Source organism: Canis lupus, chromosome 2, assembly GCF_048164855.1.
Source record: "Canis lupus baileyi chromosome 2, mCanLup2.hap1, whole genome shotgun sequence".
Classification (NCBI taxonomy): domain Eukaryota; kingdom Metazoa; phylum Chordata; class Mammalia; order Carnivora; family Canidae; genus Canis; species Canis lupus.
The window spans coordinates 32,671,904-32,740,819 of record NC_132839.1 but is presented as its reverse complement, the minus strand read 5'-3'; the positions used below and the strand labels follow the sequence as shown (position 1 = coordinate 32,740,819).

Genomic DNA, 68,916 nt, shown 5'->3' with positions numbered 1-68,916 from the left:
TGGTCCCAAGGCCTTACACCAGTTCCTATAACCCCTTTTCCACTCTCCACATCTCCAAAAGGTAATCGGAGTGGTGCATCAGTCTTGCAAAACCTGCTCCACTGTAAACACTCAAGGTGGAATTCGCAGGCCGGGACCCAATCACCAGCTCCACAGCCACCAACCTGGTGAGGACTTGCAGCTTGACTTTACTCACATGCCACGCCATAAACTCTTTCCCTACCTATTAACCTTAGTGGACACCTTTACAGGGTGGATAGAGGCTTCCCCCATAGCTCGGGAGATGGCGGATGTGGTGGCCACCATACTCATCAAGCACATCATTCCGAGATTCGGCCTCCCACGGACCCTACAATCTGACAACGGCCCAGCTTTCATCTCCAGCATCACCCAGCAAGTCTCCGAGAGCCTAAATATTACCTGGAAACTCCATATCCCATATCATCCCCAGTCTTTGGGTAAGGTAGAGCGGGCCAATGGCCTTCTCAAGGAGCATCTCACCAAACTTACCCTTGAAACCTGCCTGTCCTGGCCAACCCTCCTCACACTGGCTTTAACAAGGCTCAGAGTTACCCCTAGATGGTCGTCAGGTCTAAGTCCCTTTGAGCTTCTCTACAGGCAGCCCTTCCTGCTCACTCAAAATCTTCCATCATCACCTCCTCCTCTCCTATCTTACTTACCTTACCTAGCTCTTCTAAGAGCCCTCCTGTGGGCCCATGCAGATTCAGTCACCCCTACTCCAGGAGAACCCACACCAGTTACTCCTCAAGCCCTGGCCCCAGGGGATAGTGTCCTGCTGAAAGAAATACACCCAAAAACTTTACAGCTTAAGTGGACTGGTCCCTATACGGTGGTCCTTACGAGCCCCACAGCCACCAAACTCATAGGACACCACACATGGGTACAAGTCTCTAAATTAAAATGACCCCCCTCACAAGGTGTATGGACAGCACAACCTTTGGGACGTACTCAAATACGGCTTTTACACCATCCTCCTCCTCCTGGTCCTACATCCTAGTCACTCTACCACTGCCCCTGGGTTTAGGTGGAGGTTTTACATGACAGAAACCTGGGACTAGGAAATCAGGTCTCACCTTATTTCTACCACTGATTGTCAACCACAGGGCTGCCAGGCTCTCATCAATTTCTCCATCCCATATTTACAGTCAATTCCTGTATCCAGCTCTGATCCTATAATCTGTTTCACCTATGATCAGACCCGTCCTACCTGCCAAAATTACTGGGTTGAAACCTATGGAGGCCGTCCTTATCACCTTGGCCACTCCTGTTGGGACCCTTTCACTGGCACCTTTGCAACCAGTGACCCACGATGCCGCTTCTACAGACAACACAATAAGTATATCCTAACTTATTCCAGACCCTTGGGATTCCCGCTGGGCAACGGGGGCAACTGCAAAATTCTATCGATGGCCTTTTTCCTCCTACCCCACTGCCTCTCTCTGAATCTATAGAACATACGTGCAGGTCTCACTTCCACAAATCCAGTCTGCCCTAAGTAACCAAGCTCACACCATACATGAACAGGAACAACTTCTCCAAACCCACCTACAGGCTAACCCAGCTCAGGACCAGGGCCCCTTCTCCTGGATAAAACTTATCCAACAAGGCACTTCCCTCGCCAGCCTTTCTGCCATGGGCAATCTGTCCCACTGTTTAATCTGTGCAACCTTGGGTAAAGTCCCCCTGGTGGCCGTTCCCCTCCCTAATGCATTTAACTGCACCAACCTCACACCCACGGGACATTATCCCTCTCTCCGTGACATTCCCTTATTCACTGAGCCTCTCAACTACCAATTCCCTTTCTGTTATTCCACCCCTACTCCTTCCTCTGCAACGTCACCCTATCTAATGTTACCTCTCATCACACCCCTATTGGCAGTCTCTTTTGGTGCAACAGCACCCTTTCTAAATCTCTCAATACCTCTGCCTCTCTCCTCTGTCTGCCTATCTCCCTGGTTCTGAGATTATCTATAGTCAGGCAGAAGTAGCCTTCTTTGCCAGCCCCCTGGAGAAGCAGAAACGAGTGGTTTTTCTCCCACTAGTTATCGGGGTCTCCCTGGCCTCAACCCTGGTGGCCAAGGGATTGGGGATGGGGGCCTTAATCCACTCTGTAGATTCCACCAGGGACGTATCTGAAAGGCTTCAGAAGACCATCGAGGCCTTGGCAGAGTCTCTGGCTTCCCTCCAACACCAGATAACCTCAGTGGCCCAGATGGCCCTCCAGAATTGATGCGCCTGGGACCTCCTCACTGCAGACAAGGGCGTTTCTCAACAAAGAATGCTGTTACTACAGCAATGAAACAGGTATAGTTGAGGCCATTCTCCACACCCTTGCTGAAGTTCCTGAGTCTCTCCAAGCCCGGTACCACCCCGGCAGCCCAACTACACCCCAATGGTGGCAGACCCCACTAACCACATGGCTCCTCCCCCTTCTAAGCCCACTCCTAATCATCAGCATATTATTAATGGTGGCCCCTTGGATTCTCTGATTCATCCAGGAACGAATTCACGAGATGTCTCGAGTATCTGTAAACCGACTCTTCCTACACCCTTACTCCCGCTTGCCCACTTCTGAGGGACCCCATGACACTCCCTACTCAGCAGGAAGTATCAGATCTGAACTAATGCCTTATAACAACAAAAGGATTGGAATGTTGGGCCAGCGGGATCAAGGGGGATCGGGAGACACCAACAAAATGGCAGCAGACTCCCCACCTTGTGGTCCCCAACTCAGAACTTTCCCACCACTAGCGAACCACCTGAGGACTCATCATCACGGGGAGCCTGGACCTGTGCAGGAAACCTGAACCATACTTACTCAGACCACATATAAGGGCATGGGCAGTTATTACCCCAGGTTGATTCCACCAATAATATGCCTAATACCTATCACCCCATACAGACACCCAACCCCTTCCCCCTCCCCCCTTAAAAAGCCTGCTTGCCCTTCCCTGGGCGCAACTTCCCTGGCCCACGACTTCCCCGCTCTCACCCTCCCCTGTGGGCCATGGAACCTTGCCCAAGAGAGTGTCCCATTAAAAGCCTGTTTTGACCAACTTTTGCCTGGCCTCTTTATTTCACTTCAATACCAATCGGATTAAACCTGACACTGACTAAAGATGAACTATAAACAACCATACTCTAGAAAATATACAAATATGCATGAACATTTTAAGTGTCTAAAATTATGATCATTAACTCCTTTGTGGAAACTTAACTGTCAAAAGGTAATATAGGTCAAAAATGCCTAAGTGTATATGTGTGTCTATGCATTCTAATATTACTTACACTGGGGGAAAATTTTTCAAAGATTTGATTGATTGATTTATATTTTGAGAGAGACACACACAGAGAGAGAGAGGGCAAGAGAAGTGAGAGAGGGAAAAATATTCGAGTAGACTCTCCGCTGAGTGCAGAGCCTGACACAGAGCTCAATCCCAGTACCCAGGAGATCATGACCTGACCTGAAACCAAGAGTCTGAGGCTCAAGCGAATGAGCCACACAGGCATCCCCTGGGAAAATTTTAAATGCTTGGGAAGGGGGCAAGAGGGTGGAAGAGTAGGGTCCCCAAGTCACCTGTCCCCACCAACTTACCTAGATAATTTTCAAATCATCCTGAAAGCCTACGAATTCGGCCTGAGATTTAAAGATACAACAGCTGGAATGCTACAGTGAGAAGAGTTCACGTTTCTTTTCTTTTTTTTAATTTATTTATGAGGCAGAGACACAGGCAGAGGGAGAAACAGGCTCCAAGCACTGGGAGCCCGAAGTGGGATTTAATCCCGGGTCTCCAGGATCGCGCCCTGGGCCAAAGGCAGGCGCCAAACCGCTGTGCCATCCAGGGATCCCAGAGTTCACGTTTCTATCAAGGTAGGAAGACAGGGGAAAAAAAATAAAGACCTCCAAGGGGGAGGGGCCCTGCAAGGAGCCGGGCTAAGGCCGGGGCGAGTGCCCCCAGGACAGGAAAGTCCCATCCCAGAGAAACAGCAGGAGCTTCACCAATCTTCCCGGCCGGAAAGGCGCTAGCAGGGAGTTGGAGCAGGACCCCAGGAGGGCGGGGATGCCCGCAGGCTCCCTGGGACACTAACAGACACCTGCCTCCAGGGAGAGCGCCACACCCCACGGCTGAGCTCCCTAAAGGGCTGCAGCGCGCGCACGGCTGGACCAGGGAGCAACTCGGAGGGGCTCGGGCGGAAGCTCCGCAGGGAGGGGGCTGCGCAGCCCAGGACACAACCCAGGATCCTGCGATCCCCCTGGGACAGGCAGAGGCCAGGAGGGCACAGGAGAGTGAGGACGCTCCTGCCGCTGAGAGAGCTCTGCAGATCGGCGGCCCAGCCCCGGGAGCATCCAGACCCCTGTGGACTGGGAGCTGCGGTAGTTACTGCGGGAGCTGACTCCAGGGCTGGAAAGCTTGCCGCCGCCACCGTAGTTGTTCCCCCTGGGGACTAACAGTATAAACATACCCCCACTGAGCCTTACAGAGGCCTCATTGGATAAATAGGATAAACAACTCCCACTGAGCCGTGCACCAGGCAGGAGGCTGAGCGGCTCCCCTCAGGTGCTCATCCCTGAGAATCAACAGAGCAAACCCCTCCCACAGAAGAGCAGCTAGAGGGACAGGAGAAAAACAAGTTATTGATCAAACAGCACTGGAAAGTTCCAGGGATAGTCCAGGGATTTACAGTATATAGAATCAGAGGATAATCCCCCTTCTTTTTGTCTTCCGTTTGCTTCCCCTCCACCATTTTTCCTTTCTTTTCTTCTCATTTTTTTATTTTTTCTTTTTTTTCCCTCTTCTCCCTTTTTCTCCTTTTCCAAATAAAACTTGTTGTTGGCCACTCTGCACAGAGCAAATGAATAGAAGGAAAACCTCACCTCAAAAGAAAGTATCAGAAATAGTCCTCTCCCAGAGTTACCAAATTTGGATTACAATTCAATGCAGGAAAGCCAACTCAGAAGCACTATTTTGAAGCTACTGGTGGCTCTAAAAAAGCATAAAGGACTCAAGAGACTTCATGACTGCAGAATTTAGATCTAATCAGGTAGAATTTAAAAATCAATTAAATGAGATGCAATCCAAACTAGAAGTCCTAAAGACGAGGGTTAACGAGGTGGAAGAATGAGTGAGCGACATAGAAGACAAGTTGATGGCAAAGAGGGACACTGAGGATAAAAGACAAAAACAAATAAAAGATCATGAAGATAGATTAAGGAAATTAAGTGACACCCTGAGGAAGAAAAATCTACATGTAATTGGGGTTCCAGAGGGTGCCAAAAGGGCCAGAGGGCCAGAATATGTATTTGAATAAATCATAGCTGAAAGCTTTCCTAATCTAGGAAGGGAAACAAGCATTCAGATCCAGGAAGTAGAGAGATCCCGCCCTAAAATCAATATAAACCGTTCAACAACCCAAAAATTAATAGTTAAGCTTGCAAATTCCAAAGATAAAGAGAAGATCCTTAAAGCAGCAAGAGAAAAGAAATCCCTGACTTTTATGGGGAGGAGTATTAGGGTAACAGCAGAACTCTCCACAGAGACCTGGCAGGCCAGAAGGGGCTGGCAGGATATATTCAGGGTCCTAAATGAGAAAAACATGCAACCAAGAATACTTTATCCATCAAGGCTCTCATTCAACATGGAAAGAGAGATAAAGAGCTTCCAAGACTGGCAGGAACTGAAAGAATATGTGACCTCCAAACCAGCTCTGCAAGAAATTTTAAGGGGGACTCTCAAAATTCCCCTTTAAGAAGAAGACCAGTGGAACAATCCACAAGAACAGGGACTGAATAGATGTCATGACGACACTAAACTCATATCTTTCAATAGTAACTCTGAACGTGAACGGGCTTAATTACCCCATCAAAGGCGTAGGGTTTCAGACTGGATAAAAAAGCAGGACCCATCTATTTGCTGTCTATAAGAGACTCATTTTAGACAGAAGAACACTTACAGCCAGAAAATAAAAGTTTGGAGAACCATTTACCATTCAAATGGTCCTCAAAAGAAAGCAGGGGTAGCCATCCTTATATCAGATAAACCAAAATTTAACCAGAAGACTGTAGGGAGAGATGAAGAGGGACACTATATCATACTTAAAGGATCTATCCAACAAAAGGACTTAACAATCCTCAATATATATGCCCCGAATGTGGGAGCTGCCAAACATATCAATCAATTATTAACCAAAGTGAAGAAATACTTAGATAATAATACAGTTATACTTGGTGACTTCAATCTAGCTCTTTCTATACTCGATAGGTCTTCTAAGCACAACATCTCCAAAGAAACGAGAGCTTTAAATGATACACTGGACCAGATGAATTTCACAGATATCTACAGAACTTTACATCCAAATTCAACTGAATACACATTCTTCTCAAGTGCACATGGAACTTTCTCCAGAATAGACCACATATTGGGTCACAAATCGGATCTGAACCGATACCAAAAGATTGGGATCGTCCCCTGCATATTCTCAGACCATAATGCCTTGAAATTAGAACTAAATCACAACAAGAAGTTTGGAAGGAACTCAAACACATGGAGGTTAAGGACCATCCTGCTAAAAGATGAAAGGGTCAACCAGGAAATTAAGGAAGAATTAAAAACATTCATGGAAACTAATGAGAATGAAGATACAACCATCCAAAATCTTTGGGATGCAGCAAAAGCAGTCCTAAGGGGGAAATACATCGCAATACAAGCATCCATTCAAAAACTGGAAAGAACTCAAAAACAAAAGCTAACCTTACACATAAAGGAGCTAGAGAAAAAACAGCAAATAGATCCTACACCCAAGAGAAGAAGGGAGTTAATAAAGATTCGAGCAGAACTCAACGAAATCGAGACCAGAAGAACTGTGGAACAGATCAACAGAACCAGGAGTTGGTTCTTTGAAAGAATTAATAAGATAGATAAACCATTAGGCAGCCTTATTAAAAGAAGAGAGAGAAGACTCAAATTAATAAAATCCTGAATGAGAAAGGAGAGATCACTACCAACACCAAGGAAATACAAACGATTTTAAAAACATATTATGAACAGCTATATGCCAATAAATTAGGCAATCTAGGAGAAATGGACGCATTCTTGGAAAGCCACAAACTACCAAAACTGGAACAGGAAGAAATAGAAAACCTGAACAGGCCAATAACCAGGGAGGAAATTGAAGCAGCCATCAAAAACCTCCCAAGACACAAAAGTCCAGGGCCAGATGGCTTCCCTGGGGAATTTTATCAAACGTTTAAAGAAGAAACCATACCTATTCTCCTAAAGCTGTTTGGAAAGATAGAAAGAGATGGAGTACTTCCAAATTCATTCTATGAGGCCAGCATCACCTTCATTCCAAAACCAGACAAAGACCCCACCAAAAAGGAGAATTGCAGACCAATATCCCTGATGAACATGGATGCAAAAATTCTCAACAAGATACTGGCCAATAGGATCCAACAATACATTAAGAAAATTATTCACCATGACCAAGTAGGATTTATCCCTGGGACACAAGGCTGGTTCAACACCCGTAAAACAATCAATGTGATTCATCATATCAGCAAGAGAAAAACCAAGAACCATATGATCCTCTCATTAGATGCAGAGAAAGCATTTGACAAAATACAGCATCCATTCCTGATCAAAACTCTTCAGAGTGTAGGGATAGAGGGAACGTTCTTCGACATCTTAAAAGCCATCTATGAAAAGCCCACAGCAAATATCATTCTCAATGGGGAAGCAGTGGGAGACTTTCCCCTAAGATCAGGAACAAGACAGGGATGTCCACTCTCACGACTGCTGTTCAACATAGTACGGGAAGTCCTAGCCTCAGCAATTAGACTACAAAAAGACATTAAAGGCATTCAAATTGGCAAAGAAGAAGTCAAAGTCTCCCTCTTCGCTGATGACATGATACTCTACATAGAAAACCCAAAAGTCTCCACCCCAAGATTGCTAGAACTCATACAGCAATTCGGTAGCGTGGCAGGATACAAAATCAATGCCCAGAAATCAGTGGCATTTCTATACACTAACAATGAGACTGAAGAAAGAGAAATTAAGGAGTCAATCCCATTTACAATTGCACCCAAAAGCATAAGATACCTAGGAATAAACCTAACCAAAGATGTAAAGGATCTATACCCTCAAAACTATAGAACACTTCTGAAAGAAATTGAGGAAGACACAAAGAGATGGAAAAATATTCCATGCTCATGGATTGGCAGAATTAATATTGTGAAAATGTCAATGTTACCCAGGGCAATATACACGTTTAATGCAATCCCTATCAAAATACCATGGACTTTCTTCAGAGAGTTAGAACAAATTATTTTAAGATTTGTGTGGAATCAGAAAAGACCCCGAATAGCCAGGGGAATTTTAAAAAAGAAAACCATATCTGGGGGCATCACAATTCCAGATTTCAGGCTGTACTACAAAGCTGTGGTCATCAAGACAGTGTGGTACTGGCACAAAAACAGATGCATAGAGCAGTGGAACAGAATAGAGAATCCAGAAGTGGACCCTGAACTTTATGGTCAACTAATATTCGATAAAGGAGGAAAGACTATCCATTGGAAGAAAGACAGTCTCTTCAATAAATGGTGCTGGGAAAATTGGACATCCACATGCAGAAGAATGAAACTAGACCACTCTCTTGCACCATGCACAAAGATAAACTCAAAATGGATGAAAGATCTAAATGTGAGACAAGATTCCATCAAAATCCTAGAGAAGAACACAGGCAACACCCTTTTTGAACTCGGCCATAGTAACTTCTTGCAAGATACATCCACGAAGGCAAAAGACACAAAAGCAAAAATGAACTATTGGGACTTCATCAAGATAAGAAGCTTTTGCACAGCAAAGGATACAGTCAACAAAACTCAAAGACAACCTACAGAATGGGAGAAGATATTTGCAAAGGACATATCAGATAAAGGGCTAGTTTCCAAGATCTATAAAGAACTTATTAAACTCAACACCAAAGAAACAAACAATCCAATCATGAAATGGGCAAAAGACATGAACAGAAATCTCACAGAGGAAGACATAGACATGGCCAACATGCATATGAGAAAATGCTCTGCATCACTTGCCATCAGGGAAATACAAATCAAAACCACAATGAGATACCACCTCACACCAGTGAGAATGGGGAAAATTAACAAGGCAGGTAACAACAAATGTTGGAGAGGATGCGGAGAAAAGGGAACCCTCTTACACTGTTGGTGGGAATGTGAACTGGTGCAGCCACTCTGGAAAACTGTGTGGAGGTTCCTCAAACAGTTAAAAATATATCTGCCCTATGACCCAGCAATTGCACTGCTGGGGATTTACCCCAAAGATACAGATGCAATGAAACGCCGGGACACCTGCCCCCCGATGTTTATAGCAGCAATGGCCACGATAGCCAAACTGTGGAAGGAGCCTCGTTGTCCATTGAAAGATGAATGGATAAAGAAGATGTGGTTTATGTATACAATGGAATATTACTCAGCTATTAGAAATGACAAATACCCACCATTTGCTTCAACGTGGATGGAACTGGAGGGTATTATGCTGAGTGAAGTAAGTCAATCAGAGAAGGACAAACAGTGTATGTTCTCATTCATTTGGGGAATATAAATCATAGTGAAAGGGAATATAAGAGAAGGGAGAAGAAATGTGTGGGAAATATCAGAAAGGGAGACAGAACGTAAAGACTGCTAACTCTGGGAAACGAACTAGGGGTGGTGGAAGGGGAGAAGGGCGGGGGGTGGGAGTGAATGGGTGACGGGCACTGGGGGTTATTCTGTATGTTAGTAAATTGAACACCAATAAAAAATAAATTAAAAAAAAAAAGAAATGACAAATACCTACCTTTTACTTCAACGTGGATGGAATTGGAGGGTATTATGCTTAGTGAAATAAGTCAATCAGCGATGGACAAACAGTAAATGGTTTCATTCATTTGGGGAATATAAAATATAGTGAAAGGGAAGAAAGGGGAAAGGAGAAACAAGAGCTTTAAATGACTCACTGGACCAGGTGGATTTCACAGATATTTACAGAACTTTACATCCAATCGCAACTGAATACACTTCTTCTCAAGTGCACCTGGAACTTTCTCCAGAATGGACCACATTCTGAGTCACAAATCAGGTCTCAACTGATACCGTAATATTTGGATTGTCCCCTGCATATTTTTAGACCATAGTGCTTTGAAATTAGAACGAAACCACAAGTAGTTTGGAAGGATTTCAAACACGTGGAGGTTAATGACCATCCTGCTAAAAGAAGAAAGGGTCAACCTGGAAATTAGAGAAGAATTAAAAAGATTCATGGAAACTAATGAAAATGAAGATACAACATTCAAAATCTTTGGGTACAGCAAAAGCAGTTCTGAGGGGGAAAGACATCGCATTAAAATCCTCCCTCAAAGCATTGGCCGAGAAGTCGTCAAATTCTCCCCCTTTGCAGATGACATAATACTGTACGTGGAAAACCCCATATACTCCACTCCAAGATTGCTAGAACTCATACAGCAATTTGGCAGCATGGCAGGATACAAAATTAATGCCCAGAAGTCAGTGGCATTTCCATACACTGAGACTGAAGAAAGAGAAATGAAGGAGTCAATCCCATTTACAATTGCACCCAAATGCATAAGGTACCCAGGAATAAACCTAAGCAAAGAGGTAAAGGATCTCTACCCTAAGAACTGCATAACACTTCTGAAAGAAATTGAGGAAGACACAAAGAGATGGAAAAATATTCCATGCTCATGGATTGGAAGAATTAATATTGTGAAAATATCTGTGCAACCAGGTCAGTTTATACCTTCAATGCAATCCCTATCTAAATATCATGATATTTCTTCAGAGAGTTGGAACAAATAGAATTGTGTGGAATCAGAAAAGACCCTGGATAGTCAGGTGAATATGAAAAAGAATACTAGAGCCGGGGGCATCACAATGCCAGATTTCAAGTTGTAGTTCAAAGCTCTGATTATCAAGACAGTATGGTGTTGGCACAAAACCCCTGTGATCAAGACCGGAGCTTATATCAAAAGTCAGATCTTTAACGGACTGAGCCTACCCGGTGTCCCCATATAGTTGTTTAGCTCAATCAAAGAAATATTCCCTATGGAATTTTTAGTTGGAATGCTATATATCAAAAGTCTTCAGTAATTCTAAAATTATTTCATAAGCAGTAGAACTAAGTGCTTATTTCTCTTTTTAAAAGATTTTATTTATTCATGAGAGAAAGCGAGAGAGAGAGAGAGAGAGAGAGAGAGAGAGAGAGAGAGAGGCAGAGGGAGAAGCAGGCTCCATGCAGAAAGCCTGATGCAGGACTTGATCCTGGGTCTCCTGGATCACGCCCTGGGCTGAAGGCAGCGCTAAACCACCGAGCCACCAAGGCTGCCTGCTTTCTTCTCAGTAGTCTCTGCCCATTTCCCTGTCATATAATAAACTGATTCCCCAGAGTGTTAGAAGTGATACAAGGCATAGGAATATGAACATTAGAAAATGTATGTTTGGTTTTACCTGGATTCTCTCCGCCCCCAAATACTTCATCATTATCCTGCTGGATAATTTTCTTAGACTTCTCCTGGGACACGAGTCCCATAATAAACCTATTAAAATATACTAACCAAAGTTGATCTTGTGCATGATTCATCAGTACCCTATTACTATTTTCCCATAAGTCATTAAGAATTTATGTCAAAGGATGTTTCTGAAATAAAAAAAACATTTCCATAGAAAAATACATTAGAGGTGCTAGGTTTACCTTTTCCTCAGGAAAATAAATGGAAATCGCCCTCTGTGAAATAGTAGAATAGCTTATCAAAAAATAATTCTAGGTTCTTTTCCTTTTATGACTTTTATCTGAAGATTTGGTAATATGATAGCAGGTGGAATATTTCAGGATTCTAGATTTGAGACGATGTTGAGGTAAAACATGAAAAAAATTCTATTTTTAGAATAGAAACATCTATTTCTATTAGATGTTTTGGGGTGAAACATGAAGGTTTTTATAAAGAAATACACAGCTTTGTGGGAAGACAATGAAAATAGTTATTTCTCCATGAAGCATTAGCCTACCACTTGTTTGTTTTTTTATTTAACATAATTGAGTACATTAGTTTTCATTCAATATTTCACATTAACCATCAGTCTTTTGATAATGTTTAAGTATTCTCAGTTTTTATTTGTCGGATGTTTCAACTTCTATTCATTATATAGCAGTGAGTGGTGTGTTGAATATATATTCAATAGTTAAATTAATAAATTGAATTGTAAAAATATTTTAAATGGTAATTTTTACCAATTAACTGAAATATGTGGAACATGGCATATTTTCCTTAATGTGGGTACATTTATACTTTAGAAAGACTTGATGGATAGTCCTGGTGTGGTGTCCAAGATAGTTCTAAATAATCTATGCAAAGTGTTTGTATCTAATTTCTATACATGAGTTCTTCTGAACTTCATTAACAATATTTTGTGAACATATTCTTAGATGTTCAACTGTTAACTAGATTTTAAAAAACTATTAGGAATTTTTAAATAATGAAGTGAAAATATCCAGAAATACAGGCTGTAATTAAATTTCATATAAAGATACCTTTCTTTAAAATTTTAATTCCAATATAGTAAACATATCGTGCCATATTATTTTCAGATGTATAATGCAGTGATTCAACAATTCCATTCATCATCGAGTGCTCAGCATAACAAGAGCATTCCTTAATCCCTATCACCTATTTCACCCATCTCCCCACCTCCCCTCTGGTAACCATCAGATTGTTCCTATAGTTAAGAGTCTGTTTCATGGTTTAGAAAACATCATATTTTTAAAGAATCAAGAATAAAGATAGGAGTCCAAAGGCTCAATTAGTATCTGAAAATAGAATGTATAACGGCTTGAGAAAATATGGGTACTACTTATATAAACTATTTGTTTAATACAAATACAAGTTCAGAATACAACATTAGAATGACCTGATCTCTGAATTTTTGCAATGAAAATGGCAATAAATAAACTGATAGAGGTAGTATTCAGTACTTCCCAAAAAGAACCCTCAGAATTTTCACTAGAAAGTATTAATTAGGGTTGGGTTGATCACTAATTTCCATCAGCAGTAGGAATTTTATGCTCAGAAAAGATGACATAAGAAAAACATAATGTCTTCTATATTTTAGGGGGGAAAAGTGAAGCATGAGAAGAGCTCATGCCCAATGAGTACAGTTCCCATGTAACATTTGTAAACAAAACGGAGGCAGGGTAAACGTGTAGCAGAGAATTAGAGGACATTATTCAGATGTCAATAATCTGACAATCAATCAATAAGATTGATATTAAACACAGAAGGTATACCCATAAAATATATAAAAGAATTGGGGAAAATGAAGAATGTATTTACAGAAGAAAAAATGTTTAAGCTGCGAGGTACTTTTTGTGAAAATAACATTAAGAAAATAGGGGCAGATATTTAAGCTTGTCTAACTGATTTATTATTGTCTGTATTGATTTTCTCAGTAAGATTTGTGAAAGCTCAACCACCCAGAAATGAATAATAGAACATCAGTGACCAACTTCATCCTCCTGGGTCTGACCGACAATCCAGAAATACAGGCTGTAAATTTCCTCTTTCTATTTCTCACCTACGTACTGAGTGTTACTGGAAATCTCACCATCATCATTCTTACCCTGCTGGATTCCCACCTGGAGGCTCCCATGTATTTTTTCCTCCGAATTTCTCCTTAGAAATTTCATTCACTTCTGTCTGTAATCCTAGATTTTTCATCAGCATCGTAACTGGAGACAAATCTATTTCCTATAATGCTTGTGCAGCTCAGCTATTTTTCTTTGTCCTCCTTGGCTAACCAGTTTTTCTTCTGGCTGCTATGTCCTATGATCATTATGCGGCTATCTGCAAGCTTCTACATTATACAACCACCATGAGTAACAAGATTTGCTACCAGCTTGTAGTCAGCTCTTGGGTGGCTGGTTTCTTGGTAATCTTCCCACCACTAGCCATGGGTCTGCAGTTGGATTTCTGTGACTCCAATGTCATTGACCACTTCACCTATGATTCTGCTCCTTTACTCCAAATGTCTTGCACAGACACAAGTACTCTAGAGCTCATGAGCTTTGTTTTAGCCATACTTACTCTTATGTCCACTTTGATGTTAGTAATTCTCTCCCACTCTTACATCCTTAGAACAATTCTGAAAATCCCTTCAGCTCAACAAAGAAAAAAGGCCTTCTCAACCTGCTCCTCCCATATGATAGTTGTCTCTATCTCTTATGGGAGCTGCATCTTCATGTATGTCAAAACATCAGCAAAGGAAGGGGTTGCTTTGACAAAAGGTGTGGCTATGCTCAGTACCTCTGTTGCTCTCATGCTGAATCCATTTATTTACACTTTAAGGAACCAGCAGGTGAAAGAAGCATTTAAGGACGTTGTGAAAAAGATACTTTTCTCAAAACCATTGATCTGATGTAATTTATAACTAAAATATTGTGAAAAATTTAAAGTGGGAAACCTCAATCAAGCCGACTTTGGATGCTAGAAGAGGGAGCTGGAAGCGGGGAGCCATACCACTCAATATCAACTACAGGAAGAATTGTCAGTCACAGACCTCAGCAGAAAAATGGAGGGCAGGAAACAATAATCAATTACAGGCCCCAAAGAGGAAAGATGTACACTGCTTCTCTAACAATAAATCAACTACTCTTGCAATTCAGCCGGTGAGAGATCATCATCACCCTAAATACTTGCTTTTCTCAATAAACTTTTGTTCAGAGCAACTCTTCCCAACCTCCACCTTCTTCTCCAGAAAATAACATTCTTCTTTGTTGGATTTGCCCATAGCTTTCATGACCCAAACGGTAATTCTCTGTTATTCGTTATTCCCAAATAAACCCATTTTTTTTCTGGTAAAATAACCAGCTGTTTTGTTTTTAAGGTTAATACTATACACACAGCAATTTTGCCGGAGAACCAATAGAAAATTCATTGTTTTACTTCTTCTCTCTTAGTTTTATCACTTCTCAGGAATACAGTTATTTATGGCATTTTGGATTCAGTGTTCCTATATTATAAATTCTCTTTATATGAATTTAAGCACAAAATCATCATGGAATGATCTGTAATGTTTTCCCATGACATAATACAAAGAAATGACTGAATCACTTCTTATATAAATGTATATGCTTCAAGTATTATATATGTGTTGCTATTTATCCCTGCATCATTTATTCAAAAAGCATATGGCATTAGTATTTTTTAGTTATTAAATCATATGTATATTGATTGCCAACATTTATCATAATACCCAGTGCTCATCCCACCAACTGCCCCCCTTAGTGCCCATCACACAGTCACCCCAACCCCCTGCCCACCTCTCCATATATATGTATGTGTGCATATGTATATTATATAAACTCTGTCATTAAGAACAAATTTCATGAGTGAAGAAATTTTTTAATTGGGGTTATTACTTAAAGGAAAGACAATAACATGCAACCATCCTTCTATTAATCATAATAAAGACAACTAGCATCATTTGGTTTGGTAATGAAGCTCTCTAGGGACCTTTACCCAAGCCTGTGGTTTATGAGGATATATAAACATACATCTTAGCCGATAGTATTGTTTTTTCTCTAAATTGTCTCAGTCTAATTTTGATAAGAGTCACCTATTGTAGTATATGGGATTATATTGCTGCCTATCGCACATAAAAAATAAGCCATCTCCCCTTGCTTAAAAAAGAGAGGGAAAGAGTTCTTAGGCAAAGAAAATACCATCCAATTTTACTAGTCAACTTCATTTGGCCTATTTGGTTGTATGCAAAGCACACATAACTTTCAGATTAGATAGATTCAGATAAAGGCCAAGTCCACCTAAGGATGCATATTAACAATCTGTAAACGGTGGCATCCTCTTGGTACATTTATTTATGAAAGTGAAATGGAAGCTTTTTGCCTTGTCCAAGTGACATATCTGATCATATTTGGATGCTACCAACCACAATCATACACACACACACACACACACACACACATATACCACAATATAAATTTAATCACTTAAAAATTATTAAGGTGATTAGTGGTTACTAGTGTCTGGTATTTTCAGGTGCCTTGTGGCAAGTAGCCACACTCTTATCATCAGCATACTAAGACACTGAGAAAAATAGGATGATATAGATAATACATATCATTTTCCTTTTTCATTTGTTTGTTCCTTTCTTTTTACCTAGACATGAGGATACATAATGAATCATCCCTTCACCTAAAAGCAACTTTGGCAAGTCTAATTGCTATAGACCAAATGTATTTCTACTAAGTTATACTGCTAAATTCTGGCTTCAAAGTATTGTGTGTGTTTTTATGATATGCTTAACTTCCTTTAAATGACTTCTACCAAGCTTATTTAAGCACTCAGTTTCTTGGTTTTATTTTAACTACAAAGTTGCATGAATTTTTATTTTACTGATTTTTTATTTACTTGACGAGCACAAATTAAGTAACCTAAAGCTTATTTCAGGAGCCCAATAAATATTTGATATTATTATATCATATAATCTCTGTTTTTTAGAACACCCTTCATCCCTCAAGTTGAGGAACCATACTCCTTTTTTTTTCATTGGAGTTCAATTTGCCAGCATTTAGCATAACATCCAGTGCTCATCCCACCAAGTGCACCCCTCAGAGCCCATCACACAGTCACTGCAAGCCCCGGCCACCTGCCTTTCCACTACCTCTTGTTCATTTCCCAGATGAAGGCGTCTAAATTTTTGTCACCCTCATAGATATTTTCACTCATTTTATCTCCTTTCCTCTTTATTCCCTTTCATTAATTTTTATATTCCCCAAAGAATGAGACCATGTAATGAATGTCATTCTCTGATTGATTTGTTTCACTCAGCATAATACACTCCAGTTCCGTCCATGTCGAAGCAAATGGTGGGTATTTCTCATTTCTAATGGCTGAGGATATTCCATTATACACATAGACCATATCTTCTTTATCCATTCATCTGTCGATGGACATCGAGGCTCCTTCCACAGTTTGGCTATTGTGGACATTGCTGCTAGAAACATCGGGGTGCAGGTGTCGTGGTGTTTCACTACATCTGTAACTTTGGGGTAAATCCCCAGCAGTGCAATTGCTGGGTCGTAGGAGAGATCTATTTTTAACTCTGTGAGGAACCTCCACACAGTTTTCCAGAGTGGGTACACCACTTCACATTCCCACCGACAGGGCAAGAGGGTTCCCCTTTCTCCACATCCTCTCCAACATTTGTTACTTCCTGTTTTGTTACTTTTCACCATTCTCACTACTGTGAGGTGGTATTTCATTGTGGATTTGATTTGTATTTCCCTGATGGCCAGTGATGAGGAGCATTTTCTCATGTGCTTGTTGGCCATGTCTAGGTCTTCCTGTGTGAGATTTCTGTTCATGTCTTTTGCCCATTTCATGGTTGGATTGTGTTTCTTTGCAGTTGAGTTTCATAAGTTCTTTATAGATCTTGGATATTGGTCCTTTAAATAATACGTCATTTGCAAATCTCTTCTCCCATTCTGTAGGTTGTCCTTTAGTTTTGTAGACTGTTTCTTTTGCTGTGCAGAGGCTTCTTATCTTGAAGTCCCAAAAGTTCATTTCTTTTAATAATAAATTTATTTTTTATTGGTGTTCAATTTGCCAACATACAGAATAACACATTCCCACCAACAGTGTAAGAGGGTTCCTTTTTCTCCGCATCCTCTCCAACATTTGTGGTTTCCTGCCTTGTTAATTTTCCCCATTCTCACTGGTGTGAGGTGGTATCTCATTGTGGTTTTGATTTGTATTTCCCTGAAGGCAAGTGATGCAGAGCATTTTCTCATGTGTGTGTTGGCCATGTCTATGTCTTCCTCTGTGAGATTTCTGTTCATGTCTTTTGCCCATTTCATGATTGGATTGTTTGTTTCTTTGCTGTTGAGTTTAATAAGTTCTTTATAGATTTTGGAAACTAGCTCTTTATCTGATACGTCATTTGAGAATATCTTCTCCCATTCTGTAGGTTGTCTTTTAGTTTTGTTGACTGTATCCTTTGCTGTGCAAAAGCTTCTTATCTTGATGAAGTCCCAATAGTTCATTTTTGTTTTTGTTTCTTTTGCCTTCGTGGATGTATCTTGCAAGAAGTTACTGTGGCTGAGTTCAAAAAAGGTGTTGCCTGTGTTCTCCTCTAGGATTTTGATGGAATCTTGTCTCACATTTAGATCTTTCATCCATTTTGAGTTTATCTTTGTGTATGGTGTAAGAGAATGCTCTAGTTTCATTCTTCTACACGTCGAGTTGTCCCCACACCATTTATCGAAGAGACTTTCTTCCAGTGGATAGTCTTTACTGCTTTGTCGAATATTAGTTGACCATAAAGCTGAGGGTCCACTTCTGGGTTCTCTATTCTGTTCCATTGGTCTATTTGTCTGTTTTTGTGCCAGTACAACACTGACTTGATGACCAAAGCTTTGTAGTACAACCTGAAATCTGGCATTGTGATGCCCCCAACTCTGGGGTCTTTGGGGCTATTTGGGGTATTTTCTGATTCCACACAAATCTTAAGATGATTTGTTCCAACTCTCTGAAGAAAGTCCATGGTATTTTGATAGGGATTGCATTAAACGTGTAAATTGCCCTGGGTAACATTGACATTTTCACAATATTAATTCTTTCAATCCAGGAGCATGGAATATTTTTCCATCTCCTTGTGTCTTCCTCAATTTCTTTTAGAAGTGTTCTGTAGTTTTTAGGGTATAGATCCTTTACCTCTTTGGTTAGGTTTACTCCTAGGTATTTTATACCTTTGGGTGCAATTGTAAATGGTAGTGACTCCTTCTTTTCTCTTTCTTCAGTCTCATTGTTAGTGTATAGAAATACCACTGACTTCTGGGCATTGATTTTGTATCCTGCCACACTGCCAAATTGCTGTATGAGTTCTAGCAATCTTGGGGTGGAATCTTTTTCTACGTACGGTGTCATGTCATCTGAGAAGAGGGAGGGTTTGACTTCTTTGTCGATTTGAATGCCTTTAATGTCATTTTGTTGTCTGATTGCTGAGGCTAGGACTTCTAGTACTATGTTGAATAGCAGTGGTGAGAGTTGACATCCCTTTTGTGTTCCTGATCTGAGGGGAAAGGCTCCCAGTGCTTCCCCATTGAGGATGATATTTGCTGTGGGCTTTTCATAGACGTTTTTTAAGATGCTGAGGAATGTTCCCTCTATCCCTCCACTCTGAAGAGTTTTGATCAGGAATGGATGCCGTATTTTGTCAAATGCTTTCTCTGCATCTATTGAGAGGATCATATGGTTCTTGGTTTTTCTCTTGTTGATGTGAAATACCATTTTGATTGCTTTATGAGTTTTGTACCATCCTTGCATCCCGGGGATGAATCCCACTTGGTCATGGTGAATAATCTTAATGGACTGTTGGATCCTTTTGGCTAGTATCTTGTTGAGAATTTTTGCATGTTTGTTCATCAGGGATATTGGTCTATAATTCTTTTTTATGGGATCTTTGTCTGGTTTTGAAATTCAGGTGATGCTGGCCTCATAGAAAGTGTTTGGAAGTATGCCATCCCTTTCTGTATCTTTTGGAACAGCTTTAGTAGAATAGGTTTTGTTTCTTTTTTAAGCTTGGTTTAATTCCCCTGGGATGCTATCTTGTCTTGGACTTTTGTGTCTTAGGAGGCTTTGGATGACTGCTTCAATTACCTCCCTGCTTATTGGCCATTTCGGGTTTTCTATCTCTTCCTATTCCAGTTTTGGTAGTTTGTGGTTGTCCAGAAGTGCATCCATTTCTTCTAGATTACCTAATTTATTGGGGTATAGCTACTCATAATAAGTTTTAAAATCATTTGTAAGCCCTTGGTATTGGTTGTGATCTCTCCTTTTTCATTCGTGACTTTTACAAAAATATTTATTTATGATACAGAGAGAGAGAGAGAGAGAGAGAGAGGCAGAGACACAGGCAAAGGGAGAAGCAGACTCCATGCAGGGAGTCCGACTTGGGACTCGATCTCGGGTCTCCAGGATCAGGCACTAGACTGAAGGTGGAGGTATACCGCTGAGCCACCTGGGCTGTCCTTCATTCGTGACTTATTAATTAGAGTCTTTTCTCCTTTGTTTTAAATAAGGCTGGCTAAGGGTTTATCTATCTTATTAATTCTTTCAAAGAACCACTTCCTGGTGAGGTTAGCTTGTGTATTTGAGTTTTTTCAAAAAAAATTTTTTTTTTAGTTTTTTCAATTTTTGAGGGAGGCGTGTATTGCGATGTATTTTCCTCATAGGACTCCTTTCGCTGTATTTCAAGATTTGAACAGTATCATCATTTTCAGTAGTTTTCATGAATCTTTTTAATTCTTCTCTAATTCCCTGGGGGACCCGTTCATCTTTTAGCAGGATGCTCTTTAACCACCTTGTGTTTGAGTTTCTTCCAAATTTCTTCTTGTGATTGAGTTCTAGATTCAAAGCATTGTGGTCTGAAAATATGCAAGGGACAATCCCAATCTTTTGGTATCGGTTGAGACCTGATTTGTGACCCAGTATGTGGTCTATTTTGGAGAAAGTTCCATGTGCACTTAAGAAGAATGTGTATTCAGTTGCATTGGCATGCAAAGTTCTGTAAATATCTGCGGAATCTACCTGGTCCAGTGTATCATTGAAAGCTCGTGGGTCTTTGGAGATGTTGTGCTTAGAAGATCTGTCAGTTGGAGAAAGCTCTGTCTTAAAGTCTCCCAGTATTAGTGTATTATTATCTAAGTATGTCTTAACTTTGGTTATTAACTGATTGATATACTTGGCAGCTCCCACATTTGGGGCATAAATATTCATGATTGTTAGGTCCTCTTGTTGGATATGCCCTTTAAGTATGATATAGTGTCCCTCTTCATCTGTTACTACAGTCTTTGGGATAAACTTTAATTTATCTGATGTGAGGATTGCTGCCCCTGCTTTCCTTTCAGGACCCTTTGAATGGCAAATGGTTCTCCAACCTTTCCTTTACAGGCTGTAAGTGTCCTTAGGTCTAAAATGAGTGTCTTCGAAACAGCAAATAGTTGGGTCTTGCTTTTTTAACCAGTCTGAAATCCTGCATCTTTTGATGGCATCATTAAGCCTATTGACATTCAGAGGTACTGTTGAAAGATAAGAATTTAGTGTCATCATGATATTCAGTCCCTGTTTTTGTCGGTTGTTTCTTTAGGCTTCATCTTTCTTTAGAGGGTCCCCCTTAATATTTCTTTTGAAGCTTGTTAGGTGATCACATATTCTTTAGTTTCTGTGTATCTTGAAAGCTCTTTATCTCTTCTCCTATTCTGAATGAGAGACTTGCTGGCTCTCTGGAGAGAGAAAAAGCATTCTTGACGGCATGTTCTTCTCCTTTAGGACCCTGGATATATCCTGCCAGCCTTTCCTGCCCTGCCGGGTCTCTGTGGAGAGGTCTGCTATTAATATAATATTTCTCCCCATATAAGTTAGGGGTCTCTCGTGTCTTGAGGCTTTAAGGATTTTCTCTTTATCTTTGGAATTTGCAGGTTTCACTATTAAATGTCGAGATGTTTTTTTGGGTTTTATTCATTTTGGTGGCCCCTTCTCTTTCTCCTGTATCTGAATGCCTGTTTCCTACCACAAATTAGGGATGTTCTCTGCTATGATATTTTCAAATATGCTTTCTGGCCCTATGTCCTTTCTGGTGCCCTCTGGACCCAATTAAACATAGATTTTTCCTTTTGAGGCTGTCATTTATTTCCATTATCCTTTCCTCATGATCTTTTAATGGTTTTTTTCTCTTTTTGTCGGCAGCTTCCTTCCTTGCCATCAACTTGTCTTCTGTGTCACTCACTCTTTCTTCTACCTTTTAACCATCATCCTTACGACCTCCAGTTTGGATTGCATCTCATTTCATTGGTTTTTCATTTCGGCCTGATTTGATCTAAATTCTGCAGTCATGAAGTCTCTTGATTTTTTACGATTTTTTCCAGAGCCACCAGTAGCTTTATAATTGTGCTTCTCTATTGGCCCTCTGACATTGAATTGTAATCCATATTCTGTAATCAGTGGCAGAGAGTACTGTTTCTGATTCTTCCTTTTGTGGTGAATTCTTCTTTCTAGTCATTTTTCTCAGTGCAGAGTGGCTGTATGAGCGGGCTGCATCAAGAATATCAACCACGACCTAAGTAAATTTGACTGTAGATAATTCTGCCAAGGTCAGAGACCAGAAATTGAAAACAAAGATGAGAATGAAATAAAACAAAAGGACCACTAAAGTGAAAAACACATTTTACAACTAAGTAGTAAAAAATAAGAGGCCAGGAATCCTAGAGAAGAAGAGATGAAAAGGAAAAGAAAAGAAAAAGAAAGAAAAACGGGTATGAAAAAAGGGGGGGTGGGATTGAGAGATGGTGGTGGCGAAGAAGTTGTATTGGAGGAAGAATTTAGTCTACCTGAGGTGTTCTAAGGGGTGATCCTCTTATTTCTGAGTATATTGTTTGGTATATTAGATGATGCTCATTCCCAAATTCATATAAACCAGAAATATTTGTTTAAGGGTGCAATATTGACCACCAAAACATAAATGAGATAAAAGAGAGGGCAGAATGGAAATCAGGCATCTCACAGGATGAACCAGCATGGTGTTACCACTTGGATCTGGTATATGGTGGTCATATTTTAGAAGGTATTACCTTCTGCCATTGTAGGACAAAATGAGGCCGAGAAAAGAAAAAACACAAAACAAAAAGAGCATATTTTGTGTATCTCCCAAAATTGAGTATGTTGAAGGGAATCTAGAAGTAGAAAGTATATCTAGAACCTGTAATTGTAGAAATATCAAAGTCAAAAAGGAAGAAATTTAAAAATGAAGAGGTGGTAAAATATTGTAGTTAAGGTGAGAAAAGAGAAAAAAACTGGAAATTTACAGTCTGATATAAAAATGAGTTGTACTGGAAAAAGGAAGAAAATAAAAAAAAGGAGGGATACCCTCTGGTTCTACATACTGTAAATCCCTTGACTTCCCCTGGAGCTTTCCAGTGCTGCTTGGTCAAGAACTTCCTCTTCCCCTGTCCTTCCAGCTGGTCGTCTGGGGGAGGGGCCTGTTGTGCGGACAATCAGGTGTGTGCACCTGGGGGATCTGCCCCGCCCCCTGCCAGGTGCACAGCTCAGTGGTAGCTGTTTATCCTGTGAGGCCCCTGTCCCCTTGGCCCCACTCTGTCCCAGGCACAGGGTGATACGAGGAAGAACAACACTGGGGGCGGCCGTGTCCCCAGCTCTGGAGTCAGCTCCCCGCAGTAGCTACTTGCAGCTCCCAGTCCGCACTGGCCTGGATGCTCCGGGGGCAGGGGGCGCTGACCTGCACAGCCTGGGGGCGCCTGTTGTTCACTGTCCTGTGCCCTCCCTGCCTCCTCCTGTCCCAGGGGGAACGCCGGATCCTGGACTGTGTCCTCTGGCACCCTGGGCTCCGGGGCCAGTGCTGCTAGAGTCGCGCTCCCGGTCTGCGGCTCCCGAAGGCAGCCGGGCCCAGCCCCCTCTGCCTGGAGCGCCCTCCTGACCCCCCTCCGCCCGGAGCAGCCTTCTCCCCGGGGCCCTGCCCTCCACCCTCCAGCCCTTCACCGAGCTGGGCCCACAGGCTGAGTCATGCTCTCCCCAGCTGCACTTCCTCTGTTAGTGACCCTGGGAATGTGGAGGCCTCACTGCCCCTCCTGTGGTTCCCCCCGAGTTCCCTGCTGACCGCCTTTCATCCGGGAAGCATCTGGTGCAAATTTTTAAAGTTCCTGCTTCCCCCGCGCGGGGCTCTCCTGTTGCGGAAGCTCCCGCCGGCCCCCTTAGCCCGCCTCCTTATAGTGCCCTTCCCCCACTTGATTCTTTTTTATTTTTTTTCTGCCTCCCTACCTTGTTAGAAGCTCAAACCCTTCTGTCTGCATCGTTCCAGCTGTTCTCTCTTTAAATCTCAGGTCGAATTCATAGGTTTTCATGATGATTTGAAAGTTATCTATGTAAGTTGGTGGAAACAGGTGACTTGCGGACCCTACTCCTCCACCATCTTGCCCCGCCCCCTTCCTTCAGGATTCTGACAAACATACCATTTCTCCATAATGTCTTCAATATCACACCATTTGTCACATGCGACTTGTGAGTGTGAATTTCAGAGGACACTTAGTGCATTTTCACCCAGGAAAGGATACGAATGTTAATTAATAAATAGGTTAAGAAGGTGGCATCCAATTATAATGGAAATTTAACTTTTTCTAAGAATAAAGTCATGAAAAAGTTGAAGTGAATAAATATGTATTCCATTTCTGACAATGCTGAGCTAAGTGGTTCATATCAAACTATCTATTCTAAGTTTTTAAAAAGATTTTAAAAATGTTTTAAAGTACAGTTAAATACTTTTCAGTTAGGACGTATGCTCATACTAGAATTCAACAACAAGAAAATGTACAACTCAAATGCTGGAGAGGGATTTGAACAGAGACTTCACCAAAAATGAAACACCAATGGCATAGAAGCACATAAAAAGATGTTCAAGATCATATATCACAAAGAAATTAGAAATTAAAGCATCAATGAGGCACTGCTTAAAACCTATTAAAAATGTTAAAAAAAAACACTGACCACATCAAATGCTGGCAAGGATGTGTATCAACAGAAAAATCTCATTTATTGCAAAACTGTACAGCCACTTTGGAAAAGAGCTTGGTAATATCTTAGACAGCAAAACATACTCTTGCTCATACAGTCCAGCAATTTTACTCCTTAGTATTTATGCAAATGATTAGAATCTTACATTCATACAAAACTCCACATACTCATGTTTATAGCAGCTTTAATCATAACTGCTGAAACGTAGAAGCAACTAAGATATCTTTCAGCACATGAATGGATAAAATGTGGTACATCTATACAACGGAATATTTATCATCCCTAAAAAGAAATGAGCTATCATGAAGAAACCTTAAAACCATATTACTAAGTGAAAGAAGACAATCTGAAAAGGCTACATGCTATATGATTCTAACTATGTAACATTCTGGAAAAGGCCAACTATGGAGATAGCAAAAAATCAGAGGTTACCAGGGGCTAGGAGGGAGGGAGGAAGCAATGAATTGGTGGATCATAGGGGATTTTTATGCCAGAGAATACGTCAATACGACAGTGCTGCATACGTCATCATACGTTTGTCAGTACTCATAGAATGTACAGCACAAATATGAACTCTGGATTTCAGCTGCTTAAAAAAGATAATAATATCCCCTCAACTAAGCATATGTAACTTTGAACAGTTCTTTTTTAAAACCAACATGTTTTCTTACAAGGGGCACATCTGAAATATGTGCAGAAATTTCAAGTAAAAGCATAGAAAACATACAGAAAACATATACTGGGAAAATAAAGCTTGTATACCTATGTTAATAATAATAAAAGCACATATCTTTCAAGATAAAAAAAATCACTAAAGATAAAGATTTCATAATGACAAAATTTACACAGTTCAAGCAATTGTAAATTCAAATGTCTTTAATAACAGATTTCAAAACACAGAAAAATCATTAGAACTCTCAAGAGAAATAGACAAATCCACAGTGAATATTATAACAAACTATTCTCAGTAACTGATAGAGAAAATAGATAATAATAAATATGTAAAAACTATAAAACATATCTTTAAGGATAAAACACTTGGCAAGTTTAATATGCAAATTAGAACGAATTGATACATATAAAATACTACATCCAAATACTCCAGAATTGGTATTTTTAAAAAAAGATTTCATTTATTTATTCATGACACACACACACACACACACACACACACACACACACACACAGAGAGAGAGAGAGAGAGAGGCAGAGACACAGGCAGAGTGAGAAGCAGGCTCCATGCAGGGAACCTGACGTGGGACTCGATCCCGGGTCTCCAGGATCAGGCCCTGGGCTGAAGGTGGAGCTAAACCGCTGAGCCACCCAGGCTGCCCCAGAATTGGTATTTTATGTAAGTCGTTGTAGGATATTTACTGAGACTACCCATATATTGAGCCATGAAACTGTTATTAAAAATTAAAAAGGAGTGAAATAATACACAGTATAAATTCTCATCAGATGTTAATAAAGAAGAAAAAACCATGGAAAATCACCATATATTTGAAAATAATGAAATAGCATCTAAATATGACATTGGGCAAAAAATAAATCACAACAAATATTAGAATGAACATTTTATATGTCATACAAAATATAAAGTAACAAATTTGTGCAGTAAGTATAAAGTGATTATAGCATATTTAGATCCAAGTGCATTAGAAAAAAAATGATCAGAGCTTAAAATCAACATTAAGCATTAATCCAAAGAAGTAAAAAAAGCATGACATTATACCTAACTAAATTAGAAAAAAAGAAAGTAATAAATATTAAAGCAGAATATTATAAAAATAGAGAAGAAACAAATAGACAATGAGCAAAACCTTTTGTTAAAACCTGTAATGCCCAAAAAGGAATGACTACATGGACTAATGAGATCACTAAATTTCTCTCAAGGGTGGGGCACCTAGGTGGCTCAGTGGTTGAGCATCTGGCTTCAGCTCAGGGCATGATCCCAGGGTCCTGGGATGGAGTTCTGCATCAGGCTCCCTGTGGGGAGCCTGCTTCTCTCTCTGCCTATGTCTCTACCTTTCTCTGTGTTTCTCATGAATAAATAAAATAAAATAAAATAAAATAAAATAAAATAAAATAAAATAAAAAAATAAAAATCTCTCTCAAAGGTGACTAAAAGAAAAGAAGCAAGGAATTTTTTGGGGGTAAATCCCCAGCAGTGCAATTGCTGGGTCCTAGGGCAGGTATATTTTTAACTCTTTGAGGAACCTCCACACAGTTTTCCAGACTGGCTGCACCATTTCACAAAGATACAGATGCAATGAAACACCGGGACACCTGCACCCCAATGTTTCTTTTTATTTTTTTAAAGATTTATGTATTTATTCATTCAGAGAGAGCGAAGAGAGAGGCAGAGACACAGGCAGAGGGAGAAGCAGGCTCCATGCAGGAAGCCGGATGTGGGACTCTATCCTGGGTCTCCAGGATCACACCCGAGGCTGCAGGCAGCTCTAAACCGCTGTGCCACCGGGGTGCCCCACCCAAATGTTTCTAGCAGCAATGTCCACAATAGCCAAACTGTGGAAGGAGCCTCGGTGTCCATCGAAAGATGAATGGATAAAGAAGATGTGGTTTATGTATACAATGGAATATTCCTCAGCCATTAGAAATGACCAATACCCACCATTTGCTTCAACGTGGATGGAACTGGAGGGTGAGATGCTGAGTGAAATAAGTCAATCGGAGAAGGACAAACATTATATGTTCTCATTCATTTGGGGAATATAAATAATAGTGAAAGGGAATAGAAGGGAAGGGAGAAGAAATGGGTAGGAAATGTCAGAAAGGGAGAAAGAACATGAAGACTCCTAACTCTGGGAAAAGAACTAGGGGTGGTGGAAGGGGAGGAGGGCCGGGGGGTGGGGGTTAATGGGTGACAGGCGCTGAGGGGGGCACTTGACGGGATGAGCACTGGGTGTTATTCTGTATGTTGTCAAATTGAACACCAATAAAAAATAAATCTATTATTAAAAAAGCAAGGAATTCAATCATAGTAGGAAATAGAGTGCACATAACTACACACAACATAAGCATACATTAAAATAATTATAATTTTTCCAATAAACTTATAAGTAGTTTTGAAATCTCTACAAAATAATACAGCGAAAAATATAAAGTCTGAATACTCATATATTGAATACAAACTTTGAATCTCCAAAGAAAATTATCTCATAAAACTTCCAGAATATAACAATATTTGGTAAATATTTGAGAAATTTATACCGGTTCTCCACAGACATTTCCAGGTCATAGCTAAAGGAGATTTCATTTATTCATGAGAAATACAAAGAGAGAGGCAGAGACAAAGCAGATGAAGAAGCAGGTTCCATGCAGGGAGCCCGATCGGAACTCGATCCCAGGACCCCAGGATCATGACGTGACGCTCAACCGCTGAGCCACACAGGCGTCCCAAAACCATAATCTTGATACGATACTTGATGATGATATTCTAAGGGGCTCTCAATGGCTGAACTCAAAATAAAATCCACAGAAAAGGAGCTTGTTCATGCAGTGTATTCTGGTCAGCTTCCCCGGACCAAAAGAAGAACGAAGAGACCAAGTAGAAACTAAATGGCCCTTAAATTCCTCTATCAGGGATGAAGAAGGATGTGATCAGAGATGGACAAACAGGAGGTTTCTAAGGTACGGCTAATGTTCTGTTCCTCAACCTAGCTTGTGGATACCTCTACAATGATACATTGTTTTGTACGCATGGTAGAGTTTTATAAAATAAGATTTATTTATTTATTTTTAAAATAAATTTATTTTTTATTGGTGTTCAATTTGCCAACATATAGAATAACACCCAGTGCTCATCCCATCAAGTGTCCCCCTCAGTGCCCGTCACCCATTCACCCCCACCCCCCGCCCTCCTCCCCTTCCACCACCCCTAGTTCTTTTCCCAGAGTTAGGAGTCTTTCATGTTCTGTCTCCCTTTCTGATATTTCCCACTCGTTTTTTCTCCTTTCCCCTTTATTCCTTTTCACTATTTTTTATATTCCCAAAATAAATGAGACCATATAATGTTTGTCCTTCTCCGATTGATTTATTTAAAAGCTGTGCAATAATGCAAGTGTATGGCATTGCAAATCCAATTGATGAATCCATGGAAAAATCATTAAAATTTACTCATAATATATGTGTGAAAAATCTAAGAGAATCATCTGGGAAAAAGATGACCTACCTGTTATAAGATATATTTAAGATCAAGGCCTTTCTAAATGCAAAAGTATTAGTTATATTACATATATCAGCCTACTACATACAGTAGTAAAAAACAGGTAAGAGGATGGAAGGAAAATTTTTAAATATCGAGGACTAAAATTTTCTGAAGTTGTACAATATTATCTGCTTGATAGGATTCATTCTTCTTTTTTCAAATCCAACCTATAAAGTCATAGTTTTCATACATCTTAAATTCATTATTTATCCTCTTTCTATTCCCCAGACCAAAAATTTGAATACTTACCAGCATGAAAGAACCTGCTTCAGGGCACCTTGGTGGCTCAGTCCATTAAGTGTCTGCCTTTGGCTCAGGTCATGATCTCAGGTCCAGGGATGGAATCAGGCTTCCTGCTCAGCAGGGGATCTGCTTTCCCCTCTTCCTCTGCCCCTTTCACCCCACCTCCATCCAACTCCCACCTCCCTCGTAGGTGGGATAAAATCTCTCTTTCTCAATAAGTAAATAAAATCTTAAAAAAAGAACCTATTCCTATAATATATTGCCTCCCACAACATAAATCCTAATAATAAATAAAACTTTATTGTGTGAAAAATATTAAAATGAAGAATAATTATAAAAACAAATACTTGCCTCAATTAAAATATAAAATGAAAATTAGGAAAAGACATTGAAGTGATGCTGGTATAATAAAAAGTAATAAAAAGTAGAGATTAGCTTTATTTATTCAAGCATTTTGCACAAAGGGCATTTTCTCCTGCCTTTACTGTAGGAGTTTTCATTCTTAATCATGACAAATGTTTTAATCATGAGCCCTAATCTACCATCATCAATCATAACTCCCAAAGCAATTAATATGCAACCATACAAGGTCTTTCCAGATTTCTAAGCAGTCATCTCATCTCCAAGCTACTGTAATTCCTATTTCCCCCTTATAATTGATCAAAAGCAACATTTCTTAACCTGTCCTTCAAACCTTAGTTTATGTCTTAAAATATTTTCACATGGGTTCCTCTTAACACATATTTCGAATTCTCAGGGGCAGATATTTCACAACAGAAATTTTAGAGCCATGCTTCCAATTAAGTGAAATATTTTTGAGTCATCCATGGTCTTAACAAGCATTGTCTGTAGGCAGGATAAAAATATGTTTGCCATATATGTTTTTTCCTGTTTGCCAAATGTAGGTAAATACTCCTGCAATTAAAAAAAATAAATTCAGGGGTGCCTGGGTGGCTCAGTGGTTGACTGTCTGCCTTCAGCTCATGGTATAATCCCAGGGTCCTGGGATCAAATCCCACATCAGGCTCCTGTGGGGAGCCTGATTCTCCCTCTGCCTATCTCTCTGCCTCTCTGTGTGTCTCTCATGATTAAATAAATAAAATGTTAAAATAAATAAATAAATAAATAAATAAATAAATAAATAAATTTGTTCTTCAATGTTATTGAACATAGTAATTTTTTCAATACATACCAGACATTTTACAAACAAAATTATATCATGCGGGATTAGGTAAGGCAAAATATTTTGATTATTAAAGTGTCATATACCCATATCTTTAGAAAGTGTAGTAGAAGATTGGGTTAAGCTTGCACAATTTTTCTCATTAGTACGATGGGTACCTGATCTCTGATGCTGTTGTTCTTATTGTCTCAAAGGAGAGCATCCCTGCAGCTATTTTAGTTGCTTTGCCAAAGTTCATTAAGCAAAATATTCCTTGGTGACACTAGAACTCAGGTCTCTAAGGATCCTTTACGTTATTCATAAACATGATCTCAGGGCATCCCCAGAAGATAGAGCAAAGGACCATAAATATCATTATTTTTGGAGTAGAAAAGCCAACCCCTAGCTCAGAACAATCAGAGATGACTTCCAAAACCCTGAGGAAATTTGTTTATTCTCTTTCCTTACGTTAAGTTTTCTTCTCTTCCTGGCCGAGACCAAAGGAAAATGCTTCCAATGTTTAAAATAAGAGTCTCCAATGACAGTTTTTATATGATATGAAAACAGAAAGCTCAAAGAACTCAAGACCCTCCAGAAAATGCCTGGAGAGTGACTATGAGTTGATAATCCCATTGGACCTGGGCTGAGGTACATCTTCTCCGCACAACACAGTGAAACACAGGAAGAGCTGCCAGCTGAAGCCACCAGTAATTACCCAGAGTAAGTACTGTAGGTAGACATAAGAGTTACTTTCTCCTATAGGAGGTAAGAGAAAGAAACATTTGCTGGCATTTCTTCTGTAATATGGTTACTTAAGCTTGTTTCAACTTTTAATGCGGAAAATTGTAGTAGACATGTTGTGAACTATGCAATAGCCCTTTGTAAGACTTAAGATCATATAGCCAGAGCTATATTTTTGCATCCATAATTACTCACCCGTGTAGTGTAATTTCAAGAACATACAGAAATATACCTTCCAATCCTTGGAATTTGTACCCCAAAAGAATATTACATTGCTTAAAATGTCCACATTTTCTAATTTGTAAATATTCTCTTGCAATGAAAAATTTTAAAAGAATTAATTTAATCCTTCCCAAACATCTGTTAATTCAACAAAAATATTCCCTTAATATCTAATTCCTCAATAACAATAATTTGAGTAATTGGATGACTGGAGGAGAGAGAGGCCATTTTTATTGTTCATGGAGCACAATTTGTTCTCTAGATAATGACTTGTATGACACTGTTCAAGATAACAAAGTGAAAAGAATATTTCACAAGTGCAACTTTTGCCTGCTGTGTATCCAGAGAGGAAGGATGGAAAAGGAGATGAGAGCAGGATGTCAATTTTTAGTTACTTTGTAGTTTGTTCTACTTCTTGCCCTTTTTGTAGCCCTGAAGTAGTCAGAGAGCATCAATTCTTAGATAAACCAAAATCAAAGGACAGGCAAAGAATAAGCCATAGTAAATTATTAGCACACTGTTTTATTTGCACAAAAGAGAAACTGTTAATAAATTGATTTTCTAACACAAGCAAAAATAGAATTTGCCCAGAGATTGAGGGGATATGAAAAATCTCAGGGGCCCCTGGGTGGCTCAGAGGTTGGGCATCTGCCTTTGGCTCAGGGTGTGATCCCGGGGTCCTGGGATCGAGTTCCACATTGGGCTCCCTATGGGGAGCCTGCTTCTCCCTCTGTCTGTCTCTGCCTCTCTCTGTGTCTTTAAATTATTTTTTTAAAAAGAAAGAAAAATCTCAGGAAGTTTGAGAACAAAGAACCCTGCTTTTCTTTCCTTGTATAAGCCACTGATTTGTATGAGCGGCTCACAAAGAAATCACTCTCTAGGCGTGGAAGGGTCATCCGTTATTTGGATATTTCAGAATTCCTTTTTGAGGTTGACTGATTCCAAACTCCTGAGATTTCCATTACCCAAAGAATCTCGTTCATGCTCACATATCCTAGGGGTGATAGAGTAACTAGTATACATCCAACTCCCAATTCATAATCACCACAAAAGAGAGCAATTTACTGTTACTATATTATTATATTCTACATCTTGGAAGTGTTAATGCAAATAAAGAGTTGAACATTGTGCTACTGATGTGTGACTGATTGATGGAAAAGGAGATAGAGAAAGGAGTATTGACAAGGCAACGAAAAGTTGAATGAAAGTGTTTTTAGAGGCCCTATGGCAGTTTCAAGGCACAGAAATGGGAGAATACCATTTTCCCTTACAAAAAGTTGGTTTATTGGTTTGTCTCTATGCTTAGGCATTTGTTTCTCTAAAAATTGGTTCTACATAGCACAAAAAACTGGACAGCTAAATGAATTTCTAATATGTGTATAAAAAGATGGGTGAAATTCATACTATGAATATTAAAAGACACTTCATTTATTGATTGCATGTTATAAAAGGGTCAGTAAGAGATAAATAGGTTTTTGGGTGTAGAAAGGGAAGTAGATTATTTAAATGAAGAAATAGGTTCTATCTTGAGTACACTCACAGGAGTTAGGGCAATTCGAATCATCCTGATGTTGCAGTGTAAGCCTGTTAATTATCATTATTGCCTAAAATTTTCTCTCCTTTAAAAAATAATAAAATGCAGACTGAGTTAAATTATACATAAGGTACATTAAATCATTCATCTAAAATTATGAATGCATGCTATGTGTCAGACTCAGTTTCTGCAATAACAAGGTATATAGCAGAGAAAGAACAAATTCCTTGTGGGTAGAGTTCATTTGTTAGTGACCTAAGTGATCCAATGACTATTCTTGAACTCCTGGAATATCTCCATCTATAGTACCTATGTGAATTGCTACTGATTTCAATTAAAACTCTATAAAGTGATTCTTGAATGAAGAACATCAATACTTCTTATCAGACGACGAGGGTTGAGACTAGAGATTGAGATGGGGAAGCTAAGGAAACCATGCCACACTCTAGTTTCTTTTTAGGAGAGGAATGAATCAAAAAAAAAAAAGGAGAGGAATGAATCTTCAAAAACAGTGTAAGTGATTTAAGCTTTAAAAAAGAAAGGAAAGCATAAAGGGCTAGTTTCCAAATTCTATAAAGAACTTATTAAACTCAACAGCAAAGAAACAAACAATCCAATCATGAAATGGGAAAAGGACATGAACAGAAATCTCACAGAATAAGACATAGACATGGCCAACACACACATGAGAAAATGCTCTGCATCACTTGCCATCAGGGAAATACAAATCAAAACCACAATGAAATACCACCTCACACCAGTGAGAATGGGGAAAGTTAACAAGGCAGGAAACCACAAATGTTGGAGAGGATGCAAAGAAAGGGGGACACTCTAACTCTGTTGATGGGAATGTGAACTGGTTCAGCCACTCTGGAAAACTGTGTGGAGGTTCCCCAAAGAGTTAAAAGTAGACCTGCCCTACGACCCAGCAATTGCACTGCTGGGGATTTACCCCAAAGATGCAGATGGAATGAAACATTGGGACACCTGCACCCCGATGTTCTAGCAGCAATGTCCACAATAGCCAAAGTGTGGAAGGAGCCTCAGTGTCCATTGAAAGATGAATGAATAAAGAAGATGTGGTATATGTATACAATGGAATATTACTCAGCCATTAGAAATGACAAATACCCACCATTTGCTTCGACGTGGATGGAACTGGAGGGTATTATGCTGAGTGAAATAAGTCAATCAGAGAAGGACAAACATTATATGGTCCAATTCATTTGGGGAATATAAATAATCGTGAAAGGGAATAGAAGGGAAGGGAGAAGAAATGGGTGGGAAATATCAGAAAGGGCGATAGAACATGTAGACTCCTAACTCTTGGAAATGAACTAGGGGTGGTGGAAGGGGAGGAGAGCAGGGGGTGGGGGTGAATGGGTGACGGGCACTGAGGGGGGCACTTGACGGGATGAGCACTGGGTGTTATTCTGTATGTTGTCAAATTGAACACCAATAAAAAATAAATTCATTATTAAAAAAAAGCAAACAAACAAAAAAACCCAGAACAAAAGAAAGCAAAAAAAACAACCAAACAAACAAACAAAAAAAAACACCAAAAACCAAAAACCAAAAAAAAAAAAAAAAAAAAAACCAACCCAGAACTGTAGTCTCTAAGAAATATTGAATGGGGAGCAAATTCTGGACAATGGAAAAAAAACTAAGTACCCAACAAGTAAGAGGTGCAGAAGAGAGATTACTAGAAACAAATACACAGGAATCAATAATAGCAGATGGAGAATTAAAATATTAAAGTAGAAACTAGCTCAGAAGCTAAAAAAAAGAAGTCTGGAAAAGGATTCACAGTTTAGAATTTGGATTTTTATGTAGGAGTGTACTCAAAATGATGGTGCAATATGAAACAGATATAAAAAGTAAGAGTGCTGAACCACCTGACCAGAATAGGCATTAAAGAATATAGCTTCGGGATCCCTGGATGGCGCAGCGGTTTGGCGCCTGCCTTTGGCCCAGGGCGCGATCCTGGAGACCCGGGATCGAATCCCACATCGGGCTCCCGGTGCATGGAGCCTGCTTCTCCCTCTGCCTGTGTCTCTGCCTCTCTCTCTCTCTCTGTGACTACCATAAATAAATAAAAATTAAAAAAAAAAAGAATATAGCTTCGTCTCAGTACATAGACCACACCCTTTTTGTTTCTGTTTTATTTTTAATTTTTGTTTTTGTTTTGTTTTTAATTTTAATTTTGTTTTGTTTTGTTTTAATATATGCTTTGACTTGCCAGCATATAATACAACACCTAGTGTTCATCTCATCATGTGTCCTCATTAATGCCCATCACTCAGTTACCATATGCCCGCACCCACGTGCCCCCTGCAACTCTTTGTTTGTTTCCCAGAGTTAGAAGTTTCTCATAGTTGTCTTACTGTCTAATTTTTCACCACTCAGGTTTTTGTTTCTTCAGTTCGCATTTACATAACAACTTACTTGTGCCAGATGTAATGGAATAAAGGATATATAAAAACATAACCTCTATTTTGGAGAAGTTTATAGGAACTTAGAGGAGAAATATAAGTATACGGAAGCATACAATGTGGTCTAGAGAGTAAGCAGCAGCTGTTTATAAATAACACGGTATCATAATCTCACGTACTCTGGGAAGATGAATGAAGATTTCCCTGGAAGACTGATACCTAAAGAGAATTCTGAAGCACCAATTGCCATTAGTCAAAGATTAGCCCTTGCAGAGAAGACAGCATGTGAAAAAAATGAGGAATTTAAGCGCTCAATGTTTGTGGAACTTAAGTTATGAGAAAGAAAGCTAAGGAATTTGTAAGAGATAAGCAAATAGGGAAGGCCCTGTCCAGGAAGAGCCTTGCAGGCCACACACAAGAGACTAATCTTTATCAATAAATAGCGAACACAGGATGCCTGGGTGGCTTAGCGGTTTAGCGCCTGCCTTTGGCCCCAGGTGTGATCCTGGGGTCCCGGGGTTTAGTCCCACATTGGGCTTCCTGGATGGAGCCTGCTTCTCCCACCGCCTCTCTCTCTCTCTCTCTCTCTCTCTCTCTCTCTCGAATAAATAAATAAAATCTTTTAAAAATAAATAAATAGTGAACATTAGAAGAGAAGATGGCTTGGAGAAGGACCGTGATTTCATTTTGAGCTCTTAGTGTATGAAGTGTCTGTGGAACATCCAACTGATGATATACACTTAGCAATTTTTTTATTTGGAAAAGTTCCAGATTTGGAATTCATCATATAAATGGCAGTGAAATCAATTGCACCAAGTGAAATCTTGGAGAGCATGGAGTAAGAAGAACAAAGAGAAAACAAGAAAAGAGAGGTTTCAGGACAAATATTGGGGAATAGCAATGCTTCATAGGTTAATAGAGGATGAGGAGGCCATAGGACACTAAAAAGAGATAGAATCTGGAATAGAATCAGGATTATGGTATGGAATCCATTTGAAGGGGCTATCAGGCAAAATAACTACAAAAAATATGCCAATGGCTTCAACAGTAAAAACGTTCTTATGGGTGTTAGAGCAGTAGGAGGTTGGACATGAAAATAGGGTTGCAGAGCCCTAAGACCTAAACTAAGTAGGGTTAGGATGAGAAGGTGAAAATAACAGTATCTTTTCAAAGGAATAAGAAATGTAATTAAAGATGAATAGCCTGTGGGTCACCTTGGTTGAGCATCCACCTCTTGGTTTCAGCTCAGATCTTGATCTCAGGATTGTAAGATCAAGCCCTCATGGGGCTCTGTGCTAGGCATGAAATCTGCTTCAGATTCTCTTCCGCTCCCTTTAGCCCTCCCCACAGCCTCTCAAAAAACTAGATACACAGCTCCTGGAAGACTATTTATTGATATTAAACACAGATTTCATTTCAGGGCTTTTGAGAGAAATGGAGCCACAGACAACTAAAAAGTCAGGTGTATACATATGAAGATATTCCTTTTTTTCACACTATAGATAAAATAATTGCATATCAAACTATCTTTAAGAATAAGGAGTACAAGCAGATAATAATAAAGAGACAAAGGGAAATCTCAGGATCCAGTGCTGTGTTTTGTTATCATTGTTGTTTGTTTGTATTCCAGGTAAAATGCATCTTAACCTTAAAACAATCCTTTGAAAATAACAACTGAAGAGAAGTCATGTTCTTCATCATCTAGATATGACATATATCCAAGGTTTGTCTTGGATAAAGAACATTTTAGTACACATTAAGTAACATCATTTTTTTGCTCTTATTTGTAAATCCAATCCATGTAATGAATTACAAACAATTAACATGTACATTTGTAAATTTTCAGGGGGAAAGAATGATCTGAGAAAATGTTGGATTGTTTTACATTAACATGAATCCTGAATATTTGCTCATATATGGAATATTCAGGAAGGCTAGTTGGAATAGTGGTGATATGGATTATGATGTGAAATGAGAAAATAGACTGATTTGCTTGGTTTTTGTATTCAGTGTTTTGCTACAGAATTTTAATACTGATCTTCCCACAAAAATCTCTTTTATTTTCATAGGCTGATGGTTAGATTTCAAAAGTCAGTGATGAGAAACTATACAGCAATAACAACTTTTATCCTGCTGGGACTGACAGACGACCCACAACTGCAAATCCTGCTCTTTATCTTTCTATTTCTCACCTACATCTTGAGCGTAACAGGGAACCGGACTATTATCACCCTCACACTGGTGAACTCCCATCTTAAAACTCCTATGTACTTTTTTCTGAGAAATGTTTCCTTCTTAGAAGTGTCATTCACCACTGTCTGCATTCCTAGATTCCTGTATAGCATATCAACAGGGGCCAATACTATTACCTACAATGCTTGTGCAAGTCAAATATCTTTTGTTATTCTCTTTGGAGCAACTGAATTTTTTCTCCTGGCAGCCATGTCCTATGATCGCTATGTTGCTATCTGTAAACCACTTCATTACATGACCATCATGAGCAATAGGGTGTGTAGCTTATTAGTCTTCTGCTGTTGGGTGTCTGGCTTGATGATCATTCTCCCACCCCTTAGCTTGTGCCTCCAGCTGGAATTCTGTGACTCGAATGCCATCGATCATTTTAGCTGTGATGCAGGTCCCCTCCTGAAGATCTCATGTTCAGATACATGGATGATAGAACAAATGGTTATCCTTGTGGCTGTATTTGCACTCATTATCACCTTAGTGTGTGTATTTCTGTCCTACACATACATCATCAGGACAATTCTGAGATTCCCCTCTGTCCAACAAAGAAAAAAGGCCTTTTCCACCTGCTCATCCCACATGATTGTAGTTTCCATCACCTATGGAAGCGGCATCTTCATCTATATCAAGTCATCAGCAAAAGAAGAGATAGCCATAAATAAAGGTGTTTCGGTGCTCACTACTTCTGTTGCACCCTTGCTGAACCCCTTCTTTTACACCTTGAGAAATAAGCAAGTGAAACAAGCTTTTAATGACTTCATAAAGAAGATGACATTTCACTCAAAGAAACTGAAGTTTTGATAAATCAGTGTAAAATGAAAGAAGAAATTCCTCTAAACATGTAACAACAGCTTCTAGCTTGTTGCATTGCTTTGCTTATAACTTGATCATATTAACCCTCTCAAAGACATTTAATAATACATCCTAATCTCATCTTAATCGAACTCCTTTTTCTTTCAAACCAAATTCATTCATGATGTTTTCTTTCACTGTAGAACCATAAACTATAATTGAACTCATCGCCACTTCTGACCTAATCCTTTCTTCAGTGTTCTGGGGAAGGAAGGAAAGTAATAATATTAAAACTATATAAGTGCTATAGAAGACACATTACATACTAATAAAACCAGTTTCTTTCCCTAATCAAAGTCATCAAAATTAATGGCATAGTCGAAGACCCAAATACAATATAGAAAACAGCAAGAGCAAAGATGCATCAAAATAAATTATACCAAATAGGGCATTCTAGGGCAGTCGAAATAATGAAAACAACAAATGGAAACAGAGATATCAATGGGAGTTTGGGAATAATCAGAATTGAAGAGATGGAAACAGCTTCACAAACACTGATAAGATGTATTACTTACTTATATTTATGACAGAACTTCACTTAAAAGGCATACATTTAATTTAAGACAAATGTAAACAGGGGCACCTGGGTGGTTTAGTGGGTTAAGTGTCCAAATCTTGGTTTTGGCTCAGGTCATGATCTCATGATCATGAGATCAAGCCCATCAATGGGCTCCATGCGCAGCAGGGATTCTGCTGGTTGATTCTCTCCCTCTGCCCCTCCCTGCACTCACTCATGAGTACTTTCTCTCTCTAAGTAAATAAACCTTCTAAAATAAATAATTAATTAATTAAAAACCAAACATTATGTCACTTATTATATGTTACAAAATTAGAATAAATGCATAAGAGCAAATTGGAACACCAAATTTTAAATGACAATGAAATAATACCATTATTCACATCTACACAAGGCTAAGTGAATGATTTAAGAAGATATCAAGAATATGTAATCAGTAGAAATAGGAAAAAATAAGAAAATACAAAAAAGATAAATTTTAAATTCTAAAGTGGGCTCTGAGGGGCTCCTGCATGGCTCAGCCAGTTACTGATTTCAGCTCAGGTCATGATCTCAATGTCATGAGATCGAGCACCACATAGGACTCCTCACTGAGCAGCAAGTCTGCTTGAGATTCTCTCCCTCTCCATCTCCCACCTCCTCTGCTCCTTCCCCTATTTGTGCCATCTCTTCATCTCTCAGATAAATAAATAAATTTAAAAAAAATCATTAAAAATAAAAGTGGGCTTTGACATAACATCTAAAATTCTTTTCTTTTTAAGATTTTATTTATTTGAGGGAGAGAGAGAGAGAGAGAGAGTGAGGATTGGCGGGGTGGGGTGCAGAGAGAGAAGCAGACGTCCCTGCTAATTAGGGAGCCCAATGTAGGGCTTGATCCCAGGACCCTGAGATCATGACCTGAGCCAAAGGCAGATGCTTAACTAACTGAGCTTCCCAGGTGCCACTCTTTTAATTATTTCTATTGGCATAGGTTTGAAAATAATTGTATTTTTCAAACTGCCAATGATATGCCAAGCTCTTCAAAGATTATTATTAAAATAATATCAACTCTTACCAATCCTGGAAATACATTTTAGTTGTATCAAAATGTAGGCTGAAGAAGATTGACACATTGACCAATACATCATAGGTAGTGAATAATGGAGCCTGAATTCTGATATCAAGTCATGTCCACTTCACTACAACTCATGATCTTTCAAGCAATAGTGTAGTTATGCTGTGGAAGGGCTAAGAAAAGACACTGATTCAAAGTATGTAATCTGCATAGTAGTTGGGATCTCTCTCTGTAGTCATAGACTCAGTTTATGGATGTGTCTACTTTTCAGTTTATTAATTTGCTTTACTGACATCAAAGAAAAACATTAAGTTGTCTAAACATTTCAAAATTTATGTAATGGATTTTATATATTATGCTATTCATGAAAAAAATCTTAGTGGTTTTTGAAATTCCATGTTATGATTTGTTATTCTAATCCTTTCTTTCCAATCAAAAATGCATTGTGGTAAGGCAAGTCTGTGAGGGTGACATTGTATAGAGATAATTTTGAATCTTCTCTTGTTTACATACGAAACTAAGTCATTTTAAAATATTGACATTTTTCCATGCTTATTAATCTATAACATGGTATAACCATATTGAGATATGAAGGTTAGAATCATAGTCCTAAATTTTAAGGTAAGATTTCTGAGTACAAAATTATTGGACAAAGATTATGAGCAGTTTCATAGTGCAAATGTCTTTTACCTCTTGATTTAACGGGGGAACATTTATTCATCTGTTTTAGAGAACATTCCTTACATCTCTCTGAGATATTTACATAATGATAAAAACTTGAGGATTATTTAAAATGATAATACCTTGTTGTCCTGAAAATAATTGCCTTCAGAGCACCTGGGTGGCTCAGTCCATTGGCTAACAACTCTTGGTTTTGGCTCAGGTCATGATCTTGGGGTAGTGAGATCCAACCCCACAACAGCTCTTCTCACAGCACAGAGTCTGCTAGAGATTCTCTCCTTTTCTTTCTCCCTCTGCTCCTCCCCCAGCTTGTGCACATACAGGCATGCACATTGCTCTCACACTATCGTTCTCTCTCTCTCTCTCAAATAAATAAATAAATAAAAACTTTTATTTTTTAAATTTATTTTTAAAGATTTTATTTATTTATTCATGAGAGACACACAGAGAGAGGCAGGGGCAGCGGGAGAAGCAGGCTTCCTACAGGGAACCCCATAGGGGACATGATCCCAGGACCCCAGGGTCAAAATATGAGCTAAAGACAGCTAATGACTGAGCCACCCAGGTGCCCCAAATAAAAACATTTTAAAAAGATAATTGCCTTCAATAGCTATGGTAACTGTAAAATTTCATTTTAATTCTCTTCTCTCTAGGAGTTTACTTATAGCATAATCCTTTCCTCTTCTAATCAAACATTTTGTTGAAAATTAATGTATTAAGAAAATCTCTTTATAATGTCTGAGCAAAGAGTTTTGATATGGAGCTAGATTTTAAATCTAAAGCTTACCACAATTTTTCTACAACTATTTTATCTTGTTTTATCTACTAATATTGGATTTAATTTCATGCAGGCTTATATCATTCTTGTTAATTCTCTCTCTTGCACATGGTCTATATGCAATGTTCTTGTAACTTCAATGTCTCCCTGCTAGTTTCAGTAGTCGCTGCTTTTCAGGCTTGTTTATCAGAGATGAATGGGAAATCAATCAGTTTAGAGGCTAACATTTGATTTTTCTCAGCTTTTTGCTTAGCAGCCTGTCACCCTGTGTTTCCATGGGAAGACCTAGCACAGTAACTAGAACATAAGCCCTGTATTTTATTCTTCATGATTCCTATAAACTAAAATGCATGACCACCTAGTACATCAGCTATGCGAGCTAGTGAGTGAGTTAACGCATTCTATCATGTCATCTCACCTTTAAATCTCCTCTGCTTACAAGACAAGGATTTCTTTTTTCTTTTTTTAAAGATCTTATTTATTTATTCATGAGAGACACACAGAGACAGAAAGGCAGAGAGACAGGGAGAGGGAGAAGCAGGCTCCACGCAAGCAGGTGCCTGACATGGGACTCGATTCCGGATCCTGGGATCACGCCCTGAGCCAAGGACAGATGCTCAACTGCTGAGCCACCCAGGCATCCCCGGGACAAGTATTTCTATAAAGTGGCCTGGCTATTATGAAGTTAGGGTTCTAAAGGCTGTTAGGTCTTTCGATCCAATCTGCAATTTTTTTTATCTCTGTCCAAAAATACATTTTTTATTGAGGTATAATTTACACAACACAAAATTCACCATTTTAACCGTTCACTGTGTGCAATTCACTGGCTAGCCATACATTCACATAGTTGTACAATCATCAGCATAATCTACTTTCATAACATTGTCATTACCCCAGAAAGAAACTCTTTAGCTATTAAGCAGTGACTCCGTGTCACTCCCTTCCTCCAGTTCCTGGAAACCATTGACATGCTCCCTGTCTCTAGAATTTGCCTATTCTAGGCATTTCATATAAATTGAATTATACAATATGTGTTGCCTTTTGTGACTAGCTTCTTTCACTTAGCATAATGTATTAAAGGTTTACACATGGTGTTGAATCTATTAGTACTTTATTCTTTTCTATGGATGAATAATGTTCCATTGCATAGATATACCACATTTTGTTTATCCACTCATCAGCTGATGGACATTTAGATTGTTTCATTTTGAGGCTGCTATGAACAATGCTGTTATGAACATTCATGTATAAATTTTTGTTTGAATCATAGAATATTTAGATGTGCTTTTTAATATTTAAAAGAGCTTGTGATGATATTAAAGGGGCATAAAAAATTGGAGGAATGATCATATAGATTTTTTTCTAAGCCAGCAATATCACATGAGCAGTAGAAATATAAATTAATCATATTTTATTTGAAATGCATTTGTATGTCTAATACCTGGAAATACTAATACTAAACCCATAAATATGTATATATATGCATATATATAATGCTTTCTGAACCATTTCATAATAATTTAAACATAAATTAAACATTGTGCCTCATTATCTATCTCAGGGCATGTTTCCTAATAAGAGCATTATGTTATATAACCAAAATATATTGATCAAAATCAGAAAGTCTGACATTGATATATTATCAAATCCATAGTACATATTAAAATTTTATAATTTTTTTCAAGTGATGTCTTTTATACCATTGTATTCCCTCTAGATCCAGCACAATGCAGGATTATATATTGCATTTAGTTCTCTCATTTCTATTTAGCTCCGTTAATCTAAAACAGCTCCTCAGCCTATATTTCACTTTATTGTCCTCGTATTTTCAAAGAAGACATGTTACTCAAGCTCATCTGATTTTTCTTCAAGGTTAAACTGGTATTTGGGGGGCAGCCCCGGTGGTCCAGCAGTTTAGCACAGCCTTCAGCCCGAGGTGTGATCTTGGAGACCTGGGATCGAGTCCCACATCAGGCTCCCTGCATGGAGACTGCATCTCCCTCTGCCTGTGTCTCTGCCTCTTTCTCTCTATATGTCTGTCATGAATAAATAAATGAAATCTTAAAAAATATTTTAGGGTATTTGGGTGGTTTTTTTTTTGGCAGGAATAAAACAGAAGTGATGATATAGATCCTTCTTGGTCCACATTTTCAAGAGCCATATAATGCTGATTTTCCCAGGGGTGGCGATAATTGAACACCTGGCTAAGGTGGCCTTCCCAACCTTGCTAGACTGCAAAGTTACTATTTTCTCCATGGAATAGTAAGAAGTTTCTTAGGAGATATTTTGAGATGGTGTAAATATCCTGTTCCTTATGAAACTTTCACCGCATCTTTATCCATTCATCTGTCGATGAACACCAGGGGTCTTTCCACAATTTGGCTATTGTGGCTGCTAAAACATCGGGGTACAGGTGTCCTGGTGTTTCACTGCATCTGTAGCAGTGCAACAGCTGGGTCATGGGACAGTTCTATTTTTAACTCTTTGAGGAACCTCCACACAGTTTTCCAGAGTGGCTGCACCAGTCCGCATTCCCACCAACAGGGCAAGAGGGTTCCCCTTTCTCCACATCCTCTCCAACATTTATTGTTTCCTGTCTTGTTAATTGTCACCATTCTCACTAGTGTGAGGTGGTATCTCATTGCGGTTTTGATTTGTATTTCCCTGATGGCAAGTGATGCAGAGCATTTTCTCATGTGCATGTTGGCCATGTCTATGTCTTCCTCTGTGAAATTTCTGTTCATGTCTTTTGCCCATTTCATGATTGCATTGTTTATTTATTTGCTGTTGAGTTTAATAAGTTCTTTATAGATCGTGGATATTAGCTCTTTATCTGATAGGTCATTTGCAAAGGTCTTCTCCCATTCTGTAGGTTGTCTTTTAGTTTTGTTGACTGTTTTTTTTTTTTTTTTTTTTTTTGCTGTGCAGAAGCTTTTTATCTTGTTGAGGTCCCAATACTTCTATTATTTATTATTAAATACCCTAAAATCTTTTTAAAGATTTCATTTATTTATTCATGACAGACACATAGAGAAAAAGAGGCAAATATCTTACAATTTTTGCTTTGTTTCCCTTACCTTCATGGATGTATCTTGGAAGTTGTTGTGGCCAAGTAAAACAGGGTGTTGCCTGTGTTCTCCTCTAGGATTCTGATGGATTCTTGTCTCACATTTAGATCTTTCATCCATTTTGAGTTTATATTTATGTCTGATGTAAAAGAATGGTCTAGTTTCATTCTTCTGCATGAGGCTGTCCAATTTTCCCAGCACTGTTTATTGAAGAGACTGTTCTTTTTCCAATGGATTAGCCTTTCCTGCTTTGTCGAATATTAGTTGACCATAGAGTAGAGGGCCCATTTCCGGATTCTTTATTCTGTTCCTTGATCTATGTGTCTGTTTTTGTGCCAGTACCACACTGTCTTGATGACCATAGCTTTGTAGTACAACCTGAAATCTGGCATTGTGATGCCCCGGCTCTGGTTTCTTTTTCAATATTCCCCTGGCTTTCAGGGTCTTTCTGATTCCACACAAATCTTAAGATGATTTGTTCCAACCTCTGAAGAAAGTTCATGGCATTTTCATAGAGATTGCATTAAATGTGTAAATTGCCCTCAGTAACATTTACATTTTCACTATATTAATTCTTCCAATCCATGAGCATGGAATATTTTTTCATCTCTTTGTGTCTTCCTCAATTTCTTTCAGAAGTGTTCTGTAGTTTTTAGGGTATAGGGTATAGATCCTTTACCTCTTTGGTTAGGCTTATTCCATAAAATTCCTAGGGATTTTATGCTTTTGGGTGCAATTGTAAATGAGACGGACTCCTTAATTTCTCTTTCTTCAGTCTCACTGTTAGTGTACAGAAATGCCACTGACTTCTGGATATTGATTTTTATATGCTGCCACACTGCCAAATTGCTGTATGAGTTCTAGCAATCTTGGGGTGGAGGCCTTTGGGTTTTCTACGTACAGAATCATGTCATCGGCGAAGAGGGAGAGTTTGACTTCTTCTTTGCCAATTTGAATGCCTTCTATTTCTTTTTGTTGCCTGATTGCTGAGGCGAACACTTATAGGAAAATGTTGAATAGCAGTGGTGAGAGTGGACATCCCTGCCGTGTTCCTGATCTTAGGGGAAAGGCTCCCAGTGTTTCCCCATTGAGAATGATATTTGCTGTGGGCTTTTCATAGATGGTTTTTAAGATGTTGAGGAATGTTCCCTGTATCTCTTCACTCTGAGGACTTTTGATCAGGAATGGATGCTGTATTTTGTCAAATGCTTTCTCTGCATCTATTGAGAGGATCATATGGTTCTCCTTTTTTCTCTTGTTGATGGGATCTATCATGTTGATTGCCTTATGAGTGTTGAACCAGCCTTGAATCCCGGGGATAAATCTCACTTGATCATGGTGAATAATCTTAGTGTACTGTTGGCTCCGATTGGCTAGAATCTTGTTGAGAATTTTTGCATCTGTGTTCCTCAGGGATATTGGTCTAGAATTCTCCTTTTTGGTGGGGTCTTTGTCTGTTTTCCAAATGTGATGCTGGCCTCATAAAACAAGTTTGGAAGTATTCTGTCCTTTTCTATCTGTCAGAACAGCTTTGGTAGAATAGGTATGGTTTCTTCTTAAAACCTTTGAACAATTCCCCTGGGAGCGATCTGGCTCCAGACTTTAGTGTCTTGGGAGGTTTTTGATGACTGCTTCAATATCCTCCGTGGTTATTGGCCTCTTCAGGTTTTCTATTTCTTCCTGTTCCAGTATTGGTAATTTGTGATTCCCCAGAAATTCATCTGTTTCTTCTGGGTTACCTAATCTGCTGGTATGTGGCTGCTCTAATACGGTTTTTTTAAAATTTTTTTATTTTATAAATTTATTTTTTATTGGTGTTCAATTTGCCAACATATAGAATAACATCCAGTGCTCATCCCATCAAGAGCCCCCCTCGGTGCCCATCACCCAGTCGCCCCCCACCCCCTGCCCACCTCCTTTTCCACCACCCCTTGTTTGTTTTCCAGAGTTAGGAGTCTCTCATGTTCTGTCTCCTTTTCTGATATTTCCCACTCATCTTTTCTCCTTTCCCCTTTATTCCCTTTTACTATCGTTTATAATCCCCAAATGAATGAGACCATATAATGTTTGTCCTACTCTGATTGACTTATTTCATTCAGCATAATACCCTCCAGTTCCATCCATGTCGAAGAAAAAGGTGGGTATTTGTCATTTCTAATGGCTAAGTAACATTCCATTGTATACATAAACCACATCTTCTTTATCCATTCATCTTTCGATGGACACCGGTAGGATCCTTCCAGTTTGGCTATTGTGGACATTGCTGCTAGAAACATCGGGGTGCAGGTGTCCCAGCATTTCATTACATCTGTATCTCTGGGGTAAATCCCCAGCAGTGCAATTGCTGGGTCGTATGGCAGATCTATTTTTAACTCTTTGAGGAACCTCCACACAGTTTTCCAGAGTGGCTGCACCAGTTCACATTCCCACCAACAGTGCAGGAGGGTTCCCCTTTCTCCACATCTTCTCCAGCATTTGTGGTTTCCTGCTTTGTTAATTTTCCCTATTCTCACTGGTGTGAGGTGGTATCTCATTGTGGTTTTGATTTGTATTTCCTTGATGGCAAGTGATGCGGAGCATTTCGTCATGTGCTTGTTGGCCATGTCTAGGTCTTCCTCTGTGAGATTTCTGTTCATGTCTTTTGCCCATTTCATGATTGGATTGTTTCTTTGCTGTTGAGTTTCATAATTTCTTTATAGACCTTGGATACTAGTCCTTTATCTGATACGTCATTTGCAATTATTCTCTCCCATTATGTAGGTTGCCTTTAGTTTTGTTGACTGTTTCTTATGTTGTGCAAAAGCTTCTTATCTTGATGAAGTCCCAGTAGTTCATTTTTGCTTTTGTTTCTCTTGCCTTCATGGATGTATCTTGCAAGAAGTTACTGTGGCCATGTTTTATCAGGGTGTTGCCTATGTTCTCCTCTAGGATTTTTGATGGAATCTTGTCTCACATTAAGACATTTCATCCATTTTGCATTTGTATTGGTGTATGGTGTAAGACAATGGTCTAGGAACCACTTTTATTCAAAAACAATAATAGGAAAGTAATTTTATGTTCATAAATAAAGGATAAAGTTCCAGTAAACTTTTGAAAAATTGTTGTATATCATAAGCAATCAACAAAATGTGAATTAAAGTGAACAAAGAAACAAAATATTGTTTGGATCATCATATTGTCAAAGACTTAATACATTAACAATGCGTCTTGTGTTATTAATGCATCTTCCATCTCCAGGGATACTGTCCCAATTCCTAGATGCATTAGTTAGCTTCTGTTTTGTTCTATTTTTCTATTTTAATTACATTTTACATTCACTAGTGACTTTGAAATAGGGTCACCAAGGGCCCTTTTTTGTAACTTAGTTGATCTTGTCTATTTAACGGGTTGGCTGTTAAACAGCTGGTAAAGCATCCTCAATCATATCTTGGTAAAACTTTTTGGAAATCCCCCCATGCTAAAATTGTTTGGTCAGATCATCAGCTTTTCAAAATCAAAAAGAATTTTTGGTTTTCCTTTGCCTGTTTATTTGTCTTTCCTTCTATATAGCTAATCAGATTATGCAGAAATACTTCATTTTTAAAATCAGATATTCTAATTCATGATAAATGTTAGATGAAGGGATATAAGAATTAATATAGCTTGTGTTTGCATTTCTATTGCTAACTTTGTGTGAAAATTAAGTCAGTAAGCATGACTACATTATATCCATGTCACTATCGATAAATCTTATTAACTGTGAGTTCCACTAAGGCTCTGTATGGATAAAAAAAACACTGGATCCCAAATGAGAGAACAAAGTATAAGTATATTCGTATTTCTCAATACAATTTTTTGTTATGAAATTTGAAAAAATGATTAAAATATTTCCTGTACTTTCCTAAGTGCATGCATCTAAACTTCTATCTATCTATCTATCTATCTATCTATCTATCTATCTATCATCTATCATCTATCTATTATTTATTATCTATCATCTATCTACATTTATATGTAAACACACATTTAAATGTGTTGTGTGTATTCTTTAATGTAGGTAGTTCATAAGGATATTAGGAATTAATTTCATTTCTAAAATGTCATTTCCTTTTAAAGAATATTAATCACGGAAGCAACTGAAGAAGTTTCTAAGCTTGCTTTATGAATTGATCCTGTATGTTAGCAACAAAATGGTTAGATTTGATAGATAGATAGATGATGCAATATTTATTGCCCTAGCTGCCAACATATGCACGTACACACACTCATTCACATACACAATCTCAGTCGTACAATTACATCTTTTCTTTTTTTTTAATTTTTTATTGATTTATGATAGTCACACAGAGAGAGAGAGAGACAGAGAGGCAGAGACACAGGCAGAGGGAGAAGCAGGCTCCATGCACCCGGAGCCCGACATGGGATTCGATCCCAGGTCTCCAGGATCGCGCCCTGGGCCAAAGGCAGGCGCCAAACCGCTGCGCCACCCAGGGATCCCCAATTACATCTTTTCAACTTAAAACTTGGTTAACATTTCATCCAAGAAAATCTTTTTTTTTAAACAAATACTTTTTACTGTCTAGGCATAGTAAACAAAAATTAGTAAGTTACATCTGCAATATAATTAATTTGTCAGGATGTTTCTGAGGCATGTTTCTGAAGTAAGTAACTGGAAGGACAGAGGGTGGTTTTGCATAGGGATAATACCCAGGATCAGCAAGGACTTTTGCTAGAGATTACAATAGGGAATGAAGGGAAGATGACTATAAGAAAGAAAGGAAGGTGAGCCCTGGGTAACAATGCTGTGTTTCATATGTGAGCTACTGCAGATATTTCAAGTGTGCATCTGCAGGACATTTAGACAGTTTTTTGCCCATGAGCATATTTCAATGTTTGTCCTCCCTGATAGTGTCTAGAAATTCAGAATGCTACTTTTTGTTGCATAGGTCCATCTGAGACTATTCTGTTAAACAAGGAACCCAGGGGGAAGCTTTGGTTGAAACTAGCCATCTATTAGCATGCCATCCAATAGAAATGCTAATTCCAGTCTACCTGGACTACAGTCTGAGAAGTTTGCCCTATACTGTCAGTAAAATCGAAGAATGTCTCCACATAATTAAGGGACTTTCTAGTAACAGGTTCAGGTAAATACAACACAATAGAAAATTATCACAAGCTCATAATCTAGAACCCTTTAAAAACTTCATTATCTTATATGTTTTTTATGATCTCTATTTTTTTATGTGGCCTATAGTAGAATTTAAATGAAAAGTCCCATGGAGCTGTGACCAGTAGAGCTGACTAAATGCCCAGTCTAAGAGACTATATTCTAATACTCAAAAATTAAGGCACTGAAAGATCAAGGGAACATGATACTAATTCTTATATTGACCTTTAACATTAGTATAGTGTATTCTATAGGAATCATAGGAATTAAAGGACTTCCACTAAGTAGAATTTTGAAATAGAAGTAAAGAATATATTCTGGTCTTTGTAAATATCTATGTGTTTATTAATATACTGAGAAGCCACTATGTTCCAGGAAATGTGATAAGATCTGAGTCTACTACTGAGAATAAGATTGGCCCTGATCCCAAGGCTATCACAGTCTAAGTGGGTGACACATAGAAAATAAGCAATCTCTACACCCAATTGCTCTGATGTAAGGATGACGGATATACGAACACAGTGGAGTTGTAACTAGCCTAGTCTGCAGGAATTGAGATGGTATCTCAGAACTTATTCTGGATGCAATGAGGAAAATGTAATAAAATGATCAAAACAAGAGACAGGAAGTCCAGTTAGAATATGAAGGTTTCGGGGATCCCTGGGTGGCTCAGTGGTTAAACACCTGCCTTCGGCCCAGGGCGTGATTTTGGAGTCCCGGGATCGAATCCCACATCAGGCTCCCTGCATGGAGTCTGCTCCTCCCTCTGCCTGTATCTCTGCCTCTGTCTCTCATGAATAAATAAAATCTTAAAAAAAAAGAATATGAAGGTTTCATATTGAGTATGAGATCAAAGTGATCTGAGGTAGGGTAGAAGAAGATGGAATGGAAAAGATAGACCTTTTAATGACATATTAGAGACGTATTTTTTTTCAGACAAACTAGATTTTATTTTTTATAATTTATTTTTTATTGGTGCTCAGTTTGCCAACATATAGAAGAACACCCAGTGCTCATGCCATCAAGTGCCCATCAGCCAGTCACCCTACCCCCCACCCACCTCCCTTTCTACCACCCCTAGTTCGTTTCCCAGAGTCTAGTCTAAATAGATTGGTCTTTTCCAGATGTGGGAAGCTGGGTGGAAGGGGGCCTTCTAAAACAAGAGTAATGATAATGAAATACGCAAGAGTAATAATAGTAGATTAGTGGATAAAGATGCCAGATTTCAGTAGCCTGAGTAATGAATGAAGGGGTAGAGAAGTGAAGAAATGAAAACATATATATTGACTAGGAGAATTCATCTAAATGGCATGGCCTTGAAATTCAGTTACTGGACGTTAACGTGAGCTTTGCTAAAGAATACAACTTGTGCCAAGTATTGCCTCATATTGTAATAGTATGAATGTATGTAAAGGGGGTTTGGTGGATCACAGAGAAGTGCAGAAATAAGGAACTATTTATTGAATACTATAAAGTGTCAGATGAAATGGGATTAGGGTTCACCATGCTTTTTTAAATTGTTAAATTTTGCAACAGTTTATTATAGAAAAATGAATAAACTTTAAGGACACAGGTCTATATATAGAAGGAACATGAACTGTGTCATATAAGCCATTTCTCTACTTAGACCAGGCCTGTACCCACATAATCCTCCCTGAAGAGAGAGACACTATCCTGATTTCTAACTCGATCAGTTTTGCTTAACTTTGAAATTTGTGTAAATGAAATTGTATTCTACACATTCTTTTCTGTCTTGCTTCTTCACTCAAAATTATGTTTGGGAGAACTTTTTATACTATTGAATGTAACAATATTATTTTTATCTTCATTGTTATGTGCTTCCATTTTATGAATATATCACGATTTAAAAACTGATTCTATCACTGATGGGCATTTTGGTTATTGGGTTATTGGGAATGATGAGGCTAAACTTTCTTAAACATGCATTCTGTGTACATATGTACACATTTTGATTGGGTAAAGACCTAGGATTATAATTTCCTGCATCATATATATCTGGACATCTGTTTAAAAAATATATTCAAAAAGTTTTCATAGTGTTTATAGGAATGTACACCCTAATATTCAAGAAACTTGATATGGCCCATCTATTTAATATCCATTATTCTCATGATTGTGCAGTACTTGTGAATTTAATTTTCTTTTCCCTAAAAACTAGAAAGTTCACATTTCATATGTTCACTGGCCTTTAGATATGCTCTTTAGTGAAGAAATTAGCCTAATTGTTATTAGATTAGATTTTTCTTTTCTTATTGAGTTGTAGCAAATTTTATAAATTTTGACTATAGCCCTTGACAATTATTGCAAATATCTTCTCACACTCCATGATTTGTCTTATTTAAATCATTTTTAAGGCACTTGGGTGGCTCAGTCAGTTAAGCATCTGACTCTTGATCTCAGCTCAGATCTTGATCTCAGGGTGGTGAGATCAAGCCCCATGTTGGGTCTCCATGCTGGGCATGCAGCCTACTTTAAAAATCATTCTTATTAAAGTATAACTGACACACAATAAAATGCACTTACTTTTTAAAAATGTACTTAAGTGTAGCATTCCACCAAGTCTTGACAAATGTACAACATCTTTACAACTACTAATGTGATCAAGATATATAAATTTCTATCACTTCTAAATGTTTGACTGTGTTCTTTCCCAGTTAATCCTTCATAATAGATTTGGTTTGTCTTTTCTAATTAAACTAAATCTTATAGTATTTTCCCTTTAATACATATATATTTTTTCCTCTGGCATACGACTTTGAGATTTATCCACATTATCACACACATGAATTCTTTATTCTTTTCCTGCTATGTAGCCCTCCATGTATATTTATATATACCACTTTTTGAATTACTTCTCACAGGGATCCCTGGGTGGCTCAGTGGTTTAGCTCCTGCCTTTGGTCCAGGGCGTGATCCTAGGGTCCTGGGATTGAGTCCTGCATCAGGTACCCTGCATGGAGCCTGCTTCTCCCCCTGCCTGTGTCTCTCATGAATAAATAAAATCTTTAAAAGATAAAGTACTTCTCAATGATTACTTATATTACATTCCTCTTTTGATTATTATGAATAAAATTGCAATTATCAAGTCTTTCTAAGGACATTTTTTTTCCTCTTAGGTAAATTCTTAGGGATGGATTTGTCATGTTACATAATAGATACACTTTTAAGTTTTTAAGAAATTGCAGAACTATATTCCACACTGGTTTTACTACTTTCTATTTCCACCAGTGATAAGAAAATTTCAACTGCTTCCTGTTTTTCCCACCCTTGCTATTGTTAATACATTTCATTTTTATTATTGGAACAAATGTTTAGTAATGTCTTATTATCATTTAAGTTTTATTTCCTTAATCACTAATGATGTTGAGCTTCTTTTCATGTGCACATTTGATATTCATGCCTCTTCCTATGTGCAGTATATGTTCAAATCTTTTACCAGTTTCATTGGGCTGTTTTCTTTTTATTGGTAAACTGTGTATTTGAGTACATGTGTACACTCACACATACATGTTCCTTTGTATCCATCATATTATATACATAGCATAGGTTAAGTAAGATGTATTTCATATATATATAATGAAATATGTCCCAAATATATATGTGCATATATACTCTGTGTAGACATATATCTGTACACTAAATACATGACCTTTGTAAATACATGTTTTGTAAATATCTTCTCCTAGTATTGGGCCTTTCTTTTCATTTTTTTAAACAGCTCTTTTTTAAGTTTATTTATTTGTGTAATCTCTACACTCCGTGTGGACTTGAACTCAACCCTAAAATCAAGTGTCTCATAGTTCTTCTGACTGAGCCAGACTGGCACCTCCTTTTCACTTTTTTTAAAAAAGATTTCATTTATTTATTCATGAGAGACACAGAGAGGCAGAGACATAGGCAGAGGGAGAAGCAAGCTCCACGCAGGGAGCCAGACGTGGGACTCGATCCCAGGTCTCCAGGATCAGGCCTTGGACTGAAGGCAGCGCTAAACCGCTGAGCCACCAGGGCTGCCCTCCTTTTCACTTTTTAACAGTATTTTTGAAAAGCAGGTTTTTATTAGGTCTATGCTCTATTTTATTTTTCATTTGTGTTCATTTTTATCCATATGTATGTATTATTGAAGCAGCACCATTTGTGATAAGACATTATTTTTCCCTTCAATTTGCCTGATATTATTCTATTTCAGTACACATTGCTCTATCCCAATAAGCTATGTGTTTAAACATATCTCCATGTCAGTTTTTAAACTTTCCATTGTATTGCTATACTATAGTATTATTTGTTCAATTTATGCACAAGTATTTAATGTTTAAATGAAGCTGTAATTTTTTGTAATTTTTAAAAATTTTTCAAGTTCAAATGCTCATTGTTATACACAAATAGAATTTTTTATATATATCAACGCTCTATCTCATGCTTTTGTTAAACTCACTTATTTATTCAAAGATTATCTTGTAGATCATTTAGGATTCCTTATCCCCCCAATCCTGCTATCAAAGGAAGATGATTAAACTCCTATATTGCTAATCAAAATGTCATTATTTTTTCTCACCTTATTTTACTGGCTAGGAATTCCAGCACATGGTTAAACATGAACTATAAGTAGCCATCTTTGCATAGTTCATAATTTTAGAGGAAAGCTTTCAGGCTTTCCCCCTCATATTTGATATTAGCAGAAGTTTTGGGTTGTTTTTTTTTTATATATATAACTAAGTATCCTTTATCACATGGAGACAGTTTTCTCTGCTTCTACTTTACTGAGAAAAATTTTTAAGCATAAAGAAGTGTTGAATTTTGGCAAATATTTTTTCCTGAAACTATTCAGAAGAAACATGGATTCTCCCTTTTTCTGTTATTGTGGAGAATAAGTTGATTTCAAATATTGAACCAACATTGAATTCCTGGGGTAAATGTTGCCTTCTCCTGATGTGTTATGCTTATATTGCTATTGAGCATAATGAGTTTGATTGGCTATTGTTTCTTTGAAATTTTCTATCTAGGTTTATAGAAGATATAGTTCAATAGTTTTTCTTTTTTTATAGTATCCTTGGTTTTGATATCATGGTTACACTCACCTTATAAAGGAGAGGGAGAGGGTGCTTAATATCATCTGTTTTATGAGGAAATTTAATATTGATTTGTTTTGCAATATACTCTTAATGATGTTTTCTTAAAAATAAGTCTTAATATCCAAGAGTGAAAACCCCCATCATTCTTTATGTTCTTCAGATGTGATCTCGGCCCTTGCATTCTATCTAAATCTTACAGGTGTTTCTTAAATCCCTTGCATTTCGGCCCTTGCATTCTATCTAAATCTTACAGGTGTTTCTTAAATCCTCAAAAAATAAGGTTGGATACATTCCCTACTCTTATTTTCTCAACGACATTAGATAAAATTCATAATATCCCATGTTTAAATCTCTAGTCCTAGAAGTTTTACTTTAGAATGTCTTTAACTACAAATTCTATTTCTTTACTAGTTGTAGGATTGTTTCAGGTTATGTATTTCATTTTGGATGTGTTTTTGTAGTTTGCGGACTTTGAAATATTCATCTGTTTCATTTAAGCTCTCTAAAATATTTTTGTTAATGGTTTGCAGTATCCTCTAATATCCTTTTAATATCTGAGATCTGGGATGATAGGTTTCATTTCTGATTTTTCTAAAATGAAAAGTGAAGTGTGTTTTCCTCCTCTCACTGTGTTATTTTGTTGTTTTGCTTGTCAGTCTGGTTAGAAGTTCATCAATATTATTAATCTCTAAAGAACCAGCTTTTAGGGGGGCCTGGGTGGCTCAGCAGTTGAGCATCAGCCTTGGTCTCAGGGGATGATCTTGGACATCCAGTATCAAGCAGTTCCCTGTGGGAAGCCTATTTCTCCCTCTGCCTATGGCTCTGCCCGTGTCTTTCATGAATAAAGAAATAAAATCTTTAAAAACAAAACAAAACAGCTTTTGGTTAGATTAATTTTCTCTATTGTATTTTTGTTTCTAATTTTGTTGACTTCTAGTCTTATCTCTATCTTTGCTTCCGTCTCATTCTTTGGGTAGTTTTTTCACTCTTTTTTTCAGCTTTTTGTTATTGTTGTCAAGGATTTAATATTTGGTTTGAAACTTTTTCTTTTGTAATATAAACATTTAACATTATAAATTTTCCACTCGTTCCTAGGTTTACCTTCATTCCACATATTTTTCATTTATTTCAATATGTTATTTTATTTCCTTTGAGTCTTAGTGGTTGACTCATAAAGTATTTAGAAGTAACCTGTTTAATTTGTAAATATTTTCTTTCCATTTTTCTTTGGTTATTGATTGTTAGTTTGATTTCTTTGTGGTCAGAGAATATCTTCTATATGATTCCAGTTTGTTTAAACTCATTAATATTTGTTTTATTTTACCTCTCTTGTTGGGATACCGATTTTGCAGTCTTACATGTACACTTCAAATAATGTGCATTCTCTTGATGGGATGAGCACTGGGTTTTATTCTATATCTTGGCAAATTGAACACTGATAAAAAATAAATTTATAAAAGAAAATAATATGCATTCTGCCATTATTAGGCAGAGTGTTCTATAAACATCAATTATATATAATTGACATATAGTTTTTCTATACTTTTGTGGATTTTCAGTCAACTAGTTCCATCGATTAGTAAATCTCCAGCTATGATTCACAATTTACCTATTATTTCTTCTTTTATTTATGCCAGTTTATTCTTCTTATATTTTGGTGTACTGTTAAATACATAAATAATTAAGATCTTTAGTTGTTATCGGTGAATTGGATAATTTAATGGTATGTAATTTTCTTTTGTATGTTTGTTAACTTTCTTTGATGGTAATATTAGCATATTTACTCCAACATTCCCTTTATTGTGGTTCACATGGTAGTCATTTTTTAATTGTTTGACTTATCTATGTCATTATATTTGAAGTGAAGTGTTTAAATACTGCATCTAGGTGGGAGGTTTCTTAAAAACACATTCTTATAATCCCTGTCTTTTAATCAGTGTGGTATGTTTTGGTCATTTATACAATGTAATTATTTATGTTTGAACATCTGTTAATCATTTTGTTTGTTCTCATGGTTCTTTCTTTTGTTTCTCATTTTCTGCCTCAAAATTAATAGCCCCAGTGTTTCATTTTAATTTATATAACGTACGTTTGACTATACCATTTCTTAAAAGTTTGTGTGTGACATGATGTACCCAAGAAACATTTCACAGACCAGTTATAATCAATATTTTACTACTGGAGGTAGAATGCAGAAAATGTATTACTATATAAGACCCATCACTCTTCCCTTTTTTATTGTGGTTATCATTTATATTAAGTTTACAGACGTGAGTAGCTCCATCAGATAATGCTATAATTTTTGGTTTCATCAATTTTATGAAAGGATTTGTATAGAACTGGTGCCTTTGTTTGTCTTGACTGTTTAGTAGAAACCTACAATTAAGCCGTCTGCGCCTGGAGTTCTCTTTATGGGATGTCTTACTACATATTTGTTTACTTTAATAGATATAGGACTATATATATTAGATATTTCAACTTGAATTATCTTTGGTATATTGTATCCTTCAAAGAATTAGTGCATTCCATTTAAGTTGCCACATCTACTCTGCAGACATTTTCAAAATATTTCATTTTTATCTTCTTAATATCTGTATAATCTCTAATGATGTTATCGCGCTCATTCCTGACAAAGCTTATCTTTTCTTCAGGTCAGTCTCACAGCAGTTTTATCAGTGTTATTTATCTTTTCTAAGAATCAGCTTTCAATTCCTTTGATCTTCTCTCTTGCTTTATTGTGTTCTGTTTCATTGATTTTTGCCTTATTGTTTCCTTTCTTCTGTTTAAATACTTTCTCTTTGACTTTTTTTTCATGTAGATTGCCTAAGACATCATAGGTAACAATGAGAAATCACACAGCAATAACAACATTCATCTTGTTGGGACTTACAGAGGACCCACAGCTGCAAGTTCTTCTTTTTATCTTCTTATTTCTCAGCTACGTGCTGAGCATTACTGGAAATTTGACCATTATCATTCTTACATTTATGGATTCTCATCTTAAAACACCTATGTATTTTTTTCTCCGCAATTTCTCCATCTTAGAAATCTCATTCACAACAGTATGCATTCCCAGATTCTTGTACAGTATAACAACTGGAGACAACACTATTACGTATAATGCTTGCGCTTGCCAAATATTTTTTATTGGGCTTTTTGGGGTCACAGAATTTTTTCTCCTGGCAGCCATGTCCTATGACCGCTATGTGGCCATCTGCAAACCCCTTCATTACATGACCATCATGAATAACAAAGTCTGTACCATCCTTGTCCTCTGTTGCTGGATTTCTGGGCTGCTGATCATCATCACACCCCTTGGTATGGGCCTCCAGCTGGAATTCTGTGACTCCAATGCCATTGATCATTTTGGCTGTGATGCATCTCCTCTTTTTAAGATTTCATGCTCGGATACATGGGTTATAGAACAGGTGGTTATAATCTGTGCAGTACTGACATTCATTATTACACTGATAGGTGTCATTCTTTCCTATATATATATCATCAGGACAATTCTAAGATTTTCTTCTGCTTCTCAAAGAAAAAAAGCTTTCTCCACCTGTTCTTCACACATGCTTGTTGTTTCCATTACATACGGCAGCTGTATTTTCATCTATATCAAGCCTTCGGCCAAAGAAGAGGTGGATATCAATAAAGGGGTATCCGTGCTCACTACATCTGTTGCTCCTTTGTTGAACCCTTTCATTTATACTTTGAGGAACAAGCAAGTGAAACGAGCTTTCAATGACACAATCAAAAAAATTGCATTTATCTTACACAAATAAGAGCACACTGAATACTACTGGAAAATACTACTGGAAAATACTACTGGAAAATACTACTGGAAAATTTGCTGGTCTTTTTATCCTTATTTGATTTTTTGCTTATTTTTTATTTTTTATAATAAATTAATTTTTTATTGGTGTTCAATTTGCCAACATACAGAATAACACCCAGTGCTCATCCTGTCAAGTGCCCCCCTCAGTGCCCGTCACCCATTCACCCCCACCCCCTGCCCTCCTTCCCTTCCACCACCCCTAGTTCCTTTCCCAGAGTTAGGAGTCTTTATGTTCTGTCTCCCTTTCTGATATTTCCCACACACTTCTTCTCCCTTCCTTTATATTCCCTTTCACTATTATTTATATTCCCCAAATGAATGAGAACATATAATGTTTGTCCTTCTCCGATTGACTTACTTCACTCAGCATAATACCCTCCAGTTCCATCCATGTTGAAGCAAATGGTGGGTATTTGTCATTTCTAATGGCTGAGGAATATTCCATTGTATACACAAACCACATCTTCTTTATCCATTCATCTTTCAATGGACACCGAGGCTCCTTCCACAATTTGATGTTTTTTTAAAGAGAGTGCATTTACTAATCCTTATGTTGCATCTCGTCCCATGTAAAAAGAAAAAAAAAAGTTTTTTCATCCTAGGTATTTAAAGTAGATATTGGAACTTTCCCTTTCAAAATTAAAATAAAAATTCAATATTATATACATTAAAGTCAGAAAATTGATTATTTCTTTTTTTAAAGATTTTATTTATTCATTCCTGTGAGACACAGAGAGAGAAGCAGACAGAGGGAGAGGGAGAAGCAGGCTCCATGCAGGGAGCTGGATGTGGGACTTTATCCCGGATCCCGAGATCGGGACCTGAGCCAAAGGCAGATGCTCAACGGCAGAGCCATCCAGGCTTCCCAAATTAAGATTATTTAAAGCTGACATTTTATTTTCTCTCTTTGATAAAATATTAACATTTATAATTTTATACTTTACAACCGAAAATAGATAATAGCACATATCTGTTATATACACTGGCCTTCTATTTATTGGTTTAAAGTAGCTGCTTTATGGTATGAACAGTAAAAGAGGAGTAACCAACAAATTTCTTTATAAAGACTACTTGGAAACTTCGTTATAAAGATTCAGATAGAAAAAAAATGAATTGACTGATTACATTTATTCCACATGGTTTGTTTTTGTCTTTTTGTTTTTAACAGGTAGGCATTTTGGAACTTTTGATTTCTGAGTAGTGGGGAACGATTAGATCTATTTAACACAAAATTTGCATTGGCTGCAGGTAAATTCTTTTTCTCTGGTTTGGAAATTAATCTGATAAAAATAAAATTGATAAAAATAAGTTTGTATTCATTGAGAATATATAAAATTTTCTAAATTTTATATACTTTATTATATAACCTGAGAATATAAGAACCATATAGAACAAAAAGGAAAAATGGAAAAATCCATAATCATAGTGGGTGATTTTTACACATTATCTCAGCATTGCATAGCTCAAACTGACCAAAGCATCAATATAATATAGAAATCTAAACAACTCATGTAACAAACCAGACCTAATCATCAGTATGAAATATTGTACAAAAAAGTCCTGAAAGCTGAACACTACTTTCAAGAGAAAAAATGTTTATGAAATTGAAGTTTTGAGTAAGCGATCAATATGAAGATATGTGGAACATCTCACATGTATTCAGAAATTAAATAGTATACACATGAAAAGCATTTGTATAAAAAAGGAGCTCAAAATGAATATTAGAAAATATTTGTACTCTATGATATGAAAATATTATGTGCTAAAGCCTGTGTGATACAGATAAAGGTGTGCTTGGAAAGAAATATATAGTGTAAGTATTTATATTTTAAGAAGAAGAAACAGTAAAATCAATTATCTAAGTATCCATTTCAAGAAGTAAGAAAAAGTACAAATTAAATCAAAGAAATGCAGAAGAGAATATACAACAGCAAAAAACTAAAAGTATAGAAACAGTATTTCAATAAAGGATGTCACCATTTGCTTCAACGTGGATGGAACTGGAGGATATTATGCTGAATGAAGTAAGTCAGTCGGAGAAGGACAAACACTACATGATTTCATTCATATGGGGAATATAAAAAATAGTGAAAGGGATTAAAGGGGAAAGGAGAGAAAATGAGTGGGAAATATCAGAGAGGGAGACGGAACATGAGAGACTCCTAACTCTGGGAAACGAACAAGGGGTGGTGGAAAGGGAGGTGGGCGGGGGGATGGGGTGACTGGGTGGCAGGCACTGGTGGGGGCACTTGATGAGATGAGCACTGGGTGTTATACTATATGTTGGCAAATTGAACCCCAATAAAAAAGATACAAAAAAAAAAAAGGAAATCACCAATGCCAAGAATTTTTATTCTGTTGTTTTATACTTGAGTGTTGTAGATTTGAGTATTAGGTCTGATTGCTTTAGAAGTCTTTTTTTAAATCCTTGTTGAATTTGAGCCTAGTTGTTCTATCCATTTTTGAAAATTAAGTCTCCGATTATTGCTGCTCAACTGTCTATTCTTCATTAGTCAGTTTTGCTTTATGTATTTTGGGACTCTGTTGTTAAGTAGTTGGATGCTTTAAATTTGTTTTCCAATGTTTTACTTTCAATATGCTTATATTTTTGAATCTGTATGTATCTTCTATAGACAGTATACTGTGGTTACTTTTTTCTCATTATTCCAGATTGAAAATCTCAGCTTTTCAATTGGATAGTTGGATCCATTTACATGTAATGTTATTATTGATATAGATGGATGTACCTCTCCCACTTTACTTTTTGCTCTCTAGATGTCTATTGTACTCCTTCCTCTTCTATTCCTACTTCAATGCCTCCTTTTGCATTAAGTGAATATTTCCAGTTTTATCATTTTAATTCTTTTAATGATGCTTCCACAATATTTTTGATGTATTTTTCTATTGTTATCTGTAGGGCTTACCATACACATTCTAACATCATCGTCTATGTCAGAATAATACTTAAATCTAGTGAGACAGAAACATTACTCCTATATAGTTTTATTCTCTCACATTGAAGTTTACTGTACTGACGAATATACAACTATGTATACAGTTTAAAACCATTGAACTGCATACTTTAAGTGGGTGAGTTTAGAGCATATAAATTACATATCATCAGTACTTATATATCCGGGATAAATATTTATATATGGAAATATATATAAATGTACTTTTAAATTATACACATACATATACCATACTGCCTAGTCTTTTAACCCAGATAAAACCTGCACATAAATATTCATGATGACCTTATAATAGCCAAAAATTTGCAACAACTCAGATGTCACTTAAAAAGTAAGCGTTGATCACATTATTACACATCCATACAATTGAAGAATATTTAGCAGTGTAAAGAAACAAGCTATTGACATAGATAACACCTTGGATAAATCTCCAGAGAATTATGCCACGTCAAAAAGTCAATCCCAACAGTCATGTGCACTATTGATTTGTTTATGCCAAAATTAGAAAATGGAGAACAAATTAGTGAATTCTAGTGATGGAAAGACTAAGGGAAATGGAGGCTTGCCTGGCTACAAATAAAAAAAAAAAAAGAGCAAATGAGGGGATATTGTGATCATGAAATTTTTCTGTACTTGTATTGTGTGGTTACCAAAGTCCTGGGTGTGAGATTGTGTCTTATAAGATGTGACCACTGCAAGAAACTGGGTAAAGTATGCATGAGTTCTTTCTGTTATTTATTACATGTACATGTGAATCTATAATTATATCAAATAAAACTTAATTCTTACATCCAATTGCCTTAGAAAAGAAGCCAAGCATTTGCTTTGTTGTGATATCATTGTTGTGTTTATACATTTAATGCTATGGTTATACCTCTGTGTCTCTAAGGAAATGGTCCCACTACTACACATATTTTTTTGTGTGTCAAAGTTCATTAGACAATTCATTACTGGCTTTTATACAACAATCACAAAGGACCCTCTTGTTTTTTTTCCCTTGATTCTTATGCCCCCATAGCATATTTAGCAAATATAATCAAAGTCATTGATAGTTTAAAAATTACAGGGCACCTTATCTCCATGGCTAGAAAAAAATCAGACCTTCAAATCTTCCCGTCCCCGCGTTTCATTGCATCTGTATCTTTGGGGTAAATCCCCAGCAGTGCAATGGCTGGGTCATAGGGCAGGTCTATTTTTAACTCTGAGGAACCTCCACACAGTTTTCCAGAGTGGCTGCACCAGTTCCCATTTCCATCAACAGTAAAGGAGGGTTCCCCTTTCTCCACATCCTCTCCAACATTTGTGGTTTCCTGCCTTGTTAATTTTCCCCATTCTCACTGGTGTGAGGTGGGATCTCATTGTGGTTTTGATTTGTATTTCCCTGATGGCAAGTGATGCAGAGCATTTTCTCATGTGCATGTTGGCTATGTCTATGTCCTCCTCTGTGAGATTTCTCTTCATGTCTTTTGCCCATATCATGATTGGATTGTTTGTTTCTTTGCTGTTGAGTTTAATAAGTTCTTTATAGATCTTGGATACTAGCCCTTTATCTGATACGTCATTTGAGAATATCTTCTCCCATTCTGTAGGTTGTCTTTGAGTTTTGTTGACGGTATCCTTTGCTGTGCAAAAGCTTCTTATCTTGATGAAGTCCCAATAGTTCATTTTTGCTTTTGTTTCTCTTGCCTTCATGGATGAATCTTGCAAGAAGTTACTGTGGCCAAGTTCAAAAAGGGTGTTGCCTGTGTTCTCCTCTAGGATTTTGATGGAATCTTGTCTCACATTTAGATCTTTCATCCATTTTGAGTTTATCTCTGCACATGGTGCAAGAGAGTGGTCTAGTTTCATTCTTCTGCGTGTGGATGTCCAATTTTCCGAATACTATTTATTGAAGAGACAGTCTTTATTCCAGTGGATAGTCTTTCCTCATTTGTCGAATATTAGTTGACCATAAATAAAGTTCAGGGTCCACTTCTGGATTCTATTCTGTTCCATTGATCTATGTGTCTGTTTTTGTGCCAGTACCACACTGTCTTGCAGACCACAGCTTTGTAGTACAACCTGAAATTTGGCATTGTGATGCCCCCAGCTATGATTTTCTTTTTTAAAATTCCCCTGGCTATTCGGGATCTTTCCCGATTCCATTAAATTATTAATTTTAATTCCAAATTAAAATAATTTGTTCCAACTCTCTGAAGAAAGCCCATGGTATTTTGTTAGGGATTGCATTAAACATGTAAATTGTCCTCCAAACATTATATGTTCTCATTCATTTGGGGAATATAAATAATAGTGAAAGGGAATAGAAGGGACGGGAGAAGAAATGGGTAGGAAATATCAGAAATGTGGGCGACCACAAACTAGCTGGAGTAACTGAACCAAACCAGCCCCGGACTTGTGTCCCTCATTCACTCAAAAGTCTCGGGAGCCTAGAGGATGAATAGTTGGTAGACGCTTGAGAAAAGGCTTGAGCAATGGTTCTCAGGGCTCGCTTTTACGTGGTCGCACACATAACACAATAGATCCAACTTATTCTGACCTGGTCATAAATGTAAATAAGGGTCTGTCTGTCCTTCCTGGTCTGTTTACTGTACCTAATATTCCTTTGAAGTATGCACATCTGGAGCAACAAGCTTATCTATTTACCATGGTCTTCTGGCACCTGGGAGTCTGTCTTGCATGCTGAGAAAGGGGAACTTTGGAGGGTTTCACAAACCTGCTAAAAATAAACACCTTCTTGGCTTTGTTTGGCTCATGCTATAAAATGTTATAAAACCTTGAATAAAGCTGGCACTGCTTGCACATCATCCACTGTGTCCCTCCTGTCCCCATCTCTTTACTTTTCTTTTATTTTCCTCATCCCCTTATCCTCAAGACCCTGATGGTTTTGCTGCAGCGCACGCAACACAGAAAGGGAGACAGAACATAAAGACTCCTAACTCTGGGAAACGAACTAGGGGTGGTGGAAGGGGAGGAGGGCGGGGGTTGGGGGTGAATGGGTGACAGGCAGTGAGGGGGGCACTTGATGGCATGAGCACTGGGTGTTATTCTGTATGTTGGCAAATTCAACACCAATAAAAAATAAATCAATAAATAAATTTATTATTTAAAAATGTAAATTGCCCTGGGTAGCATGGACATTTTCACAATATTAATTCTTCCAATCCATGAGCATGGAATATTTTTCCATCTCTTTGTGTCCTCCTCAATTTCTTTCAGAAGTGTTCTATAGTTTTTAGGGTATAGATCCTTTACCTCATTGGTTAGGTTTATTCCTAGGTATCTTATGCTTTTGGGTGCAATTGTAAATGGGTTTGACTTCTTAATTTCTCTTCTTTCAGTCTCATTGTTAGTGTATAGAAATGCCACTGACTCCTGGGCATTGATTTTGTATCCTGCCACACTGCCAAATTGCTGTATGAGTTCTAGCAATCTTGGGGCGGAGTCATTTGGGTTTTCTACATAGAGTATCATGTCATCGGTGAAGAGGGAGACTTTGACTTCTTCTTTGCCAATTTGAATGCCTTTTATTTCTTTTTGTTGCCTGATTGCTGAGGCTAGGACTTGTAGTACTATGCTGAAAGGAGTGGTGAGAGTGGACATTCCTGTCTTGTTCCTGATCTTAGGGGAAAGGCTCCCAGTGCTTCTTGGGGGAAACTTTAGTTTTTAATATAGAAGATAAGGGGATCCCTGGGTGGCTCAATTGTTTAGCACCTGCCTTCGACTCAGGGCTTGGTCCTGGGATCCTTGGATCGGGTCCCATGTCGGGCTCCCTGCGTGGGGCCTGCTTCTCCCTCTGCTTCTGTCTCTGCCTCTCTCTCTCTCTTTCTCTCTCTCTCTCTCTCTCTCTCTCTCTATATATATATATATATATATATATATATATATATCATGAATGAATAAAATATTTAAAAAATAATATAGAAGATGAACCTTGAACCAAGTGATAGAGGTAATTATTAAAAAATTTTGATGAGAGTGAGGACATATACCCTAGCCCCTCGCCAGTTACACATAGCCCTTCAGCAGCCTTGCAGCTAGAGCCTGGCTGGTAATCACTATTTCTATTCTTCCTGATGTGAAGGCCTCCCACCCACAGTAATAGCCGTATGGCCTCTGCATACCTTCATAGGCACCCACTGGCTAAGACTAGTCAGTGCCCTGGGGTGTTCTTTTTGCCTTGCACAGAACTGTAAAAGAGTTTAGGCCCAGGAAAACCTGTAAACTTCTTTGCCACCAGGTATAATGCAACTACAGCTTCTGCAAGGAGGTTCGAACCTGGCCTGGAGATTCAATCCCCCTTCAAAATCATACTTCCTTGTTAAATTCTCCTTGGGTCTTAGGGTATCTTGTAGCATTCTCATATCTTATGGTTACTAACCTAGCATAGGTTAATAATCCTTGATATTAAACTCCCCCTGTTTAAATCACTGTGTGGTTTCTGTCTCCTGATAGAACCCAGGTAGAAACACCAATATAAAGAATGTGAGAGAGGGACGCGTGGGTGATTCAGGGGCTGAGCGTCTGCCTTCTGTTCAGGTTGTGATCCTGGAGTTCGGGGATTGAGTCCCGCATTGGGCTCCCTGCATGGAGCCTGCTTCTCCCTCTGCCTGTGTCTCTGCCTCTCTCTGTGTGTCTCTTGAATAAATAAATAAAATCTTTTTTTTTTTTTTAAAAAGAAGGTAAGATAGAACAGCAATACAGATCCTCTGAATATTAACATCTTAACACACGACGGTTGCAAACAAGGTTAAATCAATATATTTGACAACTTAGATGAAATGGAAAAGTTATGTCGAAGATGTAAATTATAGACCTGACACAAAGTAGAAAATCTGCATACTTTTCTTTCTGCTATGAAAATTGAATACCTGTCTTTTCACAAAGAAAATTCCAAATTTATGTTGCCTTACTGGTGAATACTATCAAAAGGACAAATAATCCAATCCTTCAAAGCATGTGAGGAGAGAACACTTTCTCACTCATTTTGTGAAATCAGCATAAATCTGATACTAACACCAGGCAAAGAAATTACCAATATCTCTCATGATCATAGATGCAAATATCCATATCAATATACTAGTGAACAATGATAACTAAAAATGGTCAAGAAAATTTATTGAATGCTTCATAAAGGAAGATACATGAATAGCCAATAGGCAAATGTAAAGAAGCTCAATATCATTAGTTATGAGGAAATTCAAATTACAAATGAGTCACACGCTCACTAGAATGGCTACAATTAAAATGTAAGCTGACAACATAAATCATGACAAGGATGGAGAGCAACTGGATGTATCATATATTGGTGACAGACATGTGAAATGGTATATAACCACTTAAGAAAATATTCTGGCACTTTTATATAAACATAATTATCATGTCTTAGTAATTGCTCTCCTAGTTATATATCTAAGAAAAATAAAAACTTATATTGCCAAAAATTATACACATAAAGTTAGGACAATAGCTACTTTGGTTGAATCTTGACTGACAGATAGAGACTTGTTTTGATTGTTGGTAATATTCTATATATTTATCTGGGTGGTGGTTATAGGGTTGTATATCTTTGTAAAGATTAATTAACCAGTAAAATTTATTTGTGTACATTTCTTGTAAATTTGTTATACATCAGTAAAATATTAAAGATGAAACAACGAGGGGCACTTGAGTGGCTCAGTGGTAGGCTCAGGTTGTGATCCTGGGGTCCTGGGATCAAGTCCCACATCGGCTCCCTGCATGGAGCCTGCTTCTCCCTCTCGTAAATAAATAAATAAAATCTTTTTTTAAAAAAGAAATGGAATAGAAAATTTTCCACAAAAAAAGAAAGAAAGGAAATTTTCCAGAAAAACAAACACTAAGTGAATTCATCATCAGTATACCTACACTAAAAGAAAAATAATAAAGTGCTCTTTATAACTAAGAAAAATAATGATGTGTATCCTTGAGAATGTCATGAGTACTTCATTAAGTACATAATAAGAAAGAAAATAAGGTGGAAAGTTAAATACACATTGTATAAAAACAATAATAAAAATATCTTGCAGGATTAAAATATATGGAGAATTTTAAAAACAACAAATATTTCGGGAAAAATTCACATCCTGGGATAACTGCTACAAAAAAATTGAGGTTGTTTTAGTAATTTCCTATATGCCAGCGTAAGGAATAAAAAGTGACATAATAAATTCATTGGCTTCCTTAACGCTTTGGAATCTCTGAAAATTGGCAAATTAGACTCTTACATCTTTTAAATCCCTGAAGGAATTAATCTAAGTTAGAGGATTACAGCTCAGCCTTTAGTTTTGAAAAAAAAAATCTGAATTCCATCCAAACATCAAGTATCCTGTACTTAAAACAAAGGAGATGGATATGGAAATTATCTTGATTGTGGTGATGGTATCACAGATATGTGCATAGGTACAAATTCACCAACTTGTATACATTAAATATATGCAGTTTTTATATATCAGTTATACTACAATAAAACTGTTTAAAAAAGAATAAACAAAACTTGAGGGGTCTAGAGCACTTTATTTCATGAATAAATTTTCTAGGACTATTCTCTAAAAACTCTGTATCTATATAAGAATTGTTAACATATCTATAATGTCATTAGATATTTGCCTGTGTTAGATAACACATCTAAGTACTTGACAGTGGGAAAATATTAGTAGGTACATTTTCAGTTATACGTAGAATGGCCTTGCTCACTTAGTTATCCAGTTCTCTGATTCGGAGTAAATTCTGAAATGTCCAACACAGTCCCGGAAAGATATTCAAAGGAATTGGCATTGGGAAAGTGAAACTGGGAAGGTAGATTGTTCTGCCTTAAAGAGAACTGATTTCTCTCTTAAGGGGTATAAGCACATGCTTTGCTACCATAGCTTAATATTAAGCCAATTAGTTAAGAGAAAATCTAGGAAATATTGTGAATATGTGAATATTAGGAAGAAATATATACTCCCTACTCTTCATACTTCTCTCCATGTGGAGGTACATTCCCTTGTTAATAATTTTCAAAAAGAAGAGTTTAATAAGTTCTTTAGAGATTTTGGAAACTAGCCCTTTATCTGATATGTCATTTGCAAATATCTTCTCCCATTCTGTAGGTTGTCTTTGAGTTTTGTTGACTGTATCCTTTGCTGTGCAAAAGCTTCTTATCTTGATGAAGTCCCAATAGTTCATTTTTGCTTTTGTTTCTTTTGCCTTCGTGGATGTATCTTGCAAGAAGTTACTGTAGCCGAGTTCAAAAAGGGTGTTGCCTGTGTTCTCCTCTAGGATTTTGATGGAATCTTGTCTCACATTTAGATCTTTCATCCATTTTGAGTTTATCTCTGCATATGGTGCAAGAGAGTGGTCCAGTTTCATTCTTCTGCGTGTGGATGTCCAATTTTCCGAACACCATTTATTGAAGAGACTGTCTT

General features: G+C 37.8%; 2 protein-coding genes and 1 pseudogene across 2 annotated transcripts; all 3 read left to right on the top strand.

Moving 5' to 3' along the window:
• The first annotated feature begins 13,571 nt into the window (after positions 1-13,571).
• Positions 13,572-14,506, top strand: LOC140609255 (olfactory receptor 6C76-like; annotated as a pseudogene).
• A 22,843-nt stretch (positions 14,507-37,349) lies between these two features.
• Positions 37,350-38,297, top strand: LOC140609250 (olfactory receptor 6C2-like). The gene has a single exon (XM_072784543.1). The coding sequence runs from the start codon at positions 37,350-37,352 to the stop codon at positions 38,295-38,297; it is 948 nt and encodes a 315-aa protein (XP_072640644.1).
• A 19,228-nt stretch (positions 38,298-57,525) lies between these two features.
• Positions 57,526-58,464, top strand: LOC140610030 (olfactory receptor 6C2-like). The gene has a single exon (XM_072785508.1). The coding sequence runs from the start codon at positions 57,526-57,528 to the stop codon at positions 58,462-58,464; it is 939 nt and encodes a 312-aa protein (XP_072641609.1).
• The last annotated feature ends 10,452 nt before the right edge of the window (positions 58,465-68,916 follow it).

What these genes read in the sequence shown, in the direction of transcription:
- LOC140609250 (XM_072784543.1), top strand. Translation starts at nt 37,350, where the DNA reads ATGAGAAACTATACAGCAATAACAACTTTTATCCTGCTGGGACTGACA.
- LOC140610030 (XM_072785508.1), top strand. Translation starts at nt 57,526, where the DNA reads ATGAGAAATCACACAGCAATAACAACATTCATCTTGTTGGGACTTACA.